The sequence below is a fragment of the Triticum urartu genome, chromosome 2A (assembly GCF_056163025.1).
Source record: "Triticum urartu cultivar PI428250 chromosome 2A, HENAU_Tu73, whole genome shotgun sequence".
NCBI lineage: Eukaryota > Viridiplantae > Streptophyta > Magnoliopsida > Poales > Poaceae > Triticum > Triticum urartu.
In genome coordinates this window covers 336,758,443-336,830,531 of record NC_141874.1, presented here as the reverse complement: position 1 = coordinate 336,830,531, position 72,089 = coordinate 336,758,443, and the positions used below count along the sequence as shown (strand labels likewise).

Here is a 72,089-nt window from a genome sequence, read left to right as displayed (position 1 = left end):
ATGGGGGACGCGTGGCGAGCAAGCAGAATTGAGGGGACGGGTGAGGCGACCGTTCCCCACCCCGTGATCGTGGGGGACTGACGCCTTGAAGACCACGGCCCGAGTCCGCCCGAGTAAATGAGCCGCACCTCTGCGCCTCCCTCTTTTTATGGGGAAGGCACGAGGCGCCTCATTACCATGATGTGACGCATGCGTGCGGAATCCGCCCCACGCATGACCCCCACGTCACGCACGACCCTCCATGTCGCGCGTTCAACGCATGTCGTGGGGAAGCGCAGTGGACGAGAAGTTACTGCGGTAAAATCCGCCCCACCTGCCCGCGCACCGTTCTGGGCCTAGTCCAAGAACGCGGCGCGCTTATGTGTGGCCCAGGCCCGGGGGCTCCTGTCGGTGTACAAAAGTAGGGGCTCTTCTTTTGACCCCTTTACTTGTGCATGGGCAGTCAGAGCCGCGCGCCACGGCCACACTTAGTAGGGCAGAGGAGGGAAGCCGGAGAGAAGCCAAAACACGTGGTAACCAAGGCAACGCCAAGACTAGAAGCGCAGGAGAGCAAGAGGGTGAGGTGGACTCCCTCGGCAAGATCCTTGCCGAGGCAGCCCTGGCAAGAGCCTTGCCGGGGCAACTTGCCCGATGCCAGCGGAGTGAGCCACCCTTGAGCCCACAGGCTCCAACCCAACCAACTACATTGGAACCAATGCTCGAGAGGCGCCTCTATGGTGGCATGCAAATCTTCGTCAAGATCATAAACATGTGAGATCAGATGAAGACTAGAAGACGGCGACCCTCGGCAGGATCCTAGCCGAGGAAATCCACAAGACCCCCGGCAAGACCCTTGCCGGGGACAACTGCAACGCCGCAGCAGCACCCTTGTCGGGCCCCCGGCAAGACCCTTGCTGAGAGCATCAGCATGGCCACTGCCAGGCCCGCGCCAGCCAAGACTCCACCATCGTCCCCAAGCATCTGCTAGCTCAACCAGCTGGGCAGGCACCTGCGTGGTGATGGGCGGCCTCTACACCGACTCAGCAAGCACCTGTGTGGCGACATGCAACCCTTCATGAAGGCTCCACCACCGTGCCAGCCCAGCATCCAGCCAACGTGGCACCACGATGCCTCATCAGCTCGGACGCGTGTCGAGGCCGGGCGAGGCGGCGACAGCTGGGACGTGCTTCCCTGGCGTCCCCGATAAAGCAAGGAGGGCACGTTAGCAGCGCATTAAATGTGTTTGTCCGACAGTCCCAGAGGATAGGCTTGTCAACTGTAGACCTTTCCACCTCCTGTGTGCCACTGTGGCAACCCCTTTTTCCTATAAAAGGAGGCCTGAGGCGACCAGGAGAGGGATTCCGCTCTTTTGGGCAAAGTTGCACCCTGTAGCTAGCTCAAGAACACGAGAACACTCAAATACATCCACCAAAGCAGGACTATGGTATTACGCATCTTTGCGGCCCGAACCTGGGTAAACGATCAGTGTGCTTCCTGTCAGACCTGCTCTTCGCACAACCTCGCGCCAGCCAACCGTAGAAGGGATCCCAGTGACCCCATAGGTGTCGTTTTCACCGAAAGTGTTGAACCTAAATAAATCATATTTGGTGTTTGCATTGAGCATAATGTGATTTGATCATGTTTATTGCAATAGGGTTATTCATTTAAGTTAGAGAATAATTGTTGTTCTGTTTACATGAATAAAACCTTCTATGGTCATACACCCAATGTGAATGGTTTATTGAATCTCAATCGTAGTGATACACATATTCATAATATTGATGCCAAAAGATGCGAAGTTGGTAATGATAGTGCAACATAGTTGTGGCACTGACGTTTAGGTCATATTGGTGTAAAGCGCATGAAGAAACTCCATGCAGATGGGATTTTGGAATCACTTGATTATGAATCACTTGATGCTTGCGAACCATGCCTCATGGGAAAGATGACTAAAACTCTGTTCTCCGGAACAATGGAGCGAGCTACTGACTTATTGAAAATAATACATATCGATGTATGCGATCCGATGAGTGTTGAGGCTCACGGTGGGTATCGTTATTTTATGACATTCACAGATGATTTGAGCAGATATGGGTATATCTACTTAATGAAACACAAGTCTGAAACATTTGAAAAGCTCAAAGAATTTCAGAGTGAAGTGGAGAATCATCGTAACAAGAAAATAAAGTTTCTACGATCTGATCATGGAGGCGAATATTTGAGTTACGAGTTTGGCCTTCATTTAAAACAATGTGGAATAGTTTCACAACTCACGCCACCTGGAACACCACAGCGTAATGGTATGTCCGAACGTGGTAACCGTACTTTATTAGATATGGTGTGATCTATGATGTCTCTTACTGATTTACCACTATCATTTTGGGGTTATGCATTAGAGACAGCTGCCTTCACTTTAAATAGGGCACCATCTAAATCTGTTGGGACGACATTGTATGAACTATGGTTTGGCAAGAAACCTAAGCTGTCGTTTCTTAAAGTTTGGGGTTGCGATGCTTATGTGAAAAAGCTTCAGCCTGATAAGCTCGAACCCAAATCGGAAAAGTGCGTCTTCATAGGATACCCAAAAGAAACTATTGGGTACACCTTCTATCACAGATCCGAAGGCAAGATCTTTGTTGCTAAGATTGGATCCTTTATAGAGAAGGAGTTTCTCTCAAAAGAAGTGAGTGGGAGGAAAGTAGAACTTAATGTGGTAATTGTACCTTCTCTCAAATTGGAAAGAAGTGAGTGGGAGGAAAGTAGAACTTGATGGCCAATATCATTTTGCTCCTTTTGATCTCCATCTTCGGGGCGCCATGATCATCATCGTCACCGGCATGACACCATGACGTCCATCATCATGATCTCCATCATCGTGTCTTCATGAAGTTGTCTCGCCAACTATTACTTCTACTACTATGGCTAACGGTTAGCGATAAAGTAAAGTAATTACATGACGTTTATGTTGACACGCAGGTCATAAATCAATTAAGACAACTCCTACGGCTCCTGCCGGTTGTCATACTCATCGACATGCAAGTCGTGATTCCTATTACAAGAACATGATCAATCTCATACATCACATATATCATTCATCACATCCTTTTGGCCATATCACATCACACGGGATATGCTGCAAGAATAAGTTAGAAGTCCTCTAATTGTTGTTGCAAGTTTTTTACGTGGCTGTTATAGGTTTCTAGCAAGAACGTTTCTTACCTATGCCAAAACCACAACGTGATATGCCAATTTATATTTACCCTTCATAAGGACCCTTTTCATCGAATCCGAACCGACTAAAGTGGGAGAGACAGACACCCGCTAGCCACCTTATGCAACTAGTGCATGTCAGTCGATGGAACCAGTCTCACGTAAGCGTACGTGTAAGGTCGGTCCAGGCCGCTTCATCCCACGATGCCGCCGAATCAAGATAAGACTAGTAACGGCAAGTAAATTGACAAAATCGACGCCCACAACAACTTGTGTTCTACTCGTGCATAGAAACTACGCATAGACCTGGCTCATGATACCACTGTTGGGGATCATTGCAGAAATTAAAAAAAATTCTACGCATCACCAAGATCAATCTATGGAGAGACTAGCAATGATAGAGGGGGGAGTGTATCTTCAAACCCTTGAAGATCGCGAAACGGAAGCGTTGCAAGAACGCGGTCGGTGGAGTCGTACACGAAGCGATTCAGATCACGGCCGAATCTGATCTAAGCACCGAACAACAGTGCCTCCGCGTTCAACACACGTGCAGCCCGGTGACATCTCCCGTGCCTTGATCCAGCAAGGAGAGGGGGAGAGGTTGGGGAAGACTCCGTCCAGCAGCAGCACGACGGCGTGGTGGTGGTGGAGGAGCGTGGCACTCCAGCAGGGCTTCGCCAAGCACTGCGAGAGACGAGGAGGGAGAGGGGTAGGGCTGCGCCAAGAGAGAGGGAGACTCGTGTCTCTGGCAGCCCCAAAACCCCCACTATATATAGGGGGGAGGGGCTGCGCCCCCATCTAGGGTCCCCCCCTAGGGGTGGCAGCCAGAGGGGGAGAGAGGGGGTGCACCCTAGGTGGGCCTTAGGCCCATCTGAGCCTAGGGTTTCCCCCTTCCCCCCTTCCCTGTGCCTTGGGCCTCTTGTGGAAGGTGCACCAGACCACCTAGGGGCTGGTCCCTTCCCACACTTGGCCCACGCAGGCCTCCAGGGCTGGTGGCCCCTCCCGGTGGACCCCCGAAACCTTCTGGTGGTCCCGGTACGTTACCGATAACGCCCAGAACACTTCCGGTGTCCAAAACGGGACTTCCCATATGTAAATCTTTACCTCCGGACCATTCCGGAACTCCTCGTGACGTCCAGGATCTCATCCGGGACTTCGAACAACATTCGGTAACCATGTACATCTATTCCCTATAACCCTAGTGTCATCGAACCTTAAGTGTGTAGACCCTATGGGTTCGGGAACCATGCAGACATGACCGAGACATCTCTCCGGCCAATAACCAACAGCGGGATCTGGATACCCATGTTGGCTCCCACATGCTCCACGATGATCTCATCGGATGAACCATGATGTCAAGGATTCAATCAATCACGTATACGATTCCCTTTGTCTTCCGGTATAGCACTTGCCCGAGATTCGATCGTGGGTATACCGATACCTTGTTCAATCTTGTTATGGTAAGTCTCTTTACTCGTTCTGTAACACATCATCCCGTGACCAACCCCTTAGTCACATTGAGCTCATTACGATGATGTCTTACCGAGTGGGCCCAAAGATACCTCTCCGTCATACGGAGTGACAAATCCCAGTCTCATTCGTGCCAACCCAGCAGATACTTTCAGGGATACCCGTAGTGTACCTTTATAGCCACCCAGTTACGTTGTGATGTTTGGCACACCCAAAGTACTCCTACGGTATCCGGGAGTTGCATAATCTCATGGTCTAAGGAAAGGATACTCGACATTGGAAAAGCTTTAGCATGCGAACTACACGATCTTGTGCTAGGCTTAGGATTGGGTCTTGTCCATCATATCATTCTCCTAATGATGTGATCCCGTTATCAACGACATCCAATGTCCATGGTCAGGAAACCGTAACCATCTATTGAGCAACGAGCTAGTCAACTAGAGGCTCACTAGGGACATGTTGTGTTCTATGTATTCACACATGTATTACGATTTCCGGATAACACAGTTATAGATGAACAATAGACAATTATCATGAACAAGGAAATATAATAATAACCATTTTATTATTGCCTCTAGGGCATATTTCCAACAAAGACCTTCTCACCCGTAGCGATGCTTAAGTCTGTTCGAATCATGTTAGCAATTGCCACATTATATGATTATGAAATCTGGCGAATGGACATCAAAACTACATTCCTTAATGGATTTCTTAAAGAAGAGTTGTATATGATTCAACCAGAAGGTTTTGTCAATCCTAAAGGTGCTAACAAATTGTGCAAGCTCCAACGATCCATTTATGGACTGGTGCAAGCATCTCGGAGTTGGAATATACGCTTTGATGAGGTGATCAAAGCATATGGTTTTATACAGACTTTTGGAGAAGCATGTATTTACAAGAAAGTGAGTGGGAGCTCTGTAGCATTTCTAATACTATATGTGGATGACATATTGTTGATTGGAAATCATATAGAATTTCTGGATATCATAAAAGGATACTTGAATAAAAGTTTTTCAATGAAAGACCTCGGTGAAGTTGCTTATATATTAGGCATCAATATCTATAGAGATAGATCAAGACGCCTGATAGGACTTTCGCAAAGCACATACCTTGATAAAGCTTTGAAGCAGTTGAAAATGGATCAGTCAAAGAAAGGGTTCTTGCCTGTGTTACAAGGTGTGAAGTTGAGTAAGACTCAAAACCCGACCACGGAAGAATATAGAGAGAGAATGAAAGTCATTCCCATGCCTCAGTCATAGGTTCTATAAAGTATGCCATGTTGTGTACCAGACCTGTTGTGTGCCTTGCCATTTTGGCAAGGGGGTACAATAGTGATCTAGGAGTAGATCACTGGACAGCGGTCAAAATTATCCTTAGGTACCTAAAGAGGACTAAGGAAATATTTCTCGGTTATGGAGGTGATAAAGAGTTCATCATAAAGAGTTACGTCGATGCAAACTTTGACACCGATCTGGATGACCCTGAGTCTTGATCTGGATACATATTGAAAGTGGGATCAATTAGCTAGATTAGCTCCATACAGAGCATTGTAGACATAGAAATTTGCAAAGTACATACAGATCTGAATGTGGCAGACCCGTTAACTAAACTTTTCTCACAAGCAAAACATGATCACACCTTAGTACTCTTTGGGTGTTAATCACATAGCAATGTGAACTAGATTATTGACTCTAGTAAACCCTTTGGGTGTTGGTCACATGGCGATGTGAACTATGGGTGTTAATCACATAAGATGTGAACTATTGGTGTTAAAACATGTGGCGATGTGAACTAGATTATTGACTCTAGTGTAAGTGGGAGACTGAAGGAAATATGCCCTAGAGGCAATAATAAAGTTGTTATTTAAATATTTCCTTATATCATGATAAAATGTTTATTATTCATGCTATTGTATTAACGGGAAACTTGATACATGTGTAGATACATAGACAAAACACCATATCCCTAGTAAGCCTCTACTAGACTAGCTCGTTAATCAAAGATGGTTAAGTTTCCTAACCATGGACATGTGTTGTAATTTGATGAACGAGATCACATCATTAGGAGAATGATGTGGTGGACAAGACCCATCCGTTAGCTTAGCATAATGATCGTTAAGTTTTATTGTTATTGCTTTCTTCATGTCATATACATATTCCTTTGACTATGAGATTATGCAACTCCCAGATACCGGAGGAATACCTTGTGTGCTATCAAACGTCACAACATAACTGGGTGATTATAAATATGCTCTACAGGTATCTCCGAAGGTGTTTGTTAGGTTGGCATAGATAGATATTAGGATTTGTCGCTCCAAGTATCGGAGAGGTATCTCTGGGCCCTCTCGGTAATACACATCATGATAAGACTTGCAAGCAATGTGACTAATGAGTTAGTTACGGGATGATGTATTACGGAACGAGTAAAGAGACTTGCCGGTAACGAGATTGAACTAGGTATGAAGATACCGACGATCGAATCTCGGGCAAGTAACATACCGATGACAAAGGGAATAACGTATGTTGTCATTATGGTACGACCGATAAAGATCTTCATAGAATATGTGGGAACCAATATGAGCATCCAGGTTTCGCTTTTGGTTATTGACCGGAGTGGTGTCTCGGTCATGTCTACATAGTTCTCGAACCCGTAGGGTCCGCACGCTTAACATTCGATGACGATTTTGTATTATATGAGTTATGTGATTTGGTGACCGAATGTTGTTCGGAGTCCCGGATGAGATCATGGACATGACGAGAAGTCTCGAAATGGTCGAGAGGTAAAGATTCATATATAGAACGGTGATATTCGGACATCGGAAGTGTTCCGGGGGTACCGGGTACATATCGGGTCACCGGAAGGAGTTGCAGGCACCCCCCGGCAGATTTGGGCCTATTGGGCCAAGAGGGGAAACGCAGCAGCCGGCATGGGCTGCTGCGCCCCCCATGTAGGCCGAATAGGAAGAGGGAGGAAAGGGGGTAAGAGAGAAAGGAAGGGGAGGGATTCGGCCTCCCCCTTCCTTCTCGCCCCCCCCCCTCCCCTCCTCTTTCCTTCTCCCTCCGAAAAACAAGGAAAGGGGGCGAATGGGGTGGGAGCCCAAGTAGGATTCGGCCTACTTGGGCGCCCCCTGGCTGCCTCTTCCCCCCTCCAACCCATATATATGTGGGGAGGGGGCGCCTAGAACACATAGAAACAACTATTTGCCGTGTGCGGCGGCGCCCTCCAAAGTTTACTCCTCCGGTCATATTGTCGTCGTGCTTAGGCGAAGCCTTGCGCGGATCACTTCACCATCACCATCACCACGCCGTTGTGCTGACGAAACTCTGCCTCGACACTTTGCTGGATCAAGAGTTTGAGGGACGTCATCGAGCTGAACGTGTGCAGAACTCGGAGGTGTCGTACGTTCGGTGTTTGATCGATCGGAATGAGAAAAAGTTCGACTACATCAACTGCGTTGTCAAACACTTTCGCTTTTGGTCTACGAGGGTACATGGACACACTCTTCCCTTCTCGTTGCTATGCATCTCCTAGATAGATCTTGCGTGAGCATAGGAGTTTTTTGAAATTGCATGCTACGTTTCCCAGCACTAATGGCATTCTTTAGCAAGGATCTCACAGAAAAATGGCATTTTTGAGCAGTTGTAACTTCTAGTGGCAAAATTGAGTAGTGGGACACAACTAGTGGCATAAATGATTAAAAACCTATAAAGTTGAGTGGCCCTAGTCTGAATTATTCTACTTATGATAAGGAATTATATGCTCTTGTTTAGACGTTGGAAACATGACTACATTATTTACGGCCCAAAGAATTTGTTATACATTCTGATCATGAATCTTTGAAACATATTAAAAGTCAAGCAAAACTAAACGATAGACACTCTAAATGGGTTGAATTCATTGAGACTATCCCTTATGTCATTAAACACAAGAAGGGTAAAGAAAATGTTATTGTCGATGCATTGTCTCGTCGCTATACTATGCTTTCACAACTTGACTTTAAAATATTTGATTTGGAGACCATCAAAGATCAATATGTGCATGATGCAGAATTGTAAAGGAAGAACTTGGAACAAGTTCATCATCAATGACGGATTGTGTTTCGCGCTAACAAGTTATGCATTTCAGCTAGTTCCGTTCATCTTTTGTTGTTGTAGGAGGTGCATGGAGGGGGGTTAATGGGGCATTGGCATGAAGAAGACAGAGGACGTACTTGCTACACATTTCTTTTGGACAAAGATGAGACGAGATGTTGAGCATTTTGTTGCTCGCTACACTAGATGTCAAAAAGCTAAGTCACAACTCAAATCCTCATGGTTTATATATGCCTTTGCCTATACCTAGTGTTCCATGGGAGGATATATCTATGGACTTTGTTTTAGGTTCACCTCGAACAAAGAAGGGGAGGGATAGCATATTTGTTGTCGTGGATAGATTTTCGAAAATGGCACACTTTATACCATGTCATAAAAGCGATGATGCTGCTATTATTGCTAATTTGTTCTTTCGTGAAATTATTCGCTTGCATGGTGTGCCAAATACAATTGTTTCAGATCATGATACTAAGTTTCTTAGTCACTTTTGGAGATGTTTATGGGCTAAGTTGGGGACTCGACTGCTTTTTAGTAGTACATGTCACCCCCAAACTGATGGTCAAACTAAAGTACTCAATAAAATATTGTCTACTATGCTTAGGCTTGTTTTGAAGAATAACCTAAAAATGTGGGAAGAACGATTGCCTCATATTGAATTTGCTTATAATCGTTCGCTGCATTCTACTACTAAGATGTGCGCTTTGGAAATTATGTATGGTTTCCTACCTCGTGCACCCATTGATTTGTTGCCTCTTCCATCTTTGAAGAAGGTTAATTTTGATGCTAAACAACGTGTTGAATTGATCTTAAAAATACATGAGTTGACTAAGGAAAATATTAAGCACATGAATGCTAAATACAAACTTGCTAGCGATAAGGGTAGAATACATATTGTGTTTGAACTAGGAGATCTTGTTTGGTTACATTTACGCAAAGATAGGTTTCCTGATTTGTGCAAATCTAAGCTAATGCCATGTGATGATGGTCCATTTAAGGTGTTAGATAAAATAAATGATAATGCATATAAACTTGAGCTTCCTGCATAGTTTGGGGTTAGTCCCATTTTTAACATTGCATATTTGAATCCTTATGTGGGTGAGGAATATCAGCTTCCATCGAGGACGGCTTATATTCCAGAAGGGAAGGATGATGCAGACATCACTACTACAGTTAAACCCATAACTCCTACTGCTACATATACTGGACCAATTACCAGAGCTCACGCACGCCAACTAAATTACCAGGCACTTTCATTTCTTGGTAATGATTCTAGTGTTCATGAGAATATGATGCTGCCTAAATTGGATACTTTTGTTTTGCTTATAAATGAAGGACCTAGCATGGACAAGAAGGATGAACATTGGAGCATGATCAAGCATGGAGATGATGGCGCGCACAAGGGGAACAAGAACAGAGTTTCTGGTGGAGTTTTCAGCACTTATGAGCCACCATGATGGCCCTGTTTGGATACTCTAACTTAGTTAGAGGTTAGAGTTAGTTTGTAGCTCATGACTAGCCCTGAAATAACTCTAGCCAAAGAGGTGTTTGGACGACAGGGTTAGATTGAACAATAAATGCACTTGATGGAGAGAGAAAAGTAATTTTTTAGTGGACCCCATGAGAACTAGCTCCAATTAGCACCTCTTGGCTGGTGGGATAGAGAGAGAAAAGTGATTTTTTGATGGTCCCCATGAGAACTAGCTCCAATTAGCACCTATTGGGTGGGATAGTTTTTTTGGGTGGGTTAGATACAGCTAGCTCCAATCTAGCCCTCATGTTTGGATACTTTTGGGCTATTTGAGCTCCAACTAGCTCAAACTAACTCTAACCCATGGATCAGAACAGGCCCGATGACATCCAAGGACATGGACGAAATATACAAGATGGCCTTTCTTAAGTTTCGTCCATATCTTAATATAGGTGCTGCACCACCTTATTTTTGGCCCGGCCCATGTAACGACTCAAGAGGAGTTTTAGTCCCACCTTGCCAAGGGTGGACGAAATCCCCTCTCTTTTCCCCAATAAATAAAGCCCTTAAGGCACCATTTAGACATGGGTTTTTTTTAGATTAAAGTTCACCATTGTGCAACGCGCATACTTCGTTTGTGTACAACAACCAGGCTAAGACATTTCAGATCCCCACTTTGATCAATAAAGCTTTCCTCTTAAATTTGCAATATCCAGATTGCAATCTCAGTTTCTTGCTTGTTAGTCTTTGAAAATTTGTGTGTTTTTGCTTGAGCCGTATGAGATGAAATTTTCATATACGGCTCTTAGAGGGGGACTTGAGTTAGTTACCTATCTCAATAAAGTATATGATTGGTTTGAGGAACGCCTTGAGATTCAAGCAAGTGCGGATGATATAACTAGTGAATATGTTCCTCCCCATGTCAACATATTTTATTGTGCTCCGGCGTGGTCAATAATCTCTCGGGGTTGGTTTAGCGATTGCTAAGGTGCGACATCTTCGCACGTTCGTAGTCGGATCGTCAAATTTGACTTCAACCAAAATGATAGCTACCATTTCATCGAAAGACGGGGCACCTTTACCTCTATCACACTACTTATGCTTCCTCAAAGCTTTGATCGGTGCCTCCAAAGCAAGGGGGAACTACCACCTGTGATCCCCGTAAACCATATGGATGTGCTACGAAGTACCCCAGATAAGTGCCCCAGGAAATTTATAACCAACAAGCGCTTCGACCTATGCCCCCCCTTCAAGATGTATATGAAATTTAACGAGCTGGAGCCATGCCATAGGCACCGTAATATTACTAGTAACTTCATTTTTCTTAGTTGAAAGCTGACATTTGATAGTGTTGGAAGCCCCCACCCGTAATTACTCCATAAAACTCCATTACCCAAAAATATAATTAGGAAAAACGGGAAGGGGGAAATTCGTACCTACAGACAAACTTTGTTCTTACGCGCGCCTTTTTAATGTCAATTTTCTACCATTTTCACGTCAATTTTCTGCCGGTGTCACACAACAAGAAGAAAAACAAAAAATCTAGATAGTAAGAGGGTTGAACTACAGAAGGTATGAACAAAAAATCGGGAAGGAAAAACAGAGAACAAAACCGCTTCGGCTGATTTGCCTGCGCGGGAGCGCGTGAAGTGTTCCTTGGTTCCCTTTCATAAGGGGTACCTCTTAACTAGCTGCTCTCCGGAACAGGAGCTCTCCATGAACGCAAGCAAGCGTAGGAAGCGCCAGCGCGTTTTATTGGGCCAACTTTGCACAAACAACAGTTTTGGACACCTAGTGTGACCCATCATTTTGTGCATAGCTACATCAAAGAGCTACAAGCATGTAGACCAAAGAAGGGCACTGCCATGCCCGCTGCACCTACGCAGTCGATAGGCGATTGTGGATCCCCCCTGAGCAAGGTTTTGCCAAGATCAAGGTTGATGGGGTCGTGGCCCAGAACAATAATGAAGGATTTTTGGCGCTGTTCGCAAGGACGATTCAGGTGCATACTTGGGAGCCTCAGCTTTCAAATGTTCGGGGATCTCAGACCCAGCAATACTAAAAGCTTGGGCTTGCCGTGAACCATATCTCTTGACTTGGATCTCTCCCTTCCACATGTGATTGTGGTGGATGACTTGAAGGAAGTCACGGGAGGCAAATATGCAAGCATTATCAAGGAGATTATAGCAACATCAAGGCAATTTGAAGATGATCCTTCATCTTCGAACTACGTGGCTCCATTATTGAGGCATATAGCCTCGCTAAGCACGCTCTAGGACTTTTGTTGGGGGGGCAGCACTAGGCATCAGACTACTAATGTTTTGCTTCCTATCAGATTAGTTGGAGACCGTTGGATGCAACCTCGATGAGTAGTGGATGAGGCATGGTTGCATGCAACCCATCCGATGCGAAGGTTACCAATTGAATTCAATCACCATAATTATTGTACGTGGCATTTGACTGTGTTGCATGCTCTTCGATAATGGCTCAAAATTGCTAGTTTTTTGGAAACTAATTATTATAGATTTTAGGCAAATAAATTAGTTACCTTAGCACAATGATTTTCAAACATCGGGAAGCACACGTTGTTTCTATTATTTACCAACATTGCTTCCAACACAGCTGAAGTTTGCTTTTATCTAAAGCGCGGTGAATGAAATTTGCTTCCAAGTATATTCACAAATTTTCTTTAATTATGTTGCTTTCATATATGATTTTTCACTCCAGGACTCTATAATCACGTGCTTCCTTTCATTCCAGACTTGTTTCCATCGTAAGATAAACATGCTTGCAATACTACAACCCATGCTTCATAATTTTTTCTACGAGGCATGTGTAGTTGTATTTTGAATCACAAGTTTATGACGGTTGAAATATGTCACATGTAATATTCATGTATCTCATGCGTTGGTGAGCCATTGTTGAAGCATCAACAAATTAGTGCGGACGCATTGCAGTGTTTGTATCTCATGCGTTGGTGAGCCATTATGCAAGACGTCATATGTAGACATTGTGCAAGGCGTTGGATCCTGTGTCAAAATCCAACGGGAGCCCAGAGGCGTCCGATCGCCATTGTGGGGTCAATCTTGTGATATAGAGCGTTTCCCTTAGATTAGCCATAGTGGGAGTAACTTCAGCAGCAACTTCGAGTCCAACTCAGCAAATTTGTTTATATGACAATGAGTTAATAAAAAGAGAGATAGTTCTAGTAACATCACATCTCCCAATGCAATATAAGTCTATAACCTAATAAATGAAGCTTTGCATGACACCATATCTAAGTTACTACCCACTATGAAGATAATAATATAGCCTAGAGATATGTGTATGTTACTTTCCATTATGGCTAGTCTTAGTGGGACGACATATGTGGCTTCTTAATCCTCCGACATAAATTGAACCCCTATGAAGCTTGTTTATGATCATTAATAGTGTGGTTAGACTTAAAAACACTTGTAGGACTCGTTTTGAAGCTCCATGGAGGCATCGACTGACCCGGGTGGTAAGGGCATCTTCAGCCGCGCCCCCAGGAAGGCCTTTCCAGGCGATTTTTTCGTGCTGGCGCCAAAAAAACGGCCCAGTCGCGCCCCCAGGAGCCCGATTTTCGCCGGCTTGGGCCAAAAACAGCACCGGCGGACCCAGGCCGAACCCGGCGCGCTGGGGGACGCCCGGGGGCGCCGGGGCGAACTGTTTTGGCGCGAAACAGCCGCGGGCCCGCCGCGTCAGCGACACGGCGCCTCGTCTTCCCCCAACGGCCTCGGTTCCCGCAGGGAATCAATGCCAAGGATGCCGCCGGTCAGCCTTACCATTGATTCCTCACGGGCGGCGCGTCACGGGACGGCGCGCCGACGCCTCCCCTCCCTCGCACGCGTACACACGGGTGCGGCGCAGCTATATAGCCGGTGGTTGCACTCGCCTGTGCCCACACCAGCCCCGCCCCTCGCCGCCGCCCAGCTCCTCCCTCTCCCTACCTCTGCCGAGCGCCGCCGCCCAGCCCCTCCCTCTATCTCTCTACCTCTCCCGAGCCCGTCGCCATGGCGGAACACTACCCCGGAGACGAGGCGGCGGCCAACGGCTTCGGCCGCCGTTCGCTCCGCGAACAGGAGTCCTGGCTCCTGTTCCAGGCGAACATCCCGGCGCCGCCGGACATGCGCGCTGGGCCGACGGGGTGGAGGCTCAGCGCCGGGGGAGTGCCCATTCCCCCGTTGCCCGACGCCGTGGCGAAGCCGCAGTACTTCGCCGAGGAGGTCGAGGTCGTGCGCGCCTCCCTCACCGACGCCCAACTCTCCCTCCCCCAGTACGCCGCCGACAACCACGCGGCTTGGGCGGCGTATTTCGAGCGCCGCCAGCAGCAGCGCTTGGCGTCCATCAACGGCGCGCCGGTGGTTGGCGGCCGGCAGAACAGCGAGGGGCGCCACCTGTGATAGGGCGTCCCCGGCCGCACACTCGAGGGCGTGCTGACGTACCTCGAGGGCGGCAACGACCCGCCATTGGCGTACCCGGCGAGGGCGGCCGCCCCGGCGCAGCACCGACGCGCCGGGCCATGGGCGCCAAGGAGGTTCGGGTCCTCCTCTTCTTCCTCCTCCCGATCTTCATCACACTCCTCCGGCACTCCGGCCCTGCTCGGCGTCAAGGCCGAGCCCGCGGCGGAGACGCCGCTCGGCCGGCGCACTCGCATCGCCGACATCGTCATCAACGAGGGCGGCCGGCACGCCTGCTCGTCGGCTCCTCCTCCACGCTTCGTCAAGCCAAAGACGGAGCCGGGGCTCGCGCCGGTGAAGACGGAGCCGGGGCTCGCGCCGGTGAAGAAGGAGCCGGCCGCGCCGGTGACGACGGAGCTCGACGACGACGACGTGGCCCTGGAATGGGCGCGCAGGGACTCCATAGCTATGAAGGAGCGCCTGGAGAAGGCGAAGCAGCGCCAGCACGCCACCCTACTTCGCTTCGCGGAGCGTCGACGCGGCCACGACGAAGGCGGAGTCGTCGTCATCTGCGACAGCGACGACGACGACGACGATGCGCCACCACCAGTCCGCCATGGCAACGCCGGGCAGGGGTCCAGCAGGGGCGCCCGCGTCAAGGAGTAGAAGGCCGACGACGACGATGGCGGCGACGACTTCAGCCCCTTTCTTTTTTAGATTAGGTTAATGTAATGAAAATGCGCGAATTTCGTCAAAATATGCCATGTTTGGCCAAAATTTAACTAGTTTTTATCATAACTTCGCCAAACGGTTTTTTTTAATTTTAATACGTGCCTGAGGACGGCCCTCGGGCTGACGGCTGGGGACCGACTCGTCCCAGGGCCATTTTTTGCGCCAACTCACCCCCCGGCGGCGCTTTTAGACGCCCCTGGGGGCCATGCCCTACAAGTGCCCCAGGCCCAGGCAGCAACCTCAGATTACGATGAAGTGGAATCTCAGGGTGGGGTGGGCAGCGCGGCAGGGATGTCATTTTGAAGCTGCAACTGCATGGTGGGGTCACGACAGTGGTTGCACCAATATTGTTGATCTCATGTCATGTGAAGCGGCCGATTCTTTCAACAAAATGAGAAGGCAGAGCTCTTCCGGTTGCTTAAGAACACTTCTATTCAGGATGTCTCAACGTTCGTCAATTCTGAGGATGTTCTGTTGTCAAATTTTATGTACAGACTTCGGTACTTTACAACGTCTATACAGTATTATAAATAGGGAGACGCAGGTCACGGCAGGGTATTGACTGTTACACGCTAACATCACCTCAGCACCAAATGTGTACTACCTTGGTCCGGCGGTATTTTCTGCAGGTCACGGCAGGGTATTATCTGCAGTACCAACGCACTTGTCGATTTGTCAGCAGAATGGAAAACGGTATGTCCAGTGGTATGAGTGAACCAAGTTGGTTGCAGAAAACCTCAGTTCAGCGCATAGTGGACCCGCTCCAACATTCGCATGACCTGGAAAACGGAGATAGACCTGTGTGGTGCCTTTACTGAAGACCCATCATCAAGAACAGTTTGCTGTTGCTCACTGGTGAGCTCTAAGAATTGCACCAGCATGTCACCATCCAGAATTGAAGGCACTCCTGACTGTAAAATCAACGGCGCACGTCACTAAAGGCTTTCAGAACAACTTTATCACGTAGAATTAGCAGTATTTTGTACAATTGTTCAAAGAGCAAGGATAATTGTCCTACCGGGATACCACGTCGACGAAACTCTGCATGGTCATTTCCCAAGATTGGAGCAGTCAACGGGTGAAGTGAAAGTCTTTCTTGGACATCTTGCAACAGTTGATGCTCCTCACTGCATTATCAGTTCATAAGCTTCAGAAACTGGATCAGAACTATTAACAGGTGTGTATGAAATGTCACTTCCAAAAGGTAGTTACACAGCTCTATGTTCGATGAGAAGACATTAAACAGAACTCCAGTGTAGTACAGTGGCAGGTTAATGAACTTTTGATCATCTGTTCATGTGAAGGACATTGAGAAAACATGCCCAGAAGTACCTGGTGAGAGGAATCATAACAAAGACACTCCCCAGCAAAGTACTCGCCACAACGCAGTTATAAGCTGATTCCAACACTGGGTCTGTCTCATCACCAATAGGGAGCCGATACTTAAATGCAGCCTACGGTAGATTGCACAAACGAGTTACAACATTCCATTAGTTCTAAATAGTTAGGAAAAGCTAACACTTAGTGTGATTTTTCCAAGTGAAGGAATAGAAACAGGATAAGCCATAACAAAGAAACAAAACCACAGTTAATGGGTGAGATCCTTAAGGACCTGTTGGGTAGGGGGGTTTAGACCCAAAAAATCTTAGAATTAAAAACCAAAATTCCTAAACAAATCCCTCCCAACCAAACACTCCTCGGTGTTCCCTCATGGTAAAATTGAACTGATTAGCCCTAAGACCCTAAGCAATAAAAACTCACCTTCTGGATGCTCATAGCTATTTCGCCCATAAAAAATGAACATTGTACAGCTAAGTTCTTTTCTGGACTTTCAGAAACTGCCAAGACATATTTAAAAGATGTCAAAGTAAGTCTTAAAAGCAAAGTAAGAATGCGATAATTTAGGAAGCAGCTTTGAACAGTGAGAAACAGGCATATACAAACGAGGAATCCTAAGCTTCTACTTTAGAACAATACCCACAGCAACATGTCCTCAACCAATTTATGTCAACCAATTTTCTGTGTGCTAAGCTAGGATGTGACTTAAATGTTTAGCACATACATAAGACAAGAAAGTGAACACGATAGGCTATGAATAACCACCGCAAAAGTATAAGTGAAATACCGCTATCAGACTCATCTACATATACACAAATCGGCTATAGCGTACCTTCCAGTCCAGGGCAGGATAATACAGATATGCTACCACGACGATCTGACACAACAGCAGTTTCACAGTCTAACAGGACAACATCACCCACCAATCGTTGAGCAGGATCAGCATAAACAAGTTCCAACTTCCTAAGATTCTGATATCAATAAAAAAAGAGAAGAGCAGGATCAGAAGCAATTATAAGAGCATTACTCCATAACAAGAAACATCATCTGTGAAGATGCAACATTTAAACTCAATGTTACCTCATGATAAGAATAGAAGAGAACACCATCACGACAATCGCCCGCTGCAATCTGTGATGCATATGTCTTCAAACAAGTAATAGTAAATCGTGTTCTACTCACGGCATACTTCTTCATACGATGAGGATTTTCATTCACAAAACCAAATACAGAAAGCTATCAAAATAGAGAGAAAATGGGAAGAGTGTCAGAATGATTCTCCACAATTGATGGTAGTCAGATTAAAACCAAGTTTGAGAAATTTAGCTTAGTAGTATATGAAATAACAACAGATAGGAGTTTGATTGCCAGCTGTTATCACAAAAACTGTTTTGTTGGGGAATATTAACTCTCCCATGGAATATCCCTACAGAAAAATTAAAAATGACACTGCCCTAAGGCTGAGCTCCTTTGCAGAACGAGTGTTATGGCTGTCACAAAACCGAGCTCCTTTGCAATGTTACTTTTCTAGTCTTGCTCATTGCTCTGTCGTTGAGCCAATTTCCAAGTGATTTATCAAAAAGTAGAGCCAAAGAAATAACTGATATCATACCGTATTACCAGCTGCTGCCAACACATATCGATCTAGATATGGATATACAGCAAGAACTGCACCAGTGAAGGTAACATGAGTCAGTGATCTCAGGTGTCCTGCTATTTGTTCAAATTGAATCTGATTGTAGCAAATATCATCAGGACTGCTGCACATGCTGTTGCTAGAGAAATCTTCATTTGCATATCCAACAATTTCAGGGAATGAGCCCGTATGAGAAGAGGAACTCAAATTAGAAGTCGGAATAAATGAACTGCACTCATGAGGACTTCCAAGAGTATCCAAACTTAGAACAATTAGGCGTCCTTTGATACTGCTTCATGAGGAGATAATGGTTACAGTTAAAAAACAGTTCAAAGTGACAAGTCATGGAAAAGGAAAAAATAGATTAAGTGCAGCAGCTACAATTAAGAACAGAAAAACAAATCAACATAGCATTAAGCCGCAATCAACTAAATAATGAATGATAAATTGGAACGAAGAACATGTACTAAGCGAGTAATTTGGAAAAGGCATCCACATAAAATCATGGCAGGCAATGACCAGGCGAGAACCGACCTGGAATTACAGGCAACAAAATGGGAACTTGCAAAAAGGGCTACGTGTTTCCCTTTTTGTTTAAGAAAAATATTAAGTTCAAATACAAAATGCTTCAAATTTAACAAATTAAAGGTGGCTAGATCATCGATAGGGTGTCGTGTCATGTAGCTTCGAATATAAGGTGCCGTAATAGCAGCCTGGCTAGTGGAAATCATAGTTAAATCAGAACCTTATAGCCTCAAGAGTTGATATCTAATCAAATAATCGGTGCATTAACCAAATGAAATCTAACTTAATTTTAGATACAGCAGCTAACCATAGTTGGCTGCTTCTTGAGCCCACACAACATTCAAGCTTGTAGCCTTTGGGAATAGAAAAAGATCAACGTCCATTACAGCAGAATTACCTAAGTGCAGATATTTTGAACATGTAGGCATATGCACCGATTTAAAAATTCACAATTATGTACTGTACGAAAGTCAGGGCATCGATAAAAATTATGCCAGACATATGAATATTTGTATCCGTACAAATAATACATACAAAATAGACAAAATATGGAACGGTGCACACAAAGTTACGTATTTTGTACAGGTTACAAATGTGTATAGTTTTTTCAGAATTCTTTGCTCGTCATATACACATTTGTGAATTTTCCAGATTTTGTTGATATACCCAAATAAAGAAAAACGCAGTGTGGGCATATCCACCCATGCTCACTTGCATATTTTCTAGAACTATATAATTGTAGTCTTGCACAGAATTATCAATTACAGATGGTTGCCACCAGGAGTGGGATACCTCACAAACAATCAAAAGATTAGTTGTAACTGGACTGTCCTTAGTCCTTACCCATGGTTGAACACCATCCATAATATCAGTGGCACATGTCTTAAACACCATCTACACTATGTTTGTCTTCCCTGGCAAGAGGCAGTTACTTCATCCTATCTATAAGATTTCACGTGTAGCTTTCATGATGCACCTTGCTTGTCTAGCATTTCAGAGAATTCTTTAGCCCCTAAGGGAAAAAAGAAAAGAAATTGACGTCCCGATGATTCCTCTTTATGTTCTTATAGTACAACATAAGAAACTAAGAATGAGGTTAAGTGCTTAAACATGGTATGCAAAAAAATCATTATAAGATCATTGCAAATGTAAGGCTTTTCATTGCTTGAATGTGCAAAATTATTGGGAATTTAGCTCCAAACCAAAGACGACTTGCTTTGCTGCATTTCTTCGGCCGTAGCTTCCAAAACTCCGTGTCAGATGGTGAGGCAAGAGACGAATTCATCCCTACTTTACCTTTATCCCGTTCTTCTTTTTTACATCCACTTTCTTATTCACACTAGGAAATACTAGACAATGCACATGGGTTGTTACGAAACTATAAAACATGAGTTCAGTCACTGGCTTAGGAAGTCGTCAAAATATCGTATCCTGCAGCCTTTGCGCGCGGTTCACGATTAAAAAGAACGGAAATACAATGAAAAATCATGCAGCAGGCATTGGAGAACTGTAAGCGATCATTGCAAGACACAACATTTCGAATGTCGAAACATATGTGTAGGCATTATTAAGTTGACTGCATGGCAGGAGGACAATGTCTATCGCCGCTTTGGAATTATAATTTGTTCACTCTTATTTCTGTGGCTGGAAGAAATTGGTTGGGAAGAAACTGAAAATAAGAGCATTATTTTGAGTTGGAATCGTATTTCTGCATTTGTTATTTGTCGTAACATGAGTTGGTCGCGAGATCTTATGGGTTTCACCTCTAGCCTACCCCAACTTGTTTGGGACTAAAGGCTTTGCTGTTGTTGTTGACCTCACATAAAAGTAGTAGTGTACTTGTTTTATTTGTGTTAGGTGCCACATGTGAGTGGAAGTACATTTATTTATTTGTTGATCTCACATAAAAATATGAGAAGGACTGCCAATGAGCAAACATACAGGCCAGAGGTAAACAGATCAATAATAACTGGAACACTGAAATTGCAAGTTGAATAAAGAAATATTGCTAATGGATCAAAGATATCTGACAGGACAGCAGTACTTAATTAGCAAGAATAGATGAGATGTTAACCTTTCTGCTTCGCCATTTGGCATCATTGGCCGGTCAGTAGATTTACTTGTCCCAACAATTAACACTTGCTCACTTCCTATTTTCGCAATCTGGATGCATTTTGCAGTTTCACCAAGTTCACACTTGAATCGGGAAAGCAAGATCCCATTATTAGGATCTATTTGGACAATATCTGAAGAACATGATGCACCAGTTAAACCAGTTCTCATAACCAACAGTGTTCTACTATCGCTGTGGTATAGCACTTTCCTTGGAGTCCCTCCAACTGAAAACTTTTGTGCATTTAATCTTTTGCCATGAACCATTTCAACCTGACAAAAAAATGGTTTAGACTAAAACTGTAATGCACATGGCGCAAACACTCATGGGACACATACACATGTGCAGGTGAAAAAAATAAAAACATCACAATAACAGCTACGGCAAAAGCCCCAAAGAAAAGTGGTATACTTTTGTCTGAATTACCTCATACCATATGGCAGACCTAACTGACAGCCTGGAACAGATAGAAGTCTAGTAGTAATATCAGCACAGTAACCTAACAGGGCATGGTTCCAATGGGACAGGAAAAACTAAGAGGTCTGACTTGGCCAACATTACTTGTCTCAATATTTGAAACGTCTGATATCACACACAAAAAAGGCGCATGCAGTATAAAGAAGTGATAACTGCTAAAGACCCAGGTTCCCTCCAGGTCTCCAACTACTAACTGACAAAACAGAGTTACGTTAGAATATTTTTAGCAGAAACTATTACCAAAGGTTGATATGGTCCAGCTTGCAAACTGGATGCGAACCTGCAAAGAAAACTGAACTATGATCTGCCCTAGATACTGATTAGCGGACGCTGTTTTTGCCATGAAATAGTTCGGTGTCCTGGAAACAGCATTAAGCTAGATATTTTATTATTTATGTAAACCAGAAAATCATAAAGATAACAGAGATACTAAATCAAGTACTTTGTAGTAATTCAAGAATTACTGATTTAACTAAGTGTTTGCGCAGGTAGGACTAGAACAAGGATCAGCCTTTAGCCCATACATTTTTGCCATAGTGATGGAACAGGGTCGCATAGGATATACAAGGAGATGTCCCTTGGTGATGATGTGGTCCTAGTTGACGAGACTAGATTGGGCATCCATATGAAATTATAATTGTGGAGACAGACTTTAGAGTCCCAGGGTCTTTAGCAGGACCAAGACCGGGTATATGAGGTGTGACTTTAGTGGTGCTAGGGGTGAGGAGGGAGAGGTTAGCAAGGACATATAGTGCCTAAGAGGGACACTTCCCGATAATTGGGTTCAATGCTGCAAAGCAACGGTGGTATCGATGAGGATGTTAGCCACAGGATCAAAGCAGCGTGGATGAAGTGGCGGCAAGCATCTGGCATCCTGCGACAAGAAGGTCCCATAAAAGCTCAAAGATAAGTTCTACATGATGGCGATCAGACCTGCGATGCTATATGGAGCGGAGTGTTGGCCTACTAAGAGACAATACATCGAACAAATGAGTATCGCCGAAATGCAGATGCTAAGGTGGATTGTGGACATACAATAAAGGACCGAATTAGGAACAAGGGAATACATGACAAGGCATCTCTAGCCTACCCCAACTTGCTTGGGACAAAAGGCTTTGTTGTTGTTTGTTTGTTTAACCAAGTGATAAATTAGGAACGAGGGAATACGTGACAAGGCATCTCTAGCCTACCCCAACTTGCTTGGGACAAAACGCTTTGTTGTTGTTTGTTTGTTTAACCAAGTGATATCTGCATACAGTACTTGCTGGCCAGCAAAACGTAACTTGTCATGGGACTATATTTGGTTCTTTGGTTAGCCATGGAATTAGCCACCGCTGTAGTTGTTTGGGACGTGAGCAAAGACAGAAAAACACTGTTTCTTCACTCCCAATCCCAGGAAATTATCTCAGGCAGGACACGAAATGGGTGTAAGATAGAAAACAGGAGTCGGAGAGGGAAGAAGTATCGATCCCTCAATCTTGGCGTTCACTCCAGTTAAAGCATCTCCAACAGACTCTAATAATGTTCCCTTTCTCGGTATTGGGGGAGTTGGGCCAAAAAATCAGCTCCAACAGATTCCCTTTCCCCAAGAAGTTTTCAGTGAATCACCAATAAATAAACCCAACTCCCCCAATATAGAGGGGGAGTTGCTTCTCCCCCCATATTTCAGCCCCCCGCCCTCCCACCAGACGCCGCCCACACCGCCGCTGCCTGGACCTGCCCTTCCACCACCGCCTCCAAACACCGGAACACTGCACCACCACCACACCACCTCCACCGACCACCGCACCACCATTCTGAGAGAGAGAGAGAGAGAGATCATTGACAAAGTGGGGCCCATATGACAGTTTGAATAGGGATGGGGTTATTTGGGATCTGCAAAAGCAAGCATCCCCAATGATCTGAAAAACTGTTATTGGGGATCTGTTGGTGATGCTCTTACAGCCTATCATGGAAATTTGCGTCATCTCCTGACAAGGTCCCCAACACAAGAATTCTACCATTACATCCCTCTATTTATGTGTCAGGAAAAATTATTTGAAAAATGATTGGAATTTCTCATTGTCATAAATCTACAATCATTTCCATCTGTCACATTTAACTACTTGTGTCCATACAAATGGTAAAAGGCAAGCCTGACGCAATGGTAGAGTGTCTCTACTTGTGTTCTGGAGGTCCTGGGTCAAAATTTCAGAAATAAACCCCATGCTAGACATTGATTGAAGAACAGAGGTAATATACATATTTCTACTTAATAGGCATCAAACAACAGCAGTAATTTCTAATCTGACAGTTGAACTTAATATGCACTATACAATCGTATTATCAATCTATCAATCTCAGTTACTTCCCCTGTTTTCGAGTCGAACGACTAGTCACGACTAGTCAATGAGTCGTAACTGGAAGTCAACTCAAAACACCTCGACTAGTCAAGACTAGTCGATCGGCACGGCACGAATCGCCAAGAGTCGCTACCCCAGAACGACTCGACTCAAAAACCTTGTCTGACTACGTAACTCGAGATATGCATTATGAGCAATAACGCAATCACCCTGATCCCTCACAAGAGAAGGTGTGCACACATGTTTTGCTTTGTGGATTCAACCAAGTCCTAGTAACTTACCAAATGTAAACAGTTCTCTGCAACAAATAGCAGGCCGCTGGGGCAATCCACAGAAGATACTGGAGTCACATGGGACGCAGGCAGAAATGAGATGGATGAATATGCCAAGCTGTGTCTACTAGCATATAACAGCCAAGACCTATCGCTGAGAACAATAATATCAGAATTAGCTGAATCATGCAATGGTACCAAGCCTACAGGGGTAATTCCAATGTGCCTTATAGCAACCAACTGAAGGAGAGCATTAAGAGAAGGTGCAAAAGACTCCTTGTAAAAGGAACCAGGGAGATACTGGTCTTTGCTTGTTCCTGACTCAAACCTGAGTAGCATGCCATTTCTTAGACCTGCGAGAATGTAGAACCTCTCAGATGCTACAAAACGAACATTTTCGGGTATACAGCCACTAACTGGAGCACCGAGCGCATTGTTCACTGATATAGACCCAATAGAGAGCAGCCTAAATGCTTCATCAGGTTCCAATGAGATGACTTCCACAGAAGGTTTATGAGTTCCAATGACAGCAAACATGCGAACATCAACTTCAGCAGCAGAATTATTCCCTTTTCTCTTCCTAAAATCACCACCAAAAGCAGAAGATGACGTTCTAAGTCTCAAGTCCTCCTCCGGAATGGATATGCAAGATACTTCATATTGCAATTGGACATGCTGTGTCTCATACAACTCGTACTGGAGTGAAGATAATGGTCTGACCCTGAGAATATATAGGCAACAAGGATTTGATGTAGCAACAGCAACAACATCATGTCCAACAGCACCAACACTGATAGTGACATCAGGATACCAGTCAACACAAACTGGAGAAGTTAAGGTGGCACCCTCAGGGTGAGCATATGATGTAGGCAAACAAAGCTTTACGCCTTTGCTGTGAATTTGCACAAGTAAACCATCAGCTATTAAACCACATGCCAAAGTGCAAACCTCAGTCTGAAATCCCACAGCATCACTGATGTCCTTAAAACTCAGTCCAACTGATAGTATTCTTGTTTCCTCAACAAATGCCAATACAAGAAAAGAGTGATATGTATCAGTTTTCTTCATTCTCAATGTCCACAAACCAGTAACACCCTGATAAATAGGTTCAGTCCTCAGAAGTTTCTCCACATTGACACCATTCCTTATAACACGCAATGATCCCTCAGGGCACATTCCACAACATGAAAACAACTGATCCTGCTTCTCACCATGGTAGTCAGCAATTGCTAAATCCAATATTGGTCCTACATTCTGAACTGTACTTCTATGCACCAGTCTACCATGTTCAAGATGAAGGATCATTCCATCTCCCATCTCTACAAACCCTGCTATCATTCCTCTGTCCATCCATAAAAGAGGTTTACAAGGCAAACCCCTATGGACACGCTCAGGCAATACCTTCAATCCTTCTGTATCCCAATTAAATTCCAGAATATGAAATTCTCCATCATCCAAGCAAAAGATCAGCCTCGGTTGTCCTCGCACGGCATCCGGCTCCCAGCTCCATGAGCAAATAACCCTTGATTTCATGCTTCCTGGGTTATCAGCACCATCAATAGCCATGTAACTGTCATCCATCATTATGTTATTTCCAGAATCTCTCAGTTCTAGCAAAGCACAAGCAGCAACATCGTCATCAACATCTAATCCTCGACATGAATCTTCAACACTGATTTGTTCTCCAACCAGACTGCCTGTCATGCTTATTCTAATGGTACAGCAGATGTCCTTTGGGTCCCTAAGATCCACAATTAGAATATCACCAGCACGAAATAGAAGTCCAAAGCCATCCAGCTGAGGAATTTCAGCGATCTCAAGCGCCAAAGGTCCGGGTTCTGAGTAACCAGATAGGTACTGGATACCACCATCGTTGGCAGCTAGTGCATACATTGACAAGTCATTTGCATCAGAGCCCTTCCTGAAACAAAGAAACTATGCCACTTGCACAACCATACTGGGGAACTGAATAGCAACTGATGGTACAAAAAAATCAAATAGCAGCTGCATGTAACGAGCCAAGAGCAAACCTGTTAATTATCATTGCCACAACTGGGTAATATTCATCCATCGAGCAGCGAGTCCTCATGAAGCACATGCTCCAAACCGTACCGCGGATATCACTGGTCTTATATACAGCATGCACGATTTTTGCCTTCTCTACAATTTCTGGTGGATAAAAATATTTCTCAAATTATGACATGGAAGATCTTCAAATCTGGAATAATGTACTAGATTAGATTGGGCTTGAGCAACAGAAGTAGGAAAGGCACTATTTATATTCAATAGCCACCTTGTAAAAGAAATTACCTTTATTTGGACCATAAACATGCTGAGTCCTTCCAACACGCACAACAGCAAATGCATCCTCGTACGCACTAATAGCAACCCAAGCAGAGCTGATAACAAAAGACACAACAAATGTCAATAACTTGATGACAAGATCCATTTTCCAAGCGCTCAAAAGGTCATGCAAACATCATTTAGGAAAATTCATTGATGACTGCAGTCTACAGTGTCATGTTCATATGCACATGAAAGCTTTGCACAATTAACAAATCTTCCTAATGAATATATATATCGATAATCAGAATCAAAAGAGGACATCCGTAAAATGCCTCACAAGTCACTGAAGGACCATTTTACATAGTTCAAATATTTTCTTGGATTACATCCTTCAAATATAAGGTCCATAGGGGTTTTCCTATCAATATTGTAACCTGATAACCAGAATGTTGCATTAGGAATGCAGTAGTATTATTTCTGGAGTCAAAGAAGCATCAATTATCAACCCTCAAGACACGAACAGGAAGTGTAGCGTCAAAAACTAAACAGATATTTCCTCATGCCACATAATCAAATACTCCCACCTAATAGACAGACAGCTGCAAAATAAAGCCTGCACTGCAGATAAAGACAAATAATAGGCCTAAAATCTTGCAAAGATGCTCTGTGCACAAGTGCACTATAATAAATTCCAGTGATTGAGTCAATTTATAACGGAAGACGTAAAGAAAATAATTGCTCTAAAGAAAGTTTGAGTGGTGTAAGGATTAATATATCACTGACTGATAACAGAATACCAGAGCTCTGGTGTAACAAGCATTCTGTCACTTCCATGAACATAAGATTCAGCACAAGAAGAACTTTCACTCACTCGTGGTCTATAGCCAAAATTCTTCCCAGTTGATCCCTCATATTTCCTGGTTTAGATAACTCGATATTTCCAATTGGAATAAACCTACAAAAAATTAATGCCTATCAATAATAATTATCTGAATAGTGGACAAACAATCTAAGCAACTCCAATCAATCTCAAACACAACGACATATGTGCAGAATGAAACTTCCATGCCTAAATACCACCAACTAAGTTCACGTTAGGTTTGATTAAGAACCAGCAGATAACATGCTTCCATAAATACTGAACCAGGTTAAAGGACAGACCCAGTGCATAGAAGCTCCCACACAAGGTGGGGTCTGGGAAGGGATTATGGAACCTAGTCTTACCCCTGCAAAGTCCAATGCAGAGAGGCTGGTTCGAACCCAGGACCTCTTGGCACAAGTGGGGAGGACTTCACCACACACCAGGCCTGCCCTCAAATACTGAACCAGGTTATTAAATTTATTTACAGGAATCGCCTCACTCTGTTTATTTCGTCTGGAAAGTGTAGAGCTGGAAGCATCGAACCATTGTTATGAGCTTTGTTCCCACTTGCTACACTAGAAGCCCATAGGGGGATGTGTAAAAGTAACTTAAAAGTTTGCAACGATAGGCAACAAACCAAGGTACTTTGTAGAATTAGTAAAAGAGTATTGCAATCCGCTCAAATTCTTGCTACTGTTTGCAGTATAGTATGTACATGCTTCCAGATTCCGAAATTCTGGTTGCTATTTCAGCAGGTGAGTTGGATGCTGAAAGTGATATATTTCGCAAAAAAAAAAGGATGCTGAAAGTGATATGCATCCTATCCTATATACAAAAATACACATTTCTCCCTATCTCTAAAGTGCATGCTATCTTCTAACTTCTTCAAGTCTCACAAGGACCCGGTTACCTATAATCAGAATACTGCTAGAGTACAACATACTAATTTGCAACAAATTGTTTGCTGCATAATAAGGAGCTCAAATTTGCATCGAAGAAAAGAGCATTGATAAACTAACAAGGACCAGGACTCACCTATGCATCTGACAACAGAAGTAAAGAAGAGAAAGCTTTCCAGAATCAGAGAGTAGAACCAGAATTTCTTTCCCTTCAATCTGAAAAATACAGCAATTAAATATCATTCAACATGTTAACACCTCAAAAAGCAATTAAAACAAAGACGAGCACAAGAAGAGATGCAAAGTATTATGCTTTGTTGCAAAAATGAACAGAACCTCAGGCCAGATACCGAAGTGTTTAAAGCGCCAATCCAAGACACCAACATCTTTTACAATCCCAAATGTACTTTGCTCGCAGATTGACTGTAAAACACCATCCTCACCAACCACAACTAATTCAAGTGAAGTTCCCTGCAGCAATAACCAACTTTTCAGTAAAATGCAGAGTAATAATAAGCAAGAAGCAACAACAGCATCATGCACAAATAATACATCAGCCTTACAACAAGAGATTGATATGTACAGCAGTTCTTTTGTTGGATACACTTCCCTGTTGGTGACATATGTAGCGTTAAGAACATTTCTATGAGTGTCCGACCTTCTGATTCAGGTTTTACCATGACCATACTCCAAGTAGATTGAGAAATGGAGAAAGAAGACGCCACATTACCAAGATAAAATGTTCCAAATTATTACGCTGCTGAACCGAGACAGTGTTAGCCAACCCAATTGATTGAATGACCACGATCTGTTTGTGTCTACAAGTTCCCACAAAACCGGCGACAAATTCCTCACCTATTTACTTCTAGTACTACGAGGGGAGCAATAAGCAAACCCGCCCGGATCCAGACCTCCAAGCCCAAACTGTGCGGCACACAGGAGCACCCCTTCCCACTGGACTGACAAGGAAACCATGACCGAGCCCTTCACGTATCGAAGCTCTCCACTACAGCCCGTGATTAGGCAAGCAGGGTCGGGGAGGGGAGAGGAGGAGGAGCCGACCTTGCAGAGGACGATCTCCCAAAGGTGCTCCGAGCGGAAGTGGCCCCGGGCGACGTGCTGCACGGCGCTGCCATGGAGCACGCGTTTGGCGAGGTAGTGGGTGGCGCTTGCCCCACCCGAGACACCGGCGGAGAAGGCGGAGGCAGAGGTGGAGGGGCCCGATGAGGACGACGCCACCGCTGCTGCCGCAGCAACAGCAGCCGTCGTGGCAGAGGAGCCGTCGCCGGAGGCGGAGGACTCCATGCGCGCCGCTTCTGGAAGCTTCGGGGAGAGGAGAAAGGCTTGCTAGGGTTTGAAGTGGGTGCGGTTGGCTCGGTCACGTGCCCGACCGGCTGAGAAGGGGAGATTGGATGATTTGCCACGTTTTATTTGGTGATTGGATGATTTGCCACGTTTTATTTGGTGATAGGATGATTTGCCCCATTTTTCTTTGATCTTTTGATAATTTGCCCTAATCTGTATTTTGATGAATTCACAATTATTTTAATTATGAAAATTGACGTGGAATGACCATTATGCCCCTATGGCTGGTCGCTTTCAATTCACACCAACAGACTAATCTATATACACACAACCAGTATCATCATGTATTCCTCTCCTTGGGCACGACCGACTCATGCGGTCATGTCACCACGGCGGGCCAGTTGACTCCGGAAACTTCACAAATTGACATGAGCTGCGATGTTCCACGACGACGGCGGTGGCGAGAACAACGAGCCTGCAGCGACTGGCGCTCCGGATGAGTGGATCTCTTTGCCAAGCTTCACGCTGCACTGCTCAAACACTAATTCTCTCTTCACAGTTGCATGTTGCATAATCAAGAGGAGCAAGGGGATCGAGTGGGCAAGGAAATACGGGTCACCCGATCGCCTGGCAACCGTCCCGCCACAGAGCAACAGAGGGAGCTGTCGGTCTGCTAGTCTGTGGAGAGATCGCCGGAGTGCGGAGAGAGTCGTCGGGCCGTCGAGCAGCAACCAAAGCCGCCGGGGTGCGGAGAGAGCTGTCGGGCCGTCGAAGCAGCAACTGAAGCTGTCAGGCTGTCGAGCGCAGCGGGAGCCACCAGGGTGCGGAGGAAGTCGCCGAGCCGTTGAGCCATCGAGCAGCAGTGGCAGCGGACGGGCCACCCAGCTGCAGCACCGCTATGTGTTCCCAGCTGCGCGTGCTTTGTCAATTCAGTGGTTCAGTAGGAGTAGCCGAGTAGGACGAGCTGCACGAGACAAACTGCGGTCGAACCAGGTAGAGAGAAGATTAGGCAGAAAAATTGCAATCTGCCATAGGGGCAGAGAGGTCATTCCACGTCCATTTTCATAATTAAAACAATTGTGAATTCATCAAAATACGGGTTAGGGCAAATGATCAAAAGATCAAAGAAAAATGGGGCAAATCATCTAACTACAATGGGGCAAATCATCTAATCACTAAGTAAAACGTGAGAAATCATCCAATCTCCCGGCTGAGAAGAGAGGAGGCGGCCCAGGGGCTTTTCGGTTTCTCGCGTCCGAAATTCACATGGCGCTGATAGTCATGTGAAAGTTCGCCTTGACTGAGGTGTCGCCAATGGGGAATTTACGCGGTTATTTGATGGTTGTTACGTGGAGAATGTCATCATCACTACATTTGACCATTACACAGTTCTGATCCAACTGTTCACAAGATAACTCCGTGCGGCGGTCTATGCCTGTCCAACGGGCTTTTAAGTTTGAAGCTATGTGGCTGGGAGGTGATGACTACAAGGAAACCGTGGAGCGGGCTTGGGAGGATGGAAGAGACGGTTCTATGTCCTTATACTCTACCTGGTCAAATCTGAATCGTGTGGTTGGTTGCCTACGTACTTGGAGTCAGGACTCCTTTGGGTGTGTTTGTAAGCAGATTCAGAAGTTGGAACGGAGGCTAAATATGATTCGATCCTCTCCCATTTCAGAGGCCATAGGAGCGGACTATTGAAGGTCGCCTTTGCGAGCTGTTTGATTGGGAGGAAATTATGGAGCGTCACCGTTCTCATGTTGACTAGCTTTGTGAGGGGGACAGAAACACGGGGTTTTTCTACGCCCGGTCAGCTGCAAGACATCGAGCTAATAGAATCTCTGCTCTCCTGTGGGATGATGGCTCAGTTTGTAACTCGCAGGGGAAGATCAAACGTATGGTACAAGGTTTCTATGATAAATTGTTCACATCTGAACCTTGTGCTGTGATTAATGATATTCTAGCCTCCATCCCTCAAAAGGTGTCGCACGGACATGAATGAAGAATTGTGCAGACCCTACACTAATAGGGAAATCAAATCAGCTTTATTTCAGATGGGTCCTACTAAGGCGCCCGACCCAGAAGGATTTTCAGCTTTGTTTTATCAAACTCACTGGGCTTTCCTAGAGGAAGACATTTGTCAGGCTGTTCGAAGCTTCCTGGAAGGACAGCCGATTCCGAAGGGTTTTTGTGATACATTGATTGTGCTTATCCCTAAGGTTGTGAGGCCAAAACAATTGAAGAACTTCCGTCCTATTAGTCTATGCAACGTCCTTTACAAAATCGCATTGAAGGTTTTTGGCTAACTGTCTCAAAAAAAATCATGTCGGTGGTCTTTTTTGATTATCAAAGTGTGTTTGTCCCAGGCAGAGTTATCATGGATAATCCCTTGATTGCCTATGAATGCATGCATACTATTCATCGTCAATGGGTGAAAAAAACCATATTTTGCTATGAAGATTGATATGATGAAGGCATGTGATCATGTTGAGTAGTGTTATCTTCATGGTTGTATTTTGAAGCTTGGCTTTGCTCCGGCCTGGATTGATACCGTGATGTGTTGTGTCACTAATGTCTGGTATGCCGTCAGGGTTAATGGTGAACTTACTGAAGTTGTTGTTCCTTCACATGGTATCCGCCAAGGTGATCCAATCAACCCCTTCTTGTTCCTTCTTTGCACTGAAGGTTTGTCAAATCTGTTACTACGAAATGAGAGATGTGGCGAGCTCCAAGGTATTCGGAACGTGCGTCATGGCCCACCTATCTCACATCTTCTCTTCGATGATGGCAGCATCTTCTTTGCGAGAAGTGATCCACAGAGTGTGGCTGCTCTAGAGGCTACACTGGACATGTACACAGTGGTTCTGGCCAACTCATCAATAAAGAGAAGTCTTCCATGTTCTTTGGAAACCATTGTGATGCAGCGGTGAAGACTCGAGTCAAATCTCAATTGGGAATCAGTAGTGAAGCACTTTAGAAAACATATTTGGGAATGCTCGTTGAGGTTGGACAGTCGTCTATGGCCACTTTCAATATTTGGCCCGATAGGGCATGGCAGCAGATGCATGCTTGGTCGGATCGTCCCACATCCCGTGCGGGCAAGGAGGCGCTTTTTAAGTCTGTCATTCAAGTAATTCCAGTGCATGTCATGAGATGCTTTCAGTTTCCAATCGCAACTTGTGGGAAATTCAGACAAATCATCGCGGACCATTGGTGGGGCTGCGAGGATGGGAAGAAAAAACTGCACTGGAGGTCATGGGAATGGCTAACCACACATAAGTTTCTTAGCGAGATGGGATTTCGCGATATGGTCTTGTTCAATCAGGCCATGTTTGGACGGCAAGGCTGGCGCATTCTCACCTCGCCGGAATCCCTCTACGCCTGTGTTCTCAAAAGCAGATACTTTCCTCATGACGATTTCTGGCATGCTGTAGCACCTCGATCTGCCTCTTACACCTGGCGCAATATATTATTTGGTCATGAGCTACTGAAGTAGGGGGTACAATGTGGCATTACCAATGGATCAGTTGTTCGTATTAATGATGACCACTGGATACTGCCCACGCCACTGGACCTACTTCAAACGGTGTCTCAGATACCGTCTATGGCTACGGTCAAGTGTCTCCTAGATGAGGACCAAGGTACCTGGTGTGAGGACATGGTTTGAGCGTTCTTCAATGAGAACATTGCCAATGAGATTCTGTTGCTCCTTGTTGGTCGACATGGTGATGATGATTACATGAGATGGCCTCACACGAGATTTGGGGAATACTTTGTACACTCAGCGTATAACTTGGCTCGGACTGCTCGTTTCCAAAGGGTGCATAGTGCTTCTGGACGTGGAATGGTGTTGGATGGTGCAGCTATTATGAAAACCTAGAAGTCTATTTGTTCTATCAAGGTTCCAAACAAGATGAAGATGATAGAGGCAAAGGTGTCTCGTCTTTCGATAAGATGGCGATTATCGTTTTCGGGGGAGTAGACTTTGACGTCCGACTACGAACGTGCGAGGACGTCGCGCCTTAGCAATCGCTAAACCAACTCTGAGAGGTTATTGACCACGTCGGAGCATGATCAACCTGACCACGAGGGTCTATTTCCTGCAAGCAAACGAAGAACAAGCAAGAAACTGAGATTGCAATATGGATATTGCGAATATAAGATGAAAGCTTTATTGATCAAGGTGGGGTTCTGTGACGTCTTGGTCTGGTCGTTGAACACAAACGAAGTACGCGAAGTTGCATCTATGGCGAACCTTTAATCTAAAAAAAACTCAAAGTCTAAACGATGCCCTAAGGGTTGTATATATGGAGGAAGAGGGGGGAATTTCGTTGTAACACCCCGGATGTAACTTTCCCAATTTGTACTCCAACTCTTGCCGTTTCCGGCGTTAAGTTATTATATTTTCTCGGGTTCGGGTCTTTGTCTCCGTGTGTTGTTATCGTTGTCATGCATCTCATATCATGTCATCATGTGCATTGCATTTGCATACGTGTTCGTCTCATGCATTTGAGCATTTTCCCCGTTGTCCGTTTTGCATTCCGGCGCTTCGTTCTCTTCCGGTGGTCATTTCTACCTTTCTTTCGTGTGTGGGGATTAAACATTTCCGGATTGGACCGAGACTTGCCACGCGGCCTTGGTTTACTACCGGTAGACCGCCTGTCAAGTTTCGTATCATTTGGACTTCGTTTGATACTCCAACGGTTAACCGAGGGACCGAAAAGGCCTCGTGTGTGTTGCAGCCCAACACCCCTCCAATTTGGCCCAAAACCCACCTAAAGCTGCTCCATCATCTAGAGCGTTCGATCACGATCGCGTGGCCGAAAACCGCACCTCATTTGGACTCTCCTAACTCCCTCTACCTCTATTTAAAGGCCTCTCCCCGAAATCCGGATCCCCCTCGTTTGAAACCCTAAAAATCATCTCCGCGCCGGCCGGACACGTCCGCCCTAGCCGGACACATCGCCGCCGCCCACTCCCATCGCGCCAAGTGGCGCCGCCACCGCCTCCACCGCCGCGGCCGAGCTCCGCCGCCGCATCGCCGCGCCGCCCCGCCGCCGCCGCCTCGACCGCGCCGCCCCCGCCGACGCCGCGCTCCGCCGTCGCCGCCCCGCCACCGGCCAGATCCGGCATCCCCACGCCCGGATCCGGCGCCGGCACCCCTCTCCGGCGAGCTTCGGGTCCTCTCCGGCGAGCCGCGCCGCCACCTCGGTTCGCGCACCGGACGAACCCTAGATCCGGAGGTTGAAAATTCTACTAAGTCCCTGATATTTTCCGTTTCAAGTGCCCATGTTCATCGTGCCGTAACTTTGCATCCGTAGCTCCGTTTTTGGCATATAGCATATCAAAATGTTCATCTCAGAGAGTACATCATTTAATTCCATTGCATCATTTTCATTTGAGTTCATCTTGATGCCAAAATGCTGTTAGAAGAGGGCTACTTGAGATTATTGTCAGATCTGCTACTCTATTTAGCCTTTTGTCATTTTCATCATGATTAATGTGTGCATGATATGCCCTGATGTTCTACATATGTTTTGTTAAGGGTTTTGTCATCTTTCCAGAGGTGCAACCCATGTATTTTTGTGATGTGTGTGATGACTAGCACAAACTTGCAAAGTGGTGCACTTGGTAATTCTGTTTTCAGGGACTTAGCATTTCCACTAAGTCCTTGATCTGTTATCTCATATTGCCATATGTTCATGTTGTTTCCTAGTGATCCGTGCCTCTTTTGAGGATAATCAGTAAGGATGTTTTGTTAATCTTGTAGTGATATTTCCATCCATGTCTTTGTTTGCAATTATGGAGCACCCTAGCTTGAGTCAATCGAGCTCTACTTTTGCTACTTTGTGAATCTGGGCAGATTGTCAACTTGTTTGCAATTTTGCCGATGATGTTGTAGTTGATCCGTGCATGCTATGCTATTGTTTTTGCCATGTCTAGCTTGCATTTTGTGTATTCTTGATGGATGTATGCTTAGCTTATCATGACTTGCTCCATATTGAGTGCATCGAGCTCGTAAACATGCCTACTTGATATCTGTTTTTAGCATGCTCCAGTTTTCACTAAGTCTGTGATCTGATTATGTTTTTGCTATGTTCACATGCTTGCAATTGTATTTTCTGATCCCTTTTGGCTCAAGGTCACTAAGGGACTTTTGTTAAGCTCTTTGAGTAGCTCCATGCCATGCTTTACTTTGTCATGTTCAGGTCCTGTAGCATACAGTTTTGCTACTCCGAAGAGTGCTACCTGATCTGAAATTCCAGACAAGTGTTAATTTCACTAAGTCTGAGATCTGTTTGTCATATGCATTTTTTCCATGCTTGTTTGAACCTGTTAATGGATGAATTGGCCGTAGCTCACTGCTAGACATTTGTTAAGCATCTTGTATGCATCCCTGCCATGTATTTTGTTGTCATGTTTGGGTGCTGTAGCATGTTCATCTCATTGCATTTAGATGGCTACTTGCTGTAAACCGCAGACTGGTGTCATATTTGAATCGCTCGCCATTTCCAAACCGTAACTCCGATTCCGGCGTTCTTTATATCGTTTTCAAGTGATTTCATCTCTTCTTTCCAGTGGCACACTTGGATTCCCAAGTTGAGGCCAGGTTCATGCATTCCTTGTCATATCTTGCATTTGCATCCCGCATCGCATCCCGCATAGCATACCATCTTTGCATCATCTTGTTTGATCCTTGCACGTGGTTGATTGTGTCCTTGTTGCTTGTTTGTCTTGTTTGGGTACAGCCGGGAGACGAGTTCGCTAACGAGGAGCCCGTTGAGTTTGCTTTCGAGGATCCAGTCAACTCTGACAACTGTGTAGGCAAGATGATCATACCCTCGAAATCACTACTATATTTGCTATGCTAGTTTGCTTGCTCTTTTTCTATGCCAATGCTACGATGCCTACCACTTGCTTTCAAGCCTCCCAAATTGCCATGTCAAACCTCTAACCCACCATGTCCTAGCAAACTGTTGTTTGGCTATGTTACCGCTTTGCTCAGCCCCTCTTATAGCGTTGCTAGTTGCAGGTGAAGATTGGAGGCGGTTCCTTGTTGGAACATTTATTTACTTGTTGGGATATCATTATATTGCCTTGTTATCTTAATGCATCTATATAATTGGTAAAGGGTGGAAGGCTCGGCCTCTCGCCTAGTGTTTTGTTCCACTCTTGCCGCCCTAGCTTCCGTCATATCGGTGTTATGTTCCCGGATTTTGCGTTCCTTACGCGGTTGGGTTATAATGGGAACCCCTTGATAGTTCGCCCTGATTAAAGCTTTTCCAGCAATGCCCAACCTTGGTTTTACCATTTGCCTCCTAGCCTCTTTTTCCCTTGGGTTTCCGGAGCCCGAGGGTCATCTTATTTTAAACCCCCCCGGGCCAGTGCTCCTCTGAGTGTTGGTCCAAACTAGAGTCCTGTGCAGCGCCCCCTCGGGGAAACTCGAGGTTTGGTTTTAGTTGTATGGAGCGCTCATCTGAGTGTGCCCTGAGAACGAGATATGTGCAGCTCCTATCGGGATTTGTCGGCACATTCGGGCGGTGTTGCTGGTCTTGTTTTAACCTGTCGAAATGTCTTGAAGAACCGAGATACCGAGTCTGATCGGAACGTCTTGGGAGGAGGTCTATTCCTTCGTTGACCGTGAGAGCTTGTCATGGGCTAAGTTGGGACTCCCCTGCAGGGATTTGAACTTTCGAAAGCCGTGCCCGCGGTTATGGGCAGATGGGAATTTGTTAATGTCCGGTTGTAGATAACTTGAACCTCAACTTAATTAAAGTGAACCAACTGAGTGTGTTACCGTGATGGCCTCTTCTCGGCGGAGTCCGGGAAGTGGACACGGTGTTGGAGTAATGCTTGCGCAGGTTGCTCTCTAGTTTCTCGCTCGCGCTTTGCCTCCTCTTCTCGCTCTCTTTTGCGAACAGGATAGCCACCATATTTGCTAGTCGCTTGCTGCAGCTCCACTCATATTTACCTTGCCTTACCTATAAGCTTAAATAGTCTTGATCGCGAGGGTGCGAGATTGCTGAGTCCTTGTGGCTCACAGATTACTATTACACCAGATGCAGGGCCCGATGATTCCGCTCCAGGAGACGCGTTTGAGCTCAAGTAGGAGTTCGACGAAGACTCTCAACGTTACTATGTTTCCTTTCCTGATGATCAGTAGTGGTGCCCAGTTGGGGGTGATCGGGACCGTGTCGCATGTTGGGTTATATTTTATTTTGGCGCCGTAGTCGGGCCATGAGTGTTTGGTTGATGTAATGTTATTTATCTACTTGATTGACGTGGCGAGTGTAAGCCAACTATGTTATCTCCCCTTTATGATTTATATTACATGGGATGTTGTGAAGATTGCCTAACTTGCGACATATGCCTTCAATGCGATTATGCCTCTAAGTCGTGCCTCGACACGTGGGAGATATAGTCGCATCGAGGGTGTTACATTCGTGGCCCCTTGGAGGGGGTCTGAAACCAACCCAAACTATGTTTTCCCCACACATACGGACTCTAAAAACAGCTTATACTTTAGTATTTCGAAATTACATGGGCCTGGCCCAATAATAAGGTGACGCAACACCTATAATATCCTCTGGATGAAATTTATGAAGTGGCATCTTGTATATTTCGTCCAAGCCTTCATGCACTCGTTATGGTGGCTTCAAAGTCCTGAAATCATCACTTGTAACATCGTTCTTGTTACCCTTGCGCATGCCATCATCTCCATGCTTGAACTTGCTCCAATGTTCATCCTTCTTGTCCAAGCTAGGCCCTTCATTTGTAAGCCAGACAAATATATCCAATTTAGGCAGCATCATATTCTCATGAACATTAGAATCATTACCAAGAAACGGAAGTACCTGGTAATTTAATTGGCGTGCGCGAGCTCTAGTAATTGGTCCAGTATGTATAGGAGCAGGGGTTGTGGGTGTAACAATGGTATTGATGTCCTCATCAGAAGGTGGTCCTTTGGAGACTTGCTCACGATTGCCTCCCATCAGGTGTCCAACTCCAACGCCGCTATGTGCCGACGTCCAACCTGTGTTGTTTCTGTGGGAGGACGAAGGGGATCGAGCACTCGCTATTGTTCTACCCTTTTTGCTTATGAGGTCTGGTCGCAAGTGAAGCAATCCTTCGACATCAAGCTATGGCGGTCGAACTTGTCTTCGTCGAAGTAGTGGCTGTTTACTTCCTCTCCCGCTTCTCAGACAAGTTGGCCACGGTCATGGCTGTCATTGTATGGTATATTTGGGAGGGGCGGAATTCTGCTCGGAACAATGAAGATGAGCCACATCATGTATGTACTATTTTCAAGATAACAGCTTATGTTGATTTGACCTTTCAGCATCTATACATACTGGATCCTGCGCATAGGTGTGAGAGCATTGCCTCAAGCACCTTTTGGTCTCCGCCACCGCCAGGTTCTCTATTATTCATGTCTAATGTTGCGATCTTCTCCGAGCTGGGTAAGTTTGGTGCAGGTGTGGTGGCCCTCAACTCTGATGGGCAATGTGTTGTTGCATGTCGAGAAGCCCCATATGGAAGTCCTGAACCTGAATTAGCCGAGGCCTGGGCCGTTCGGCGAGCGGTTTACCTTGCACGTGAGGAAGGATGCGACTCGGTGATCTTTGCCTCTGATTGCCTCTCCCTGGTGCAGAGCATCAATTCTCACATCCGCGACCGTTCACTCGTGGGTGTTGTGGTCTTGGAGATCAAAGATGGCGTGTCGAATATCCCTTCTACCCGGTTCAAGTTTATTTGTCGGCAGTCTAATGTTTTAGCTCATAACTTAGCTAAGTCGTGTTTGAACTGTAATGGTCTTTGTGTTTTCACTTATACTCTAGAGTGTACCCGGGAGACTCTTAGTAATTATATTGCTTGATTAATAAAGTGCCGACGTTTCTAAGAAAACTACTCCCTCGATTCCCAGTAAAGAAAACTCTTATATTTCATTACACATATAAACATGCCCTTACACCTTAAAACAACACACACCTAAAAAATAAACATGTTCATGCATTGCAACAGAAAGAACACACTGTCCTAATCCTATATGTTTGAGAGAGGATTAGGGGAAAACACACCACACATTCATTAGCCTCACGAGCACGGGATTATATGCAGTTTACAGCCCCGCCTGGTGATCATGGGGGAGTTCCGCGACCTAGGATCGTGCGCCACTATGGCAGAGGGCAGACAACACGATCGTATCTCAACTATCGAGCGTATGTGCTACATACAAGTACATGTGGGAGCACATGCGATAATGTGTACATGTATAGTCTAACACCCCCCGACGCAGTCGTGACGTCGTCGCTGGCGACGCAAAGACTAGACCTGAACTCGGAGAAAACGTTCGAGGGCAAGCCTTTGGTCATGATGTCGGTGAGCTGCTGTCGATTGGGGATGTGCAGGACATGAAATTGGCCCAACGCCACGTGCTCGTGAACGAAGTGTATGTCCAGCTCCACGTGCTTCGTCTGGCGGTGGTGCATTGGGTTGGTGGAGAGGTAGAAAATGACACGTTGTCGCAGAACACCAGCATGGCCTTGTGCACCAGAGCCAGACGCACTCTGCGACGACGTCGGTGACACCGCGGTATCCGGCCTCCACGCTCGAGTGGGATACCATCGCCTGGCGCTTGGAGGACCAGGAGACGAGCGCATCGTCGAGGTAGACAAGGAAGCCACACATGGAGCGGCGTGTTTCGAGGCATCCCACCCAGTCAGCGCCGGTGAAGGCATGCACATCGAGCATGGTCGAGGCGCGGAGATGGAGATCGAGGGACGCCATGCCGCGCACGTACCGCATATCGCGCTTGACCAGAGCGAGATTGCACTCGCGGGGGCCATGCATGTGCAAGCAGACCTGTTGGACAACGTAGGCGAGCTCGAGGCAAGGGATGGTGAGATACTGCAAGCCACAGGCGATGCTCATGTATGCGGATGGGTCATCAATAGGGGGCCATCGGCTGCAGGCAGCTTGGCCTTGGTGTCAATTGGCGTCGGCAAGGGACGACAGGTGTCCATGCCGGCGCGATCGAGAAGCTCCTTCATCGCAAATTCACCAGTGAATTGGGCGACGACGCGCTCGAGGACAACTGCAGAGGAGGCGGTGAGTGCTATGTCATCCACGTAGAGGAGGAGGAACGTCGTGTCCACGCCGCGAGGTAGACGAACAACAACGAGTCGGAGCGCGTGGCCACGAACCCCACAATTGCGATGAAGTCGACAAAGCAGAGGAACCATGTGGGGCATGTTTCAGCCCGTAGAGTAACTTGGAGAGCCGGCACACATCATGCAGGCGCTCGGTGTTGACGAAGCCAGCGGGTTGAAGGCAATAGACCTCCTCGACGAGAGTGCCATGGAGGAAGGCGTTGGAGACGTCAAGTTGGTGCACCGGGCAAGCCGCGAGACGCAGTGAGGGTGAGCACCATGCAGATCGTTGCTGGTGTGGCAACCGATGAGAACATATTGCCATAATCGATGCCGGCGTGCTGTCAAAACCCGCGCATAACCCACCTGGCCTTGTAGCTCTCCAGCATGCCATCGATGTTCATCTTGTGCTTGAAGAGCCACTTGTCGGTGACGAGGTTGGCACTAGGAGGCCGATGCACCAGCTCCCACGTTTGGTTGCGAACAAGGGTGTCATGCTCAGCCCGCATGGCGGCGAGCCAGTTGGGATCACGCACCGCCACGCGAACCGAGCTGGGCACCGGCGAGATCTTCGTCATCGTGGTAGCAGCGACGTCGTAGTATTTCGGATTAGGCCGAAAGATCCCATGCCGGGCGCGGGTGACCGCGCGCGTCGGTGGTGGCGACGCAGGCGCGACGATGGGCAGACTGGAGACGTTTGTCGGTGTCCTGGGAACGGGGGTATCCAGACTTGCCTGCCTGCGGCCCATGGCGTGGCTCCATCAACGGCCCGGTATGGCCCATCTTTAGCGGCGACAACTCAAGACCCTCGCGAGGGGCCGAGCCTCGCGAGGCGGACGACACCAAGACCTCCCTGGGGGCAGCCTCACTAGGCTAGCTCCCGAGGAGCGGAGATATCTATGCAAGGGACACCTTGCGAGGTTCACGTGACGTGAGCCATGACAACCATGGCCAGGCGGGCGCCAGCGGGCACAGTGTGCCAGTTTCCTCTTTGGTGCTAAGGAGGCAAGCGCAGGCGCGGGGTCCCGAGGAATCAGGCAAAGGTTCCCGTATATGTGCAACAAGACCAAGACCAGCATGACGGCAGGACAGAGGTCATCGCAGAGCCCACAACAACGTCACCACCAGAGCTTTTGGCAGGCGAAGACTGCTTTTGTCAGGATAGCTTGTACTAGTTGCCCCCCTTCAAACTTGGCCGTTGTGGGATCCCTTCCCGCCTAAACATTTGGGAAGAGGACCAGGGCCACTATAAATAGGACCTAGCCACCACCGTAGAAGGGGACAGATCATTGGGATGACCCTCTCAATCACCAGCTCATCGAGCTCAAGAACACCTCACCTCCTGAGGCTGTTCATCCACTGTACTAGTTCATCCTCAGCCCCTCGAGGCAATCCACCCACGAACTGGAGTAGGGTATTACGTCGCAAGGTGGCCCGACCAGTATAAACCCCCGTGTCTCTTGTCCTTTGGGGTTCGTCGAGCTAGGCCGTGGAATCATTGAGCAAGCGAGTCTGGGAGAGAGTGTTCTTCGTGCGCACCCCAGAGTTCGAACCCCTCAAGGGTTTGCCGGAACCCGCAATCCGACATTAGGCGTGCTAGGTAGGGGTGCGCCGAAGCCTCTCTTCCATCGATTGACGCCTCGCCGCTCCATCGCTTCCATGGCTGACGCTCGTCGAGCCCGTGCTGAGCGCCGAGCCGCTCTCAACGCTCGCATCACCCAGACGGCGCCCGTCGATGGGCTTCCTCGTCGCTCCCCATCACCCGCTGCCAACGCCGCCACCGGTCCGGTGGGGAATGAGCATCAAGCTTCGTCGCTGCACCCCTCCGTGCGGAGGGACGGGCGCACCGCCACCTCGTCGTTGACTCCGGCCGTCTCGTTGTCCCACGTTCGCCGCGGGCCTGCGGACGCACAGGCTGCACTGCTCATGGCGCGTTAGCTTCTGCGCTACTGCCCCGTCGACGACCTCTATGAGGATTGGCTGGACTGCATTGCTGAGCTCGTCAGCGCCGTTGGGGGCTCCCCTGCACCATCCCTTTCACTGACTCATTCGCCTCCTGTGGTGGGCAACGTAGCCCATGGAGCGCCTCCTCCACCTCCGCATCAAGACGTCGCCCTCGCTCCAAGACGCGCGGCCCCGCGGTGTGACCCACCGCGCAAGGCGCCCGCGCGTGAAGAAGGAAGCTACCAGGAAATCCCGCGACCGCAAGAAGGTGCTCCTGCGCTCCCAGCACCATCGCGTTAAGACTGCGCGCCGCCGGCAGCGGCGGTGCGTGGATACCAGGACCTGGCTCCGCCCCCACGGTGGGCTCCAGTCACCACCGCGGGCTGCGGAGCCTTCACCCCCGAGCTGTGCAGTGTTGTCTGGCTTGGCAAATTCAAGCCCGATCTGCCTCCACGCTATGACGGCACCCCGACCCTACTGAGTTCTGCAGCTCTATGAGCTGAGCATCGAGGCGGCCAACGGCGACGAGAAGGTCATGGTGAACTGGTTTCCCATGGCTCTCAAAGACGGCGTGCGCTCGTGGCTCCTGAACCTACCCGCGGGGTCGATCTCCTTCTGGGGCGAGATGCGTGAGCATTTCGTCGCCAACTTCCAAGGCACTCACGACCGCCCTCCTGTCGCTGGTGACCTGTGGCGCATCAAGTAGCAGCCAAGGGAAACCCTGCAGAAGTACATCCAGCATTTCAACAGCGTTTGCCTCAAGATCCCCAAGGTAACAGACAAGGCCATCATCTCGGCATTCTCCGATGGCGTCTGTGATGTCAAGATGAAGGAGGAGCTCGCCATACATAGGGACCCGTGCACGGCTCTGGAGATGTTCAATATGGCGACCAAGTGCGCGAGAGCTGAGGAGGGACGCCTTTACCTCCTCGAGCTTCCAGATGCCGACCCAGAAGACAAGAAGGCCAAGACCAAGGAAGTGAAGCGCAAGGGGACTGTCGTGCTTGCGGCAGAGCCAGAGATGAAGTGCGGCTGTGACCACCCCGAGTCATCCAAGGCCAACCGTCTGTTCGGCGCCTTCCACAATGTACACAACCACAACACCAACAACTGTCAGGAGCTCAGGGCCATCCGCGACGGGCACTTCCGACGACGCCCTGAGCGCAACGACTGAGGCTACGGCCGTGGAGGAGGCAGAAGTGGAGGGCGCTGGGATGACCGCGGCCCTCGCCAGGAGAGGCGCGACCGCCCTCGTGAGGACCGCTGGGAGGATCAGCCTCGTGAGGGCGCCTGGAGGGACCAGCCTCGTGAGGACCGCCCTCAGGGCAACGCTGGCCTCCCTCCGCTGTCACTGATATGTCTCCAACGTATCTATAATTTTTGATTGCTCCATGCTATATTATCTACTGTTTTGGACATTATTGGGCTTTATTATCCACTTTTATATTATTTTTGGGACTAACCTACTAACCGGAGGCCCAGCCCAGAAGTGTTGTTTTTTGCCTATTTTAGGGTTTCAAAGAAAAGGAATATGAAACAGAGTCCAAACGGAATGAAACCTTCGGGAACGTGATTTTCTCACCGAACATGATCCAGGAGACTTGGACCCTACGTCAAGAAATAAAGGAGGAGGCCACGAGGTAGGGGGGCGCCCTCTCCACCCTCGTGGGCCCCCTGTTGCTCCACCGACGTACTCCTTCCTCCTATATAAACCTACGTACCCCCAAACGATCAGATACAGAGCCAAAACCCTAATTCCACCGCCGTAACTTTCTGTATCCACGAGATCCCATCTTGGGGCCTGTTCCGGAGCTCCGCCGGAGGGGGCATCCATCACGGAGGGCTTCTACATCAACACAACAGCCCCTCCGATGAAGTGTGAGTAGTTTACCTCAGACCTTCGGGTCCATAGTTATTAGCTAGATGGCTTCTTCTCTCTTTTTGGATCTCAATACAATATTCTCCCCTCTCTTGTGGAGATCTATTCGATGTAATCTTCTTTTTGCGGTTTGTTGAGACCGATGAATTGTGGGTTTATGATCAAGATTATCTATGAACAATATTTGAATCTTCTCTGAATTCTTTTATGTATGATTGGTTATCTTTGCAAGTCTCTTTGAATTATCAGTTTGGTTTGGCCTACTAGATTGATCTTTCTTGCAATGGGAGAAGTGCTTAGCTTTGGGTTCAATCTTGCGGTGTCCTTTCCCAGTGACAGTAGGGCAGCAAGACACGTATTGCATTGTTGCCATCGAGGATAACAAGATGGGTTTTTTATCATATTGCATGAATTTATCCCTCTACATCATGTCATCTTGCTTAAGGCGTTACTCTGTTTTCATGAACTTAATACTCTAGATGCATGCTGGATAGCGGTCGATGAGTGGAGTAATAGTAGTAGATGTAGGCAGGAGTCGGTCTACTTGTCTCGGACATGATGCCTATATACATGATCATACCTAGATATTCTCATAACTATGCTCAATTCTGTCAATTGCTCAACAGTAACTCGTTCACCCACCGTAAAATACTTATGCTCTTGAGAGAAGCCACTAGTGAAACCTATGGCCCCCGGGTCTATCTTCATCATATTAATCTTCCAATACTTAGTTATTTCCTTTGCTTTTTACTTTGCTTTTATTTTACTTTGCATCTTTATCACAAAAATACCAAAAATATTATCTTATCATATCTATCAGATCTCACTCTCATAAGTGACCGTGAAGGGATTGACAACCCCTTATTGCGTTGGTTGCGAGGAGTTATTTGTTTTGTGTAGGTACGAGGGACTCGCGCGTAGCCTCCTACTGGATTGATACCTTGGTTCTCAAAAACTGAGGGAAATACTTACGTTACTTTGCTGCATCATCCTTTCCTCTTCAAGGAAATCCAACGCAGTGCTCAAGAGGTAGCAAGAAGGATTTCTGGCGCCATTGCCGGGGAGGTTCGCGCAAGTCAAGATTTTACTCCCGACAACGAGCCATTTCTGGCGCCGTTGCCGGGGAGTCTACGCAAAAGTCAACACACTAAGTACCCATCACAACCCTTATCTCCCGCATTACATTATTTGTCATTTGCCTCTCATTTTCCTCTCCCCCACTTCACCCTTACCGTTTTATTCGCCCTCTCTCTCTATCCTCCCTCTCTTTCTCTATTTGCCTCTTTTTGCCCGATTGCTTTTTGTTTGCTTGTGTGTTGGATTGATTGCTTGTCACGATGGCTCAAGATAACACTAAATTGTGTGACTTTACCAATACCAACAACGATGATTTTATTAGCACTCCGATTGCTCCTCTTACCGATGCTGAATCTTGTGAAATTAATGTCGCTTTGCTGAATCTTGTCATGAAAGATCCGTTTTCCGGCCTTCCTAGTGAAGATGCCGCTACCCATCTAAATAGATTCATTGATTTGTGTGATATGCAAAAGAACAAAGATGTGGACAACGATATTGTTAAGTTGAAACTATTTCCTTTTTCGCTTAGAGATCGTGCTAAAGCTTGGTTTTCATCTTTGCCTAAAAATAGTATTGATTCTTGGAACAAGTGCAAAGATGCTTTTATCTCTAAGTATTTTCCTCCCGCTAAGATCATCTCCCTTAGAAACGATATTATGAATTTTAAGCAACTTGATCATGAACATGTTGCACAAGCTTGGGAGAGGATGAAATTAATGATACGTAATTGCCCTACTCATGGTTTGAATTTGTGGATGATTATACAATTTTTTTATGCCGGATTGAATTTTGCTTCTAGAAATCTTTTAGATTCGGCCGCGGGAGGCACTTTTATGGAAATCACTTTAGGAGAAGCTACTAAACTCCTAGATAATATTATGGTTAATTATTCTCAATGGCATACTGAAAGATCTACTAATAAAAAGGTGCATGCGATAGAAGAAATTAATGTTTTGAGTGGAAAGATGGATGAACTTATGAAATTATTTGCTAGTAAAAGTGTTTCTTCTGATCCTAATGATATGCCCTTGTCTACTTTGATTGAGAATAATAATGAATCTATGGATGTGAATTTTGTTGGTAGGAACAATTTTGGTAACAACGCGTATAGAGGAAATTTTAATCCTAGGCCTTATCCTAGTAATCCCTCTAATAATTATGGTAATTCCTACAACAATTCTTATGGAAATTATAATAAGATGCCCTCTGATTTTGAATCTAATATTAAAGAATTTATTACTTCGCAAAAGAATTTCAATGCTTTGATTGAAGAAAAATTGCTTAAGATTGATGAGTTGGCTAGGAACATTGATAGAATTTCTCTTGATGTTGATTCTTTGAAACTTAGATCTATTCCTCCTAAGCATGATATCAATGAGTCTCTCAAAGCCATGAGAATTTCCATTGATGAGTGCAAATAAAGAACCGCTAGGATGCGTGCTAAGAAAGATGCCTTTATAAGAGCGTGTTCTTCTAGTTCCTATGAAAATAAAGATGAAGATCTAAAAGTTATTGATGTGTCCCCTATTAAATCTTTGTTTTGCAATATGAATCTTGATAATGATGGGATTGAATATGATCCACCTTTACGTAGAAGGCGTTTCAAAAATTCGGAGTTTTTAGATCTTGATGCTAAATTTGATGAAAGTGGGATTGAAGAAATTAAAACCCTAGATGTTGCTAAACCCACTATTTTGGATTTCAAGGAATTCAATTATGAAAATTGCTCTTTGATTGATTGTATTTCCTTGTTGCAATCCGTGCTAAATTCTCCTCATGCTTATAGTCAAAATAAAGCATTTAGTAAACATATCGTTGATGCCTTGATGCAATCTTATGAAGAAAAACTTAAGTTGGAAGTTTCTGTCCCTAGAAAACTTTATGATGAGTGGGAACCAACTATTAAAATTAAGATTAAAGATCATGAGTTCTATGCTTTATGTGATTTGGGTGCTAGTGTTTCCACGATTCCAAAGAGTTTGTGTGATTTGTTAGGTTTCCGTGATTTTGATGATTGCTCTTTAAACTTGCACATTGCGGATTCCACTATTAAGAAACCAATGGGAAGAATCAATGATGTTCTTATTGTCGCAAATAGGAATTATGTGCCCGTAGATTTTATTGTTCTTGACATAGATTGCAATCCTTCATGTCCTATTATTCTTGGTAGATCTTTCCTTAGAACGATTGGTGCAATTATTGATATGAAGGAAGAAATATTAGATTCCAATTTCCGTTAAGGAAAGGCATGGAACACTTTCCTAGAAAGAAAATTAAATTACCTTATGAATCTATTATGAGAGCCACTTATGGATTGCCTACCAAAAGAAATATCAGATTCCAATTTCCGTTAAGGAAAGGCATGGAACACTTTCCTAGAAAGAAAATTAAATTACCTTATGAATCTATTATGAGAGCCACTTATGGATTGCCTACCAAAGATGGCAATACCTAGATCTATCCTTGCTTTTTATGCCTAGCTAGGGGCGTTAAATGATAGCGCTTGTTGGGAGGCAACACAATTTTATTTTTTCCTTGCTTTTTGCTCCTGTTTAGTAATAAATAATCTACCTAGCCTCTGTTTTGGTTGTGTTTTTTGTGTTTAATTAGTGTTTGTGCCAAGTAGAACCGTTGGGAAGACTTGGGGAAAGTCTTGATATCTTGCTGTAAAAAACAGAAACTTTAGCGCTCACGAGAATTGCTGCCATTTTTATTTGGAAAGTGATATTTAGTTAATTATTTTTGCAGATGATTAATAGATAAATTCCTCACGTCCTGCAATTTATTTTAGAATTTTTGGGGTTCCAGATCTTGCGCTAGTTACAGATTACTACAGACTATTCTGTTTTTGACAGATTCTATTTTTCGTGTGTTGTTTGCTTATTTTGATGAATCTATGGCTAGTAAATTAGTTTACAAAACCATAGAGAAGTTGTAATACAGTAGGTTTAACACCGATATAAATAAAGAATGAGTTCATCACAGTACCTTGAAGTGGTCTTTTGTTTTCTTTTGCTAACGGAGCTCACGAGATTTTCTACTTTAAGTTTTGTGTTGTGAAGTTTTCAAGTTTTGGGTAAAGATTTGATGGATTATGGAACAAGGAGTGGCAAGAGCCTAAGCTTGGGGATGCCCATGGCACCCCCAAGATAATCTAAGGACACCTAAAAGCCAAAGCTTGGGGATGCCCCGGAAGGCATCCCCTCTTTCGTCTACTTCTATCGGTAACTTTACTTGGAGCTATATTTTTATTCACCACATGATATGTGTTTTGCTTGGAGCGTCTTGTATGATTTGAGTCTTTGCTTTTTAGTTTACCACAATCATCCTTGCTGTACACACCTTTTGAGAGAGCCATACATGATTTGAAATTTGTTAGAATACTCTATGTGCTTCACTTATATCTTTTGAGTTATATAGTTTTGCTCTAGTACTTCACTTGTATCTTTTAGAGCACGGTGGTGGATTTGTTCTATAGAAACTATTGATCTCTCATGCTTCACTTAGATTATTTTGAGAGTCTTAAATAGCATGGTAATTTGCTTAAATAATCCTAATATGCTAGGTATTCAAGATTAGTAAAAAAATTCTTATGAGTGTTTTGAATACTAAGAGAAGTTTGATGCTTGATGATTATTTTGAGATATGGAGGTAATAATATCAAAGTCGTGCTACTTGAGTAGTTGTGAATTTGAGAAATGCTTGTGTTGAAGTTTGCAAGTCCCGTAGCATGCACGTATGGTAAACGTTGTGTAACAAATTTAAAACATGAGGTGTTCTTTGATTGTCCTCCTTATGAGTGGCGGTCGGGGACGAGCGATGGTCTTTTCCTACCAATCTATCCCCCTAGGAGCATGTGCGTAGTGCTTTGTTTTTGATGACTTGTAGATTTTTGCAATAAGTATGTGAGTTCTTTATGACTAATGTTGAGTCCATGGATTATACGCACTCTCACCCTTCCATCATTGCTAGCCTCTTCGGTACCGTGCATTGCCCTTTCTCACATTGAGAGTTGGTGCAAACTTCGCCGGTGCATCCAAACCCCGTGATATGATACACTCTTTCACACATAAACCTCCTTATATCTTCCTCAAAACAGCCACCATACCTACCTATTATGGCATTTCCATAGCCATTCTGAGATATGTTGCCATGCAACTTTCCATCGTTCCATTTATCATGACACATTCATCATTGTCATATTGCTTAACATGATCATGTAGTTGACATAGTATTTGTGGCAAAGCCACCGTTCATAATTCTTTCATACATGCCACTCTTGGTTCATTGCATATTCCGGTACACCGCCGGAGGCATTCATATAGAGTCATCTTTTGTTCTAGCATCGAGTTGTAATCATTGAGTTGTAAATAAATAGAAGTGTGATGATCATCATTCTCTAGAGCATTGTCCCAAGTGAGGAATTAAAAAAAGGGAGAGAAAGGCCATATAAAAAAGAGAAGGCCCAAAAAAATGAGAGAAAAAGAGAGAAGGGACAATGCTACTATCCTTTGCCACACTCGTGCTTCAAAGTAGCACCATAATCTTCATGAGAGAGAGTCTTTTGTTTTGTCACTTTCATATACTAGTGGGAATTTTTCATTATAGAACTTGGCTTGTATATTCCAACAATGGGCCTCCTCAAGTGCCCTAGGTCTTCGTGAGCAAGCAAGTTGGATGCACACCCACTTAGTTTCTTTTGTTGAGCTTTCATACATTTATAGCTCTAGTGCATCCGTTGCATGGCAATCCCTACTCCTTGCATTAACATCAATCGATGGGCATCTCCATAGCCCATTGATTAGCCTCGTGATGTGAGACTTTCTCCTTTCTTTGTCTTCTCCACATAACCCCCATCATCATATTCTATTCCACCCATAGTGCTATGTCCATGGCTCGTGCTCATATATTGCGTGAAAGTTTATAGGTTTGAGATTACTAAAGTCTGAAACAATTGCTTGGCTTGTCATCGGGTTTGTGCATGATGAGAGCAATCTTGTGCGACGAAAATGGAGCATGACTAAACTATATGATTTTGTAGGGATGAACTTTCTTTGGCCATGTTATTTTGAGAAGACGTAATTGCTTAGTTAGTATGCTTGAAGTATTATTATTTTTATGTAAATATAAACTTTTATTTTGAATCGTTCGGATCTGAATATTCATACCACAATTAAGAAGAACTACATTAAAATTATGCCAAGTAGCACTCCGCATCAAAAATTCTGTTTTTATCATTTACCTACTCGAGGACGAGCAGGAATTAAGCTTGGGGATGCTTGATACGTCTCCAACGTATCTATAATTTTTGATTGCTCCATGCTATATTATCTACTGTTTTGGACATTATTGGGCTTTATTATCCACTTTTATATTATTTTTGGGACTAACCTATTAATCGGAGGCCCAGCCCAGAATTGCCGTTTTTTTGCCTATTTTAGGGTTTCAAAGAAAAGGAATATCAAACGGAGTCCAAACGGAATGAAACCTTCGGGAACGTGATTTTCTCACCGAACATGATCCAGGAGACTTGGACCCTACGTCAAGAAATAAAGGAGGAGGCCACGAGGTAGGGGGCGTGCCCTCCACCCTCGCGGGCCCCCTGTTGCTCCACCGACGTACTCCTTCCTCCTATATATACCTACGTACCCCCAAACGATCAGATATGGAGCCAAAACCCTAATTCCACCGCCGTAACTTTCTGTATCCACGAGATCCCATCTTGGGGCCTATTCCAGAGCTCCGCCGGAGGGGGCATCCATCACGGAGGGCTTCTACATCAACACCATAGCCCCTCCGATGAAGTGTGAGTAGTTTACCTCAGACCTTCGGGTCCATAGTTATTAGCTAGATGGCTTCTTCTCTCTTTTTGGATCTCAATACAATGTTCTCCCCCTCACTTGTGGAGATCTATTCGATGTAATCTTCTTTTTGCGGTGTGTTTGTTGAGACCGATGAATTGTGGGTTTATGATCAAGATTATCTATGAACAATATTTGAATCTTCTCTGAATTCTTTTATGTATGATTGGTTATCTTTGCAAGTCTCTTCGAATTATCAGTTTGGTTTGGCCTACTAGATTGATCTTTCTTGCAATGGGAGAAGTGCTTAGCTTTGGGTTCAATCTTGCGGTGTCCTTTCCCAGTGACAGTAGGGCAGCAAGACACGTATTGCATTGTTGCCATCGAGGATAACAAGATGGGGTTTTTATCATATTGCATGAATTTATCCCTCTACATCATGTCATCTTGCTTAAGGCGTTACTCTGTTTTCATGAACTTAATACTCTAGATGCATGCTGGATAGCGGTCGATGAGTGGAGTAATAGTAGTAGATGTAGGCAGGGGTCGGTCTACTTGTCTCGGACGTGATGCCTATATACATGATCATACCTAGATATTTTGATAACTATGCTCAATTCTGTCAATTGCTCAACAGTAATTCGTTCACCCACCGTAAAATACTTATGCTCTTGAGAGAAGCCATTAGTGAAATCTATGGCCCACGGATCTATCTTCATCATATTAATCTTCCAATACTTAGTTATTTCCTTTGCTTTTTTACTTTGCTTTTATTTTACTTTGCATCCTTATCACAAAAATACCAAAAATATTATCTTATCATATCTACAAATCTCACTCTCGTAAGTGACCGTGACGGGATTGACAACCCCTTATTGCGTTGGTTGCGAGGAGTTATTTGTTTTGTGCAGGTACGAGGGACTCGCGCGTAGCCTCCTACTGGATTGATACCTTGGTTCTCAAAAACTGAGGGAAATACTTACGTTACTTTGCTGCATCATCCTTTCCTCTTCAAGGAAATCCAACGTAGTGCTCGAGAGGTAGCAGTCGCCACCACCAAGGAGGAACGACAACCACCACCAGGACAAGGGGGCTGGGGGCTTTCTGGAGCCTCGCGCCATCGCCCGCATCCTGGGTGGCGCTCAGGCCCCAGCCTCCCAGCACATCTTCAAACAGTTCGCTCATGAGATGAACGCGACCCTCCCCAGGCTCGAGGCCATGCACCCGCTCAGGTGGTCCAAGTACACCATCACCTTCAGCTCGTCCGACCAGCTCAAGTGTGCGGCAACTTTCGGCGCCCTCCCGATGCTCTTCTCGCCCATCATCAGCAATGTCCTTGTCACCAAGACCCTCATCGATGATGGCGCAGGACTCAATGTTCTCTCTGTCGAGACATTCGAACGCCTCCAAGTGCCATATGATTAGCTGCAGCCCACCAAGCCCTTCTCAGGCGTGACCGACGGCTCCACCACTCCGATAGGGAAAATCTACCTCCCTGTCACCTTCGGCAAGCGCAACAACTACCGCACTGAGCTCATCGACTTCGACGTCGCCCACATCCGCCTTCCGTACAACGCCATCCTGGGTTATCCAGCCCTGGCCAAGTTCATGGCAGTGACCCATCATGGTTACAACATCCTCAAGATGCCAGGGAGCTGCGGCATCATCACAGTCGCTTGCGAGGAGAAGGATGCGGTGTGCTCTCTGGAGCGCGCCTACCAGGCTGCGGCGGCTGAAGACCTAGACAACGAAGGTGCCTGTTGGTGTCAAAACCGGCGGATCTCGGGTAGGGGGTCCCGAACTGTGCGTCTAGGCGGATGGTAACAGGAGACAAGGGACACGATGTTTTTACCCAGGTTCGGGCCCTCTCGATGGAGGTAAAACCCTACTCCTGCTTGATTAATATTGATGATATGGGTAGTACAAGAGTAGATCTACCACGAGATCAAGGAGGCTAAACCCTAGAAGCTAGCCTATGGTATGATTGTTGTATAATGAAGTTGTCCTACGGACTAGAACCCTCCGGTTTATATAGACACCGGATAGGGTTAGGGTTACACAGAGTCGGTTACAATGGTAGGAGATCTTGAATATCCGCATCGCCAAGCTTGCCTTCCATGCCAAGGAAAGTCCCATCTGGACACGGGACGAAGTCTTCAATCTTGTATCTTCATAGTCCTGGAGTCCGGCTAAAGGTATAGTCCGGCTACCCGAACACCCCCTAATCCAGGACTCCCTCAGTAGCCCCTGAACCAGGCTTCAATGACGACGAGTCCGGCGCGCAGATTGTCTTCGGCATTGCAAGGCGGGTTCCTCCTCCAAGTCCTTCAAGAAGATTTTAAACACCAAGGATAGTGTCTGGCTCTGCAAAATAAGTTTCCCCATATTGCCATAGAGAGAATAATATCAACACAAATCTAATCTGCTAACGTATTCCGCAGCGTGACATCACACTACGGCCAAGTCCTTTACTCGAATCGTTTTTACTTTTCCACCTTAGCACGTTTAGCGAGGCGATTTCCTTGGCACGTCTTGTCAAAGCAAAGATCGTGTGCCCCCTTTTACGGGATTCTCATCAATACGGACGTGGGTAACCCAACTGCGTCATTTATCACGGCGCTTGGGAGGCAAGCGAGTTTTACTAGGCTGGTGGGGACGCACAACCGCATCCGCCCATATAAGGGGATAAGGATCCACCTTTTTACCTACGCCTTCTTCCTCCTTTGCCTATCCATCTCCTGCGCACTCGAGCTCCAGCGCCCAAGCCCGCGCTTCCTACCTCAACCTCCTCTAGCAATGTCCGGAGCGGAGGCAAGTGGATGGTCTCCTCCGTCACGGAGGGCCATGTCAAAAAGCTAAGGAAGGCTGGATACTTGTCCAAGGACATCGCGCACCGGCTTCCCGAGGAAGGGCAGCTTCTCCCCACCCCAAGCCCCCATGAGAGGGTAGTATTCCTTCCCCACTTCCTTCGCGGACTGGGTTTCCCACTCCACCCATTTGTCCGGGGCTCATGTTCTACTATGGCCTGGATTTCCACGATCTGGCCCCGAACTTCGTCCTCAACATCTCGGCGTTTATCGTCGTGTGTGAGGCTTTCCTCCGCATCCGTCCCCATTTCGGCCTCTGGCTCAAGACCTTCAACGTCAAGCCCAAGGTGGTGCACAGCAGCCAGGCGGAGTGCGGAGGCGCCATGGCAGGCAAGATGGCCAACGTCCTATGGCTCGAGGGCTCCTTCGTGGAGACCCTGAAGGGGTGGCAATCATGGTGGTTTTACATCACCGAGCCGCGCGATCCGAAATGGATCGCAGCCCCCAAGTTCCGATCCGGAGCCCCCATGCGGCTTATGTCCTGGAAAGAGATGGGCCTGTCGTGGGGCGACGAAAAAGAGGTGACCAGATTGCAGACATGCATCCAGTCCCCGGTGAGCAAGCCTGATGAGGACATCAATACCATTGTTACACCCACAGCCCCTACTGTTACATATACTGGACCAATTACTAGAGCTCGCGCACGCCAATTAAATTACCAGGTACTTTCGTTTCTTGGTAATGATTCTAATGTTCATGAGATTATGATGCTGCCTAAATTGGATACATTTGTTTTGCTTACAAATGAAGGTCCTAGCTTGGAGAAGGATGAACATTGGAGCAAGAACACGAATGGAGTTGATGGCATGCGCAAGGGGATCAAGAACGGAGTTACAAGTGATGATTTCAGGACTTTGAAGCCGCCATAAGGAGTGCATGAAGCCTTGGACGAAATATACAAGATGCCACTTCATAATATTCGTCCATAGGCTATTCTAGGTGCTGCGTCACCTTATTAATGGGCCAGGCCCATGTAATTTCGAAATACTTAAGTATAGGCTATTTTTAGAGTCCGTATGTGTGGGGAAACAAGAGTTAGGGTTGGTTTCGGACCCCACCCTCAAGGGCCACGAAATTCCCCTCTCTTCCTCCATATATACAGCCCTTAGGGCGTCGTTTAGACTTGGGTTTTGTTTAGATTAAAAGTTCGCCATAGCTGCAACTTCGCGTACTTCGTTTGTGTCCAACGACCAGACCAAGACGTCACAGAACCCCACCTTGATCAATAAAGCTTTCATCTTATATTCGCAATATCCAGATTGCAATCTCAGCTTCTTGCTTGTTCTTCGTTTGCTCGCAGGAAACAGGCCCTCGTGGTCAGGTTGATCGTGCTCCGGCGTGGTCAATAACCCTCGGAAGTTGGTTTAGCGATTGCTAAGGCGCGACGTCTCGCACGTTCGTAGTCGGATCGTCAAGGTCGACTCCCACAGAAAACGATAGCCACCATCTCATCGAAACATCGGGACACCTTAGCCTCTATCAAGTGGTATCAGATTTCCAGGTTGCTCGGTGAGATTTTACAGTTTTTCGTAGATTAGATCGAGTCTGTTCTTCATACCTACAGTCCACGAAAAAGCCACACAAAAAAAAATTAGGGTTAGTTCATCATAACCGAACCAATCTGAGCCTTTGCATAATCTTTTTAGGGTTTTTGCTTTGTTGAATTTGCGGTTGCATCGTCGTGTCAAGTTGCTGGTCTTAGAGTCTAGTCTTTTAGAGTTTCGAGTTCTGGTCATAAGTTGTCACGCCGCCGCCGCACCATCATCATCGCCCATCTACCACTTTTGCTTATCCGCCACCGCTTTGAATCCATATCCATATACCACCACCAATCCGTATCCATATACCACCACCAATCTGTATTCATATACCACCACCGCTACCATATACCACCACCGCTGCCATATACCACAACCATATATCCACCACCAATCCGAGTTCTTCTCATATTAGGTTTGTTCTTGAGATCAATCTCAATTCCGATTCGTATTTCCTTGCCTGCGTAGGTCTCGGAAAAAAAAAAAAGAGTCTGGAGACCCCCGGGCAGTTTTTAGGCCAAAATTTTCTCGGGCAATTTTTTTTCCCTATCCTATTTTTAGGCTTTTCTGAGTCTTTTGAGCCACGTGCCATCATAGTGATTTTTTGTCGCACTTTTTCGTCGTCGCTGCCCTGATTTCCGAAAAAAAAAGTGAAAAAAAAATTTTCGTGCCCATACTATCAGTTTGACGAGGGAAGAGTTTTGAGACACTCGCCGTTATAGTAATTTTTCGCAAAAAAAAAAAGAGGAGCGCAAAAAAAAAAAAGAGGAGCGCAAAAAAAAAAAGAGGAGCGCAAAAAAAAAGCGAAAAAAAAAGTTCCAGAGTGTGCTTTTCCCTTATTTACGTGCAGCGCCGTGATTTTGTTAGTGTTCTAGGCTCGCGTCTCTAGCATGGTCTAGCCTAGGACCAGCACAGTACCGTCGTTGAGCGTTTATTCAACTTTGCATCTCTGAATTGATTATTGCTGACCCTTTTTGCTACCATACTATAAGCCTTCCCAGCTCCACATACCTCTACGTCGTGCGTTTGACTCTCCCTGGCAATCGCTCTATCCAAGCTTTTGAGAGTTTTGACTACAACGGTTGCCGATCACCGCCTGCTGCTGGGTAAGAACTGGTAAGAATTTGAGATTTGCTTGACGGATTTGTGACACCCGCTACCACCACCTCTTGTTAGTATTCTGTAGGATCATATTCTTGTGTGTTTTCTATTGTTGCTAACCATGGCAGGATCACAAGCCGACGAGACTGACTGGGAGAACATGACGAATCAGGAGTTGCATGATAAATTTCAGCAAATGATGAATGGACAGGTGCAGGATGTGCTAAACAGATTTGAAGAGGCCATGGAGAAGATAGATGACATGGAGAAGACGTTCGAAACAAAGCTCGATGACAGGTTTAATGAATTGCTCGCGCGTCTTCCACCACCACCACCGGCTGCACCTAACGCACCTCTACAACAACAACAACGACGACTACCTACACATCGTGAAACAGCCCTCCGCCGAGCGAGCCGTCTCCCTCTTGCACCTGGCCAAACTGTTGGTGCTGCTGTTGCTACTTCTGTGGCTCCTGCTGCTGATGCGGAGGAGGATGATTTTGCTGGCGATTACGAGGATGAGGTTGATCAAAATCAGAACTACGTGCCACCACCAGCACAGCAACCATCAGGTCGTCCACATGCAAATAATGGCAATGGTAGGGCTCACCCTCAGGTACGAGATCATGACCATCTCCCTAAACTAAAATTGAATATTCCACCATTTGAGGGTAGATATGTTCCTGATATATATCTTACTTGGGAGTTAGAAACTGAACAACGATTTACATGTTTACAATATCCCGAGGAGAGACGTGTTCCTGCTGCTGTTTGTGCATTCACTAGTTTTGCATGTGTTTGGTGGTCTGAGCATTGTAGATTATATCCCATTCCTGCTACTTGGGCTGCTTTGAAAACTGCTATGCGTACTCGTTGGGTTCCACCATATTATCAACGTGAATTACTTCAAAAATTGCAGCGCTTAAGACAGGGAAAAAATTCTGTAGAAGAATATTATCAGGAATTACAAACTGGCATGATTAGATGTGGTATTGTTGAGGAGAATGAAGCTATGCTTGCACGTTTTATGGGTGGATTAAATAGAGAGATTCAGACGATTCTAGAGTATAAGGAGTATACTAATATCACTCGTTTATTCCATCTTGCTTGTAAAGCTGAACGTGAAGTGCAGGATCGACAGGCATTGGCGCGGACTAACTTTTCTGCAGGTCGACCTTCTTCATGGACACCACGTGCATCATCTACTTCCACACGTTCTGCTTCACCGGCGCCTCCGTCGGCTGCCACCTCTAACCGTGATACAATAAAGCAGGCACAATCACCACTATCTGCCAAGAGCGCACCTTCTGGGCCTGCAAAGAGCTCTTCTTCATCCATGGCATCAACAGGGCAGACACATGATATTATTTGTCGACGTTGCAAGGGTGGAGGTCATTATGCGAGAGAATGCCCATCTAAGCGTGTGATGATTGTTACTGAGGATGGTGGGTATGAGTCCGCTAGTGATTATGATGAGGAGACTTTGGCTCTTATTACACGTGACGAACACGGTGGAGACGATTCTGATCATGAGACGCAATACATGGCTCCTGAAGATGCTGACAGGTATGAATGTTTAGTTGCTCAACGTGTTTTGAGTGTGCAGGTTACACAAGCTGAGCAAAATCAGAGGCATAATTTGTTCCATACAAAGGGAGTTGTGAAGGAACGTTCTGTTCGCGTGATCATAGATGGAGGGAGTTGCAACAACTTGGCTAGCATCGAGATGGTGGAGAAGCTATCTCTCACCACAAGACCACATCCACATCCTTACTACATCCAATGGTTCAACAACAGCGGCAAGGTTAAGGTAACACGTACTGTTCGTGTGCATTTTAGTATCTCTACATATGCTGATTATGTTGATTGTGATGTGGTACCTATGCAAGCATGTTCCTTATTACTTGGTAGACCATGGCAATTTGATAAAAAATCTATTCACCATGGTAGAAACAATCAGTATACTCTTGTTCATAAGGATAAAAATATTACTTTGCTTCCTATGACTCCTGATTCCATTTTGAAAGATGATATTAATAGAGCTAATAAAGCAAAACAGGAGAAAACTAAGAGTGAAAATCAGATTGTGGCAAAAGAATTTGAGCAACAAATGCAGCCTAATAATAATAAACAATCTAGTGTTGCTTCTGAAATTAAATTGAAAAGTGCATGTTTACTTGCCACCAAATCTGATATTGATGATCTAGATTTTAGCAAATCTGTTTGCTATGCTTTTGTGTGCAAAGAGGCATTATTTTCATTCGAGGACGCGCCTTCCTCTTTGCCTCCTGCTGTCACTAACATTTTGCAGGAGTTCGCCGACGTCTTTCCACAAGACGTCCACCGGGATTACCACCTATTCGCGGGATTGAGCATCAAATTGACTTAATTCCCGGTGCATCATTACCCAACCGTGCACCATACCGTACCAATCCAGAGGAGACGAAGGAGATTATGCGTCAAGTACAAGAACTGCTCGACAAAGGTTATATACGCGAATCCCTTAGTCCTTGTGCTGTTCCTATCATTTTAGTGCCGAAAAAGGATGGTACGTCGCGTATGTGCGTTGATTGTAGAGGCATTAATAATATTACTATTCGTTATCGTCATCCTATTCCTAGGCTAGATGATATGCTTGATGAATTGAGTGGCTCTACAATATTCTCCAAAGTTGATTTGCGTAGTGGTTACCATCAAATTCGTATGAAATTGGGAGATGAATGGAAAACAGCATTTAAAACTAAGTTTGGATTATATGAGTGGTTAGTCATGCCTTTTGGGTTAACTAATGCACCTAGTACTTTCATGAGGTTAATGAACGAAGTTTTACGTGCCTTCATTGGACGATTTGTGGTAGTTTACTTTGATGACATATTGATTTATAGCAAATCTTTGGAGGACCATTTGGAATATTTACGTGCTGTTTTTATTGCTCTACGTGATGCACGTTTGTTTGGTAACCTTGGAAAGTGCACCTTTTGCACCGACCGAGTATCTTTTCTTGGCTATGTTGTTACTCCACAGGGAATTGAAGTTGATAAAGCCAAGATTGAAGCTATTGAGAGTTGGCCGCAGCCCAAAACGGTCACACAAGTGAGGAGTTTCCTTGGCCTCGCTGGTTTCTATAGGCGTTTTGTGAGAGATTTCAGCACCATTGCTGCACCTCTCAACGAGCTTACAAAGAAGGATGTGCCTTTTGTTTGGGGTACCGCACAGGAAGAAGCCTTCACGGTATTGAAAGATAAGTTAACACATGCTCCTTTACTCCAACTTCCTAATTTCAATAAGACTTTTGAGCTTGAATGTGATGCTAGTGGAATTGGATTAGGAGGTGTGTTATTACAAGATGGAAAACCTGTTGCATACTTTTCTGAAAAATTGAGTGGGCCTAGTCTGAACTATTCTACTTATGACAAAGAATTATATGCTCTTGTTCGGACCTTAGAAACATGGCAACATTATTTATGGCCCAAGGAATTTGTTATACATTCTGATCATGAATCTTTGAAACACATTAAAAGTCAAGCAAAACTGAACCGTAGACATGCTAAATGGGTTGAATTCATTGAGACTTTCCCTTATGTCATTAAACACAAGAAGGGTAAAGAAAATGTTATTGCTGATGCCTTGTCTCGTCGTTATACTATGCTTTCACAACTTGACTTTAAAATATTTGGTTTGGAGACCATCAAGGATCAATATGTTCATGATGCTGAATTTAAAGATGTATTGCAGAATTGTAAGGAAGGGAGAACTTGGAACAAGTTCGTTCTTAACGATGGATTTGTGTTTCGTGCTAACAAGCTATGCATTCCAGCTAGCTCCGTTCGTCTTTTGTTATTGCAGGAGGCGCATGGAGGAGGATTAATGGGACACTTTGGCGTCAAGAAGACGGAGGATATACTTGCTACACATTTCTTTTGGCCAAAGATGAGACGGGATGTTGAGCGTTTTGTTGCTCGCTGCACTACCTGTCAAAGAGCTAAGTCACGACTCAATCCTCATGGTTTATATATGCCTTTGCCTGTACCTAGTGTTCCTTGGGAGGATATATCTATGGACTTTGTTTTAGGTTTACCTCGAACAAAGAAGGGGAGGGATAGCATATTTGTTGTCGTGGATAGGTTCTCGAAAATGGCACACTTTATACCATGTCATAAAAGTGATGATGCTGTTAATGTTGCTGATTTGTTCTTTCGTGAAATTATTCGCTTACATGGTGTGCCAAATACTATTGTTTCAGATCGTGATACTAAATTTCTTAGCCACTTTTGGAGATGTTTATGGGCTAAGTTGGGGACTAAGCTGCTTTTTAGTACTACTTGTCACCCCCAAACTGATGGACAAACTGAAGTAGTCAATAGAACATTGTCTACTATGCTTAGGGCTGTTTTGAAGAATAACAAGAAAATGTGGGAAGAATGCTTGCCTCATATTGAATTTGCTTATAATCGTTCATTGCATTCTACTACTAAGATGTGCCCTTTTGAAATTGTGTATGGTTTCCTACCTCGTGCACCTATTGATTTGTTGCCTCTTCCATCTTCGGAGAAGGTTAATTTTGATGCTAAAGAACGTTCTGAATTGATTTTAAAAATGCATGAGTTAACTAAGGAAAACATTGAGCGTATGAATGCTAAATATAAACTTGCTGGAGATAAGGGTAGAAAACATGTTGTGTTTGCACCTGGAGATCTTGTTTGGTTACATTTGCGTAAAGATAGATTTCCTAATCTGCGCAAATCAAAGCTAATGCCACGTGCTGATGGTCCTTTTAAGGTTTTAGAGAAAATAAATGATAATGCATATAAACTTGAGCTACCTGCAGATTTTGGGGTTAGTCCCACTTTTAACATTGCAGATTTGAAGCCTTATTTGGGTGAGGAAGATGAGCTTCCGTCGAGGACGACTTCATTTCAAGAAGGGGAGGATGATGAGGACATCAATACCATTGTTACACCCACAGCCCCTACTGTTACATATACTGGACCAATTACTAGAGCTCGCGCACGCCAATTAAATTACCAGGTACTTTCGTTTCTTGGTAATGATTCTAATGTTCATGAGATTATGATGCTGCCTAAATTGGATACATTTGTTTTGCTTACAAATGAAGGTCCTAGCTTGGAGAAGGATGAACATTGGAGCAAGAACACGAATGGAGTTGATGGCATGCGCAAGGGGATCAAGAACGGAGTTACAAGTGATGATTTCAGGACTTTGAAGCCGCCATAAGGAGTGCATGAAGCCTTGGACGAAATATACAAGATGCCACTTCATAATATTCGTCCATAGGCTATTCTAGGTGCTGCGTCACCTTATTAATGGGCCAGGCCCATGTAATTTCGAAATACTTAAGTATAGGCTATTTTTAGAGTCCGTATGTGTGGGGAAACAAGAGTTAGGGTTGGTTTCGGACCCCACCCTCAAGGGCCACGAAATTCCCCTCTCTTCCTCCATATATACAGCCCTTAGGGCGTCGTTTAGACTTGGGTTTTGTTTAGATTAAAAGTTCGCCATAGCTGCAACTTCGCGTACTTCGTTTGTGTCCAACGACCAGACCAAGACGTCACAGAACCCCACCTTGATCAATAAAGCTTTCATCTTATATTCGCAATATCCAGATTGCAATCTCAGCTTCTTGCTTGTTCTTCGTTTGCTCGCAGGAAACAGGCCCTCGTGGTCAGGTTGATCGTGCTCCGGCGTGGTCAATAACCCCTCGGAAGTTGGTTTAGCGATTGCTAAGGCGCGACGTCTCGCACGTTCGTAGTCGGATCGTCAAGGTCGACTCCCACAGAAAACGATAGCCACCATCTCATCGAAACATCGGGACACCTTTGCCTCTATCAAAGCCGATCAAGCTTGTCAATGTAGTCCAGGTTATGCTCGTCCGCCGGATCCTCCCGTGTCAACAACGGGGCTTTAATATGTGGGAGTTCGACCCGGCACAGCACCAAACCCTTAACCGGCTCTTCGACACGACGTATGAAGATGTCTGGAAGGTGCTAACCAAAGGCGCCGAGGCTCCCACATCCGCTTCCGAGGACCGCGGATACAGCTCGCAGCGTCACGCTAGCAAGGTAAGCTATTTTCACCTTTTACAGGATGTTAAGTTTTTTCATAGTTTGACTCTATGCGGGATCTAAACTCCCTCACCTTTGACAGGCTTGGCAGGCGTAGTCCGGATCGATTAACTGCCGGATCCCTTGCCCAAAGACCCAGCCCCTGCTCTCCTAGTGAAGCTGCTGGTTCCGGCGCCTTATGTGGTGCCAGAGAAGAAGGCCAAGAAGAAGAAGGCCACAGGGACTCGAAAGAGTACCCGTAATGTGGTGGTGTCGGACTCGTCATCCGACGAGTCCGAGACGCTCTCCTCCCGTGAGAACGAGGAGGAGGAAGAAGAACACTCTCCCCCTCCAGCGGGGAGGAAAGAAAAGGAAGGCCGCCCCAACGGGGGAGGCAGAAGGGTCCAGGAAGAGGAAGACCCCTCTGCCGAACTACTCCCCCGACGCCGAAGAGGACGAAGAGGAGTGGCCAGATAGGGCCAAGCGTCCGACGAAATCGTAAGTATTCGGATATCAGAGTAACTCATGACGTTCCTTTGTTGCACAGCCTTCCCTAATGTCGAACATAATTATGCAGCCCGCCCCGGGCCGAACTCAACGAGTCGTCGAGCGGCTCCCTGGATTCATCGGACGTAAACTCAGTTCCGCCCGCTGTCTCCCCCCGCACTACGGATGACGCCGAAGTGGCGTCGCAATGAGCTCCGGGGCAGGAGGAGGTGGTCCTGGAGGAGCCGCAAGGCGACCTCCCGGACTCCAGGAGTAAAGGGGACAAGACCCCCCAGGGCTCCAAGTCCGGCTTTGTGCCGGACACCGCGCCGGAATCTTCAACAGTTCCGGACCGCGGTAGGCGAACTCCTTCCAAGAGGAGCAAGCCTTCTGAGCCGGCGGCCTCCGTCCAACCGGAGGTGCCGGACAATCTGCTGGAGGTGCTTGACGGTGCCTCCATCGACGAGGAGCACCGTACTATTATGAGTACGGTGATCCAGAAGGTTCAGTCCGCCAAGAGCGGACTGAGTGAAGCTTGCGCTAGCCTTCTAACAGGCTTCGAGGTAAGTAAAAAATATGTAAGAATATAACCGCATAGACAGTAGCCCCTGATGCTCTGTTTGGCGTTCGGAAAGAAAAGCCGAATAGAGGATCTATTAAATTTCGCAGGAGTCTAACAACAAGAGTCAATATGCGTATGCAGGCTTCGCTGCTAGCCACCGCCACACTGACTGCGGAGGTGGGTGCCCTGAAATAGGGACTCAAGCGGACCGAGCAAGAGCTCGGCCTTGCCAAGTGGCAGCTCGAGGAGAAAGAAGGTAAGAAATACCTTACAGAAAAAAGTGCCTATAAAAAGACGTGATTGCAAAAAATAACAGGATTGTACTGCTTATTGTAGGGGCCACGACTGAGGTGGCGACCCTCAAGCAGGCGCTGTCCGAGGCCGAAAAGAAAGCGGCCGCGGAGCGCACCGAGCGAGAGAAACTTGAGGCCCGGGTCGGCGAGGTGCAGCAAGAGCTTCATGCTCTCATGAAAAAACATGAGAGTTTGGAGCTTGAGTCAAATACGCAAGCGTCCGAGCTCGCGGTGGCCCTTGAGACTGCCAAGTCTGCCAAGGCCGAAGCCCAAAAGGCCCTCCAAGAGTTGGAGGAGATGAAAAAGATAGCAGCGGGTAAGGCATTCTTTATGCAAAGCAGAAATATAAAAGTAAACTACTTGTTACTTACCCGAATCCGGAGCTCTCCAGGGGCATTCGCAGATCTTCCCCGCAGTGTATCCGCCGCTGCCGCATTCTACCGAGCTGAAGAGGGCAGCTTGACGGAGAAGGTGTTCTGGTCTCAGTATACTGAGGCCGGACACCCTGTGCCCTTGAGCGACCAGCTGAAACAGCTGGTCGAGCTCCACAAGGCGGCCGAACAGGCCATGAAGGGCTTCATAGTTCGGCTGTGGCCCGGAGAGGCCCTGCCTGGGAGCTACTTCGGGCTGATGCGGCGGCTGGTGGAGGCCCGTCCAAGGCTCGAGGTCATCAAGCGCTCCGTCTGCATCGAAGGTGCCCGTAGGGCCCTTGCCCGTGCAAAGGTGCATTGGGGTAAGCTGGACGGTGAGAAGCTTGTGAGGGACGGACCGCCGCCGGGGAAGGAGCATCGCAAGCCCGAGAACTACTATAAGGATGTTCTTGCGGGTGCCCGCCTTGTGGCGGATGAGTATACCAAGGATGTAATTTTTGAATGAACTCGCTCGTGTTTATCCTGTGCGCTGAAAACTTGTTCATATGCGCTAAGCAATGCTTGTTGAATTTAAAATATTACTTTCTGTGCGGCCGTTTATCAAAAAATTGAGAGATGGCCAGTCATCGGCTTCTGCCCCCATGCCACTAGTGCTGGGGTGTTCAGGATAAACCTGAGCGCTCTTTTTCCCATAGTTGGGTCCTTCGAGGGAGGCGCTCAGCACAACGAACCAGGCAATCGGACTATAATGCTTGAACACTCTCGCTTAGCCATAGAACTCTATAATTTTAAATTTCGGCGAAGCCCCTAGTTCGGAAGACCGAGTTCGGGGCGCTATCCACGCCTTGGCCGGACAAAGCCGGCTCCTCGCTCGAAGCGGCATAAGTCTTTAGGGACTCGAAAAACCTCTCAAACAGCGACCGGCCTCTCGCCTCATCATGACAGTCAGTTTTAGCTTTCTCCACTAAGGTGCTTAACCCAGCTCAACTGGGGCACAATCGCAGTGGTTCTCCTAGTGCTACCTTAGCCGATATAGCGAAACGTAAGGCACCAAAACATAGGAGCCGGGCAAACCCAACTATTGACCCAAATCATGATTCGGAGCCGATGCATATAGTGCTATAAGTTCGGGGTGCCGCACTTGTGAAAGTGTACGGGCTTCTCACACCATATTGAGGGGTACTGAAGCCCCTGGCGTGTTTGCCGTACCATGGTGTACGGGTGCAACATGTCATTTAATAAACATATATATGAAAGGAGGATAATGCAAAAAATAGACAAAAAGCTATGCATTGTTAATAGAAAGGCTGCTATCAAAGCAGAACGATACAAGTAGTGCGATAAGCAAAAGATATTGGGCTATTTAACATGTCCTGGCCAGGAGCAGGCCGCGGAATTGTATGCCAAAACAGGTATACTGCTCGTAACAGAGACCACCTGGGAGTTCCATAATGCGGCATGGCTTGTCTGCTTCCATGGATCTTGCATCGTTTGTGCGGCAGTTGAATTGCCGAACAGGTCGTCCGAAGTATGGAGTCCTGAAAGTAAGAGAAAATTAAAAAAAGAATTCGGCAGCCCCTAGTACGTTTTAAGCTGTATTTTGGGTTTGCCGTTATTGTGCCCCTTCCCCTGCGCCCATGGTATTTCAAGAGCGTAGTTATGTACGCGAGGCACTGGTTTCGCTATGTCGCGAGGGCTGGGGTTGGGGCCGCATTGCTACGCCTGCTCAGAACGTGCCAGGCGGTCTTGTTGTAGGTTACTCCGGGCGCGCTTGGCAGTGTCTGGCTTTTTAATGGCCGGACTGGAGAATTGCCTAAGAAGGCTGCTTTGTACTTCTGCTGCGAGGGCCGCCGTGTGCTCCTCCGTACGGAGGGAGCGTTCGGTGTTTCCGTTGACCGTGATTACTCCTCGAGGGCCTGACATCTTGAGCTTGAGATATGCGTAGTGCGGTACCGCATTGAACTTTGCAAATGCGGTTCGCCCGAGCAGGGCATGATAGCCACTGCGAAATGGGACTATATCGAAGATTAACTCTTCGCTTCGGAAATTGTCCGGGGACCCGAAGACCACTTCAAGTGTTACTGAGCCTGTACAGTTGGCCTCTACACCTGGTATAACGCCTTTAAAGGTCGTTTTTGTGGGCTTAATCCTCGAGGGATCTATGCCCATTTTCCGCACTATATCCTGGTAAAGCAGGTTCAGGCTACTTCCGCCGTCCATGAGGACTCTTGTGAGATGAAATCCGTCGATAATTGGGTCGAGAACCAATGCGGCGAAGCCGCCGTGACGGATGCTAGTGGGGTGGTCCCTTCGATCAAAAGTGATCGGGCAGGAGGACCATGGGTTGAACTTTGGGGCGACTGGCTCCATCGCGTATACGTCCCGTAGCGCATGCTTCCGCTCCCTCTTGGGAATGTGGGTTGCGTATATCATGTTCACCATCCGCACTTGTGGGGGAAAACCCTTCTGTCCACTGTTGTTCGGCGGCCTGGGCTCCTCCTCGTCATCGCTATGCAGCCCCTTGTCTTTATTTTCGGCTCTTAGCTTGCCTGCCTGCTTGAACACCCAACAATCCCTGTTGGTGTGATTGGCTGGCCTTTCGGGGGTGCCATGTATCTGGCACAAGCGGTCGAGTATTCGGTCCAAACTGGACAGGCCCTGAGTATTCTTTTTGAATGGCTTTTTCCGCTGACCGGATTTATAGCCTCTGAATCCGGCATTAACTGCCGTGTCTTCATTGCTGTCGCTGCTAACGCGGCGCTTTTGCTCATTTCGACGTGTACTACCACTTTTGTCCTTGGTATCCGAACTACCAGGGTTCTTTGCTAAGTTGTTACTGCGAGCTAGCCAGCTGTCTTCTCCCGCGCAAAAGCGGGTCATGAGTGTCGTGAGGGCTACCATGGACTTCGGCTTTTCCTGTCCCAGGTGCCGGGCAAGCCACTCGTCGCGGATATTATGCTTGAAGGCTACTAGGGCCTCTGCGTCCGGACAGTCGACTATATGGTTTTTCTTTGTTAGGAACCGTGTCCAGAATTGCCTGGCCGATTCCTCTGGCTGCTGAATTATGTGGCTTAAGTCATCGGCATCCGGTGGTCGCACATAAGTGCCCTGGAAGTTGTCGAGGAATGCGGCTTCCAAGTCCTCCCAAGAACCGATTGAGTCTGCTGGCAAGCTGTTAAGCCAATGCCGGGCCGGTCCCTTAAGTTTGAGCGGGAGGTATTTGATGGCGTGTAGATCATCGCCGTGGGCCATGTGGATATGGAGGAGATAATCCTCAATCCATACCGCAGGATCTGTTGTTCCATCATATGATTCGATATTTACGGGTTTGAAACCCTCTGGGATTTTATGATCCATTACTTCGTCTGTGAAGCATAATGGGTGTGCGGCGCCTCTATACTGGGCTATATCACGACGCAGCTCGAAGGAGCTATGTCTGTTGTGTTCGGCCCGGCCGGATTTGTTGTATCCGGAATGAAGATCACCGTCACGTGCCGTGGGGCGCCTGCTCGATCCGTAGATCGATCTTGTTTGTCTTGCCTTGTCCTCCAGTACGTCTCGCAGGTCTGGCGCATTTTCCCGTTCCTTGGTTGAACGGCGCCGGGGCATGGCTTGGGTGGAGGGCCGAGAGGCCTCTCTGTCGCGGCCGTGAGGTGGCCGGTCGGCCATGTCGTGCGCTGGTGATGTAGGTGCTTCCTCCTCTGATCGGGGTAGCGGCCTACGCTTTGGGTAACTCTTGGAGGGGCGTTCGAGTTCATACTCTTCGGCTGCAAGGACTTCGGTCCATCTGTCAGCTAGCAAATCTTGATCAGCTCTAAGCTGTTGCTGCTTTTTCTTGAGGCTGCTTGCCGTGGCTAAAAGCCTGCGTTTGAAACGCTCTTGTTCGGCGGGGTCCGATGGTACGACGAATTCGTCGTCGTCGAGGCTTGCCTCGTCTTCGGAGGGAGGCATATAGTTATCATCCTCAACCTCTCGGTCTGCCGCTCTCTCATGAGGGCTGGCTTCTCCATCTTCCTGTGCCGAATCTTGCTGTAGGGGGTGTTCTTCGGCGCTATTCGGGGTAGTATTATCTCCCGTGCCGGAATCACCGTTTTTGCTTTGGCGGGATTTAGAGCGGCGCCGCTGACGCCTGCGCTTTGGCTGTTTCTTGGAGGTGTCATCCTCCGCTGTTCCATCACCATCTCCATCTTTTGGAGTATCCACCATGTATATATCATATGACGAGGTGGCCTTCCAGCGCCCTACAGGTGCTGGTTCCTGTTCGTCTCCTGCATCGTCGTCCATACCGTTGATTTCTTCGGAGTCGAAGTCAAGCATGTCGGTTAAATCGTCGACAGTGGCTACAAAGTGGGTGGTGGGTGGGCTTCGAATTTCTTCATTGTCCGCATCCCATCCTTGCTGACCGTAGTCCGGCCATGCCTCTCCTGATAAAGAGAGAGACTTTAGTGAGTTCAGGATGTTGCCGAAGGGCGAGTGCTGAAAGATGTCCGCTGCGGTGAACTCCATTATCGGCGTCCAATCAGATTCGATCGGTAGGGGCGCGGGGGGTTCGGAGTCCGGAGAGGAATCCGGATCCTCGGAGTCACGGGTCACGCAAAACGCGGGGCTGACGTTCGGCTCGATCGCCTTTGAGATCGTAGCCCCTGAGGTGACGTCCAGCCGCTCATCCTCGATTGGCGCAATAGGCTCCGGATTAAGGGTAGGAATCGGTGCGCGTGCGGCCTCCAGGGCACTGTTCGGCGGTAGAGCAAGATCATGCCTCTCAAAACAGTGCGGCGCGCTTGGCTGTGGCTCGAATCCGTCGAAGATCAAATCCCCGCGGATGTCTGCCGTGTAGTTTAAGCTTCCAAACCTGACCTGATGGCCAGGGGCGTAGCTTTCGATCTACTCCAGGTGGCCAAGCGAATTGGCCCGCAGTGCGAAGCCGCCGAAGACGAAGATCTGTCCGGGGAGAAAAGTCTCACCCTGGACCGCATCGTCGTTGATGATCAAAGGAGCCATCGGGCCTAAAAGTGATGACACAGAGGAACTCTCAATGAGAGCACCAATGTCGGTGTCAAAACCGGCGAATCTCAGGTAGGGGGTCCCGAACTGTGTGTCTAGGCGGATGGTAACAGGAGACAAGGGACACGATGTTTTTACCCAGGTTCGGGCCCTCTCGATGGAGGTAAAACCCTACTCCTGCTTGATTAATATTGATGATATGGGTAGTACAAGAGTAGATCTACCACGATGTAACACCCCGGATATGACTTTCCCAATATGTATTCCAAATCTTACCATTTCCGGCCTTTAGTTATTTTATTTTCTCGGGTTCGGGTCTTTGTCTCCGTGTGTTGTTGTCGTTGTCATGCATCTCATATCATGTGATCATGTGCATTGCATTTGCATACGTGTTCATCTCATGCATCCGAGCATTTTCCTCATTGTCCGTTTTGCATTCCGGCGCTTCGTTCTCCTCCGGTGGTCATTTCTACCTTTCTTTTGTGTGTGGGGATTAAACAATTCCGGATTGGACCGAGACTTGCCAAGCAGCCTTGGTTTACTATCGGTAGACCGCCTGTCAAGTTTCGTACCATATGGACTTCGTTTGATGCTCCAACGGTTAACCGAGGGACCGTAAAGGCCTCGTGTGTGTTGCAGCCCAACACCCCTCCAAGTTGGCCCAAAACCCACCTAAACCCTCTCCATCATCTAGAGCGTTCGATCACGATCGCGTGGCCGAAAACCGCACCTCATTTGGACTCTCCTAGCTCCCTCTATGCCTATATATACCTCCCCCATTCCAAATCTCGGATCCCCTCTTCGAAACCCTAAAAAAATATCACCTCGCGCCGGCCGGACACGTCCGTCCCCGGCCGGACAGATTGCCGCCGCCGCCCGCAGCCAGTGGTGCGCCGCCACGTGGCCGCCGCCGTCCCTCACCCGCCGCGGCCCGCTCGGCCCGGGGAGAGCCCCCGAGGGCCCGAGCCGCCTGCCGCCCGATCCGCGGGATCCGCCGCCGCCCGAGCGCCTCTCCCTCGCCGCGCCGCCCGCCTCCTCCTCACCGGCGCCGGCCACCGCCGCCCCACTCTGCCTCGCTCCTCAGCAGACAGCCCCGCGCCGGAGCTCCTCGCCGCGAGCTCGCCCGACCGCCGCCCCTCGCCGCAGCTCCGCCGCCTTCGACCACCGCCGCCTCGTCGCCCGCCAAGTCCGGCGACCTCCATCTCCGGCAACCCTCATCTCCGGTGCCGACGATCTTCGTTTTCCGTGCCCTGCTACAGTGCGCCGATCCGGATCTCAGATCTAGAAAACCCTAATCTCGGGGTTGACTTTTCCCTCTCCTCTCAGTATTTTTTATGCAACTTCATCATGCCGTAACTCCGCATCCGTAGCTCCGTTTTGGGCATATAGCATATCAAAATGTCCGTCTCAGAGAGTACATCATTTCATTCCATTGCATCATTTTCATTTGAGTTCATCTTGATGCCCGAAATGCTGTTGGAAGAGTGCTACTTGAGATAATTGTCAGATCTGCTGCTCCATTTAGCTATTTGTCATTTTTGCCATGATTATTGTGTGCATGATATGCCCATGAGCTCTACATGTGTTTTGTTAAGGGTTTTGCCATCTTTCCAGAGGTGCAACCCATGTATTTTTGTGATGTGTGTGGTGACTAGCACGAGCTTGCAAAGTGATGCATTTGCTAATGCTGATTTCAGGGACTTAGCATTTCCACTAAGTCCTTGACCTGTTTATCTCATATGGTCATATGTTCATGTTGTTTCCTAGTGATCCGTGCCTCTTTTGAGGATGATCAGTAAGGATGTTTTGTTAATCTTGTAGTGCTCTATCCATCCATGTCTTTGTTTGCAATTATGGAGCATCCTAGCTTGAGTCAATCGAGCTCTACTTTTGTCATTTCGTGAATCTGGGCAGATTGTCTACTTGTTAGTGATTTTGCCGAGGATGTTGTAGTTGATCCGTGCATGCTATGGTATTGTTCTTGCCATGTCTAGCTTGTATTTTGTGTATTCTTGATGGGTGTATGCTTATATTATCATGACATGCTCTGTAGTGAGTGCATCGAGCTCGTAAACATGCCTACTTGATATCTGTTTTCAGCATGCTCCAGTTTTCACTAAGTTTGAGAACTGATTATGTTTTTACCATGTTCACATGCTTGCAAATGTATTTTCTGATCCCTTTTGGCTCAAGGTCACTAAGGGACTTTTGTTAAGCTCTTTGAGTAGCTCCATGACATGCTTTACTTTGCCATGTTCAGGTCCTGTAGCATGTCGTTTTGTTGCTCCGAAGAGTGCTATCTGATCTGAGATTCCAGACAAGTGTTAATTTCACTAAGTCTGAAATCTGTTTGTCAAATGCATTTTTGCCATGCTTGTTTGAACCTGTTAATGGATGATTTGGCCGTAGCTCAGTGCTAGACTTTTGTTAAGAATCATGAATGCATCCCTTCCATGTATTTTTATGCCATGTTTGGGTGCTGTAACATGTTCATCTTGTTGCATTTAGATGACTACTTGCTGTTAATC

At 46.5% G+C, this 72,089-nt stretch overlaps 1 protein-coding gene across 4 annotated transcripts; it reads right to left on the bottom strand.

The window, feature by feature from the left end:
* Positions 1 to 15,785: 15,785 nt before the first annotated feature.
* LOC125537038 (Cleavage and polyadenylation specificity factor (CPSF) A subunit protein) lies at positions 15,786 to 29,532 on the bottom strand. Of its 4 annotated transcripts, none has more exons than XM_048700334.2 (15): positions 29,184 to 29,531; positions 28,458 to 28,592; positions 28,258 to 28,337; positions 27,232 to 27,315; positions 26,385 to 26,473; positions 26,105 to 26,243; positions 24,084 to 25,995; positions 20,945 to 21,255; positions 18,322 to 18,637; positions 17,790 to 17,945; positions 17,542 to 17,680; positions 17,133 to 17,209; positions 16,704 to 16,825; positions 16,390 to 16,498; positions 15,786 to 16,282 (listed from the first exon to the last, which is right to left on the bottom strand). In XM_048700334.2, exons 1-15 carry the CDS (start codon positions 29,424 to 29,426, stop codon positions 16,109 to 16,111), a joined length of 4,086 nt encoding a protein of 1,361 aa, XP_048556291.1. In that variant the 5' UTR covers positions 29,427 to 29,531; the 3' UTR covers positions 15,786 to 16,108. The 4 variants fall into 4 exon arrangements, 3 of the variants coding, with proteins under 3 accessions (XP_048556291.1, XP_048556292.1, XP_048556293.1); XM_048700335.2 differs by having other exon boundaries at positions 18,322 to 18,634; positions 29,184 to 29,530; XM_048700336.2 differs by having other exon boundaries at positions 28,472 to 28,592; positions 29,184 to 29,490.
* Between the last annotated feature and the right edge of the window lie 42,557 nt (positions 29,533 to 72,089).

What these genes read in the sequence shown, in the direction of transcription:
- LOC125537038 (XM_048700334.2), bottom strand. Translation starts at nt 29,426, where the DNA reads ATGGAGTCCTCCGCCTCCGGCGACGGCTCCTCTGCCACGACGGCTGCT. An exon ending in GGGAGATCGTCCTCTGCAAG is followed by an intron (nt 28,593 to 29,183) that starts GTCGGCTCCTCC and finishes TTATTGCTGCAG; the next exon opens with GGAACTTCACTTGAATTAGT. An exon ending in TGTTTATGGTCCAAATAAAG is followed by an intron (nt 26,244 to 26,384) that starts GTAATTTCTTTT and finishes TTTATCCACCAG; the next exon opens with AAATTGTAGAGAAGGCAAAA.